Here is a 72,089-nt window from a genome sequence, read left to right on the forward strand (position 1 = left end):
AAGAGAGACAAAGACAATTGTTTACACTAAAGAGACAGCAGAGTAAAAGAGAGGGGAGACAGCTTATACAATCTCCAAGTCTCAGATTTACTGTACAACCTCCAAGTCTCAGACTCACTGTGAACAAATGTTCTCCCATTTTTATTTAGGACATAAAGCAAAAGTAAAACTGAAGTACCACACAAGGGATTTAGATCAGGTGGAAGTAGTCATTGTGAAAATATGATTCACAAAGGTTCTCTAGGAGAAATATATTTGAAATGTAAGTCAGCAACAATTTAAAAGTCTGTTTCTCTCTGTGCGTTTGAATATATATGAAAACGCATAGACACTGACACTTAAAATGTAAATCACAACCAGTTATTTACACATACTCCTATGCCAGGTCCTTAGACTTTGTCATTGTAACAAGTGAAGAACAAGTGGTCTGAGTGGCTGTATTAGACATGATGGGCTATGTTACGCTGCATTAACAAACAAGCCCCAAAGTTGTATGGATTATAACAAGAAAGATCTATCGCTCACTCATTCTACATACCCATCAAAGGTGGACAGAGTCCTCCATGTCCTCACTCAGGGACACTATCTGGTTGCTGGGTCGGGGAAAAGGACACATATGGGGAGTCAAACTGGCTGTTAAAACCTTCTGCCCATTTGACTTCTCCCAGCACTCCACTGACCAAAGCAAATCACCAAGCCATAGAGAAGTGAGATCCTATGATGCACCTGGAAGGGGGGAAATTGGAATCTTCGTGGACAGCCCAGTGGCCATCTGGAGTTTACCAGGACTTCTGACATGTTAAAGTGATCAGTCTGTCAAGTGCTAGATTTATCCTGAAAAGTATTTTGTGACTGTAACAGTGCTTGTCCTCCAGAATGGACCTCTCTGGGAAGGCTGAGGCAGAAAAATTATAAACACCTTTATTCCTTTTCCATCTAGAATAACATATTTGAACCTTCCTCTAAGCAGAGCAAGAGATTAACTCACTTATTCAACAAATCTTTATTTAGCTCCAACTAAGCACCAGGGACTGGGGATACAAAGATAAAATAAAGCAAAATGCCTACGCCCAGGAAAGGCATTGTCTAGTTACCCTGTTGGATTTAGAGTGTTGAGACTTGGAGTAAAGTTTGGGTTCACAGAGATGTATGTGGGAGTCATCAGGATGGAAGTGACTTTTGAAGAAGCCACAAATGTCTGTGGCTTCCAGCTCAACCAGGAGCAAACACGCTGCCCCCATCTTTTGTATCCCTCCTGCCCAAGGAACTCTCATCATTCCATCCCTGGTCTCTTGCCTTGCTGTGTCCCTGTTCCACACCCTTCCTATAACTTCCCTCCTATATAGCTGCCCCTACCCACATCCCTGGGCTCATCTTGCACCACTCTTGCCTTTCACAATGTTCCTTGCCTCTAAACTTTTACCAGTCCTGTCCCCTCTGTCTGCAGTCATCAGCACACTCCCAGCCTGCACATTAACCAGGGAAATCCCTATTTTTGTCAGGACTTGCCTGACAGCATTTCCTCCTCCCTCACTCTTCCTTAGGCACTAGACCTTCACTGCCCTTATCATACTGTTCTATTAATATAATAATATGTTGGTGCGTCTGTCTTCCTCATTGGACTACGGGATTCCTGAGGACAGAGGCTGTGCCCCTGGCTTATAGTATGATATTTGGTCACAGCAAACACTCCAACAACTTTTGTTGATATTTCTGTGGCAGAGAAATATGATGAGATTATCAGTAAAAGAGATGCAAGCATGAAAATATATCCCATAAGGTTGGGCACGGTGGCTCACATCTGTAATCCCAGCACTCTGGGAGGCTGAGGCAGGTTGGATCACCTGAGGTCAGGAGTCCAAGACCAGCCTGGCCAACCATGACCAACACGGTGAAACCCCATCTCTACTAAAAATGCAAAAATTAGCTGGACGCAGTGGCAGATGTCTGTAATCCCAGCTACTCAGGAGGCTGAGGCAGGAGAATTGCTTGAACCCAGGAGGTGGAGGTTGCAGTGAGCCAAGACCATGCCACTACACTTCAGCCTGGGTGACAGAATTAGACGCCATCTCAAAAAAAAAAAAAAAAATCCATTGTAGGATAGTATTCCAAGTGTGTATGGGGAGATATAAAATGGAAAAATGACTTCAAGGAGAAAAAATAATAACATAACCTTCTTAATTTCATGATCTCAGTAACAAATTGCTCCAATGTTTAAAGTTTATTGGATGAGATGCATTTAAAAATTAACATGGGTTTCATTTTAAAATAGCAACATTTCTATTATGCTAGTATAACAATATTATTTGGACTTATGATGAAAAAAATTAGATATAAACATTAAGAGAGTGTTAGTTGAATGAATGAATGAATGAATGAATGAAGAGTGCTTTCCATATCAGTTAACATTAGGTTTGACTGGGAGTGACAGAAAACCCAAGATAGCAGAATCTTCAATTAAAGTCTTTGTATTTCCAGCAGCTGAAGTATCTCTTGTTGGTGTTCAATGTCTCGCTCACGTAGAAATAAGAAATTTGGCAGTCCAAAGCCCGTGAGGCAGCTCCATGATCTCAGGACCCAGTCTCCTTCTAGATCCTCAACACAATGCTTCTATATCATGGTCCAAAATGGCTGACCCAGCTCCAGCCATTAGGTCCCCATTCCAATCAGCAAGGAAAAGGAAAGGCAAGGAAAAGAACATCCTTTTGGGGACACTTCTCAGAAGCAGCACCACCACCTCTGCTTATATGTAATTGGTTAGAACTTGGTCATGTATTACACAAGGAAAGCTGGGAAACACAGTCTATTCTATGTGTCTTGGGCCTTGCTAAAAATTGGTAGATGTGAAGAATAGGAGAATAAATATTAAGGGACAATCATCAATTTACTCCACATCTACACTTGGATAACTCATGGGCATTTTGGACTGGATATCACAAATCTGAACTCATCTTTTCTCCAAATGTGATTAATATTCTCTGGCTCAGCCAATGGAGAACCTTAATCTGGTTCAAGCTGGAAACCTAATGTTATTATTGATACTTTCCTGCTGTCAATCCTTCCTCCAAAATACATCTCAAATTCATCTCTATTCCTACAGCCAATACCCACTATTAACCTCCTAACTTGGCTCCCAGTGTCCCTCTCACCTCTTTTCAGATCATTCTCTGTATTGCAACCAGAATAACTTTCTAAGAAAATATAAAAATCTGAGCATGTCACTCTTCTGCTAAAACCCCTGGAAGGCCACCTATGGTGCTTAGGATAAAGACCAAAAACCTTTACATGGCTTTCAAAGGCCTAATGTGATCTGGCCCTTGCTTCATCTTGTACTGCTTACCTTTTGCTCTCCATGCAGCAGACAAATTTGGCGTTCTGCTGGTTCCTCCTCCATACCAGGCTCCTTCCTGACTGCCCATGCCATTTGCTGTTTCTCCACCTCCCTCTTTAACTGTCCAACGCCCACTCACTCCCCCAAGTCTCTTCTTGAACACCACATCATCAGGGAAGGCTTCCAGTGTTTGAGACTAGACTTTCATGGCACCCTGTGCTACCCTTGCTTTTCACCCTTTACTTTTCATAGCATTTATCACAATGAGAATTTACATGATGATTTTGTTTATTGACCCTTATTCCCCCTGGGTGATAAGCAAGCTCCTTGAGTCTGGTGACCAGGTACCACTGGTGCTCTGCTGCATCCCAGCGTTTAATGAAGTGTCTGCACTTTGCTACTCAGTGTGGCCACAGTCCATAGAGGGGTGTCACTGCAGACCTCAGCCCCTATGCCTGTTTAAACAAGATCCCCAGGCAATTTCTATATACAATCAAGGTTTGGAGGAGCTGGTCTAACACATACTAATCATAGTTGTAGTAATAGTTAATAATACTTACTAGTTATTGATAATGCTCCAGGCATTGTTCTAAGCACATTGCCTGTATTAACTTATGTACCTCTCACAGAAACCCTATGGGATAGAGAATCATTTAACAACTCTGTTTTACAGATGAGGAAACTAAGGCCCACAGGGATTAAGTAACTTGCTTAAGGTCACACATCTAACAGTAGCAGTAGCAGATGCATATTGTATGCCCACTGTGTATAACAGACCAGTTACATTGAGACACAGGATGTGCAGCACAGAAATAATCCGATCACAGGGCACCAAGTGAGGGGGCGGAGAGCTGGAGTGAGGAGGAGCCCCTCAGATCTATCTCCCGGTGGAGTGATGGGCTGGGGTTTTTAAGGAGATCATGGAGGGCGAGGGGCTAGAAAACTGGGGTAGTCCATTGGTGGGATAAGGGGGATGAAAGTATCAGAATTTGGGAACTACATTCTTTGGTGAGTCAGCTTCTGATCAGCTACAGTAGGAGACCTGGATGGGGGCCAGCAGGACAGGGTCACAGTGGTGCCCTCAGACCAGCTGGTGTCAATGGGTCCTTCAGAACAGCTGACATTAGTAATTTCACTGGTTTGCGGGACCTGAAAGAATATTTCAAGTGGAAAACGAAATGTTTTATGTTCAAGTTGTTATCTATAGAGCAGTTAAGGGGAACTATAATCTTGTAACAGGTCTATGTGATTCTGAGATAACAGACACCAAACAGTTGTGAAGAAGCAGGCCAGAGAACAAGCTGACCTCGTGGTTCATGCTGAATGTGCTGCAAGCTGGGCTTATTTTATTTCTCCCCTTCCCTGCTTCACTGATTAATTTTATAAAGTTTGTAAGGATGGTTTCAGTAGTGTTAGCAATAAAAGAGGAGGAATATGATCCCCAGTACCTAACACAATAGAAGGTGCATGGTAGGTGCTTAAAGACATTTTAATGAATGCTAATAGGTGGAGATGTGAGATTTGAACCCAGCAAAAGTGCTCCAGAGCCCCAGCTCTTAACCACTTAGCGTGTGATGAATATTGTCAAGTGCACCCCAGGGGCCTTCCACTGCATCTAGCACACTATAGACCACTCACATTTGCTGAACGAATATGTGAGTGAATGGTTATGCGGTACAGTCAGTTGTGGGCAGATACCTCTGGAACACAGGAAAGGAGTTTAGTGAAAAGAGTAGTAGGATAGGAAGTAAGTGATTTGGAACAACTGGCCTCAAAGTGATAAGAAACATCCTGAGTTTGGGGACCACAGGCATATAGCCTTCACGTGTTCAAGGCCTCACAGGCCTAAGAGGAAAATGGGATGATACTAATGGTGATAACCAAAACATCACTGGTTCTTGTCTCCATCAATTCCCATAGGCTGGAAGGTCACTGTAAAATACCCCATATCTTTCTGAGGATCCCTATGGTGTGCCTGGCCTGTGCTCATCAACGTCCTTGCTCCTGCCAGGCACCTATACTCTTTGCTACTTCTCCTGAGGCACCTCAGTCCCTTGGGACAGCCACTGTGCTCATGTCCTGCTGGGACCCCCAGGTCTCCTGTTGCAGCTGATAAGCGAAAAGACTCACTCTGCTGATGCTGTACCTGTTCAGCTGCCAAGAGGAGCGGAACATCCCTGGCCCCTTTGTGTTTTGCTGCATTAGAGGGGATACCCAAGCAGGATGGCATGTGGACCAATACATCATAGAGACTTCAGTCAAACAGCTCTTCTGTTCTCTACAGGACACAGGCATGCATCCTATGGGGCCTAGGCCACAAGACAGTCAACATGCTGTACTTGGAATCAACATTAGAGCTAGCTGGCCATGCCTGGATCCCTCTCCCCTCTGGCGAATTCCATCTCTAGGGGCTCCTTGTTCCCTTCCAAACAGGCTTCCATAAAGCACTCATTTGCCAAGAAGTTCCAGGTGTTTCTGACCATGAACTTAAGCTCAAGTTTCCCCTAAACCTGTTTTTTTTTCCATTGGTAACCCTGCACATAATACTCTGAGATTTTGTTTAGAAAAATAGACTGAAATTTCTTTAGGGCTGTGTGCATGTATTTGGGGCATGAATGAATGTGCCCATTAGCTCATTCTGCTCTAAACTCTACCATGATCCTCCGGATGTCGTCTGCCACCTGTTCCTACTGACTAGGTACCAGGCACTGAAACCGCCATCGCAAAATTATAACTGAGATGGTGAAAGGGATCTGACCTAACTGACTCCATCTTGCTTCTCATCTCCAAGCTGTCTTTGTTCATTCCTAGGCATAGGCCAAACTAACTTTGGGAGAAACTTAGTTTATAGTTTAGCTTTGAAACAAAGACAATACCAGCTCTTTCCCAAACAAACCCCCTTCTTGCCTGGGGATTAGACTGCCTTTTTGGGACTAACAAATGAGCCACAAAATTATAAATTATGGTTTAGGAGTCACGCAGCTAGAGGCTGCTAGATTCTAAACCTCCTCAAATTGCTCCTGGGGATAACATAAACTATTGTAAAACCTAAGATCACTGCTTAAGATATTTGGCAGACACTGCACTCGATGGATCAGCTTGCACCACCCAGATGGATAAAATGGTTCATCTGGTCTTATGGCCCCCACCTAGGAACTGACTCAGCACAAGAGGACAGCTTTGACTCCCTGAGATTTCATCTCCTATCCTACCAGTCAGCACTCCTGACTCACTGACCCCTACCCACCGAATTACCCTTTAAAACTCTGATCCCTGAAAGCTAGGGAGACTGATTTGAGTAATAATAAGACTCCGGTATCCCTCACAGCCAGCTGTGTGTGAATTACTCTTTCTCTATTGCAATTCCCCTGTCTTGATAAATCAACTCTGTTTAGGCAGTGAGCAAGGTGAATCTGGCCATTACAGAACTTTAACCACAAACCTTATGAGAAAGTGCCATTTCTCCATTTCATAGATGAGAAAACTGAGGATTAAAAAGGTTACTCAAATAATTCTCCTAAGGATAAATGTGTAAATCTTCTAACTCACACATTTATCAATAAACAAAACCGGATTCACAAGTACACTGGAGACTTTACATTTTGGGCAAGGATATTAAGCTAATGGGAGTGAGACACCCCCTCTTCAGGGGAAAAAAGGCGAGCAGCAGGCGCTGCTTTAGAGACCAGCACTTTGCTTCCTCCGTCTCCCCGCGCCAGGCATCCGGCATCCCAACCTCGACTTTGGCCTTGAACTTGGCGCGCTCCGGAGCTAGAGCTCTAGCGTGGTGATCGCATCTCCACGCCCGCCCCCGGTCCCGCCCCCCGGCCTTTGACCCCGCTCTTGGTCCCGCCCCGGGCCCCTGGCTCCCTGGCCCCGCCCCAGCCTAGGCCAGTCCGTGCGCCATTTCCTGTCCAAAGCTGGGCGAGTCAGGTTGGTGCTGCGGGGTATCCCGGAATCCGCCCTGGGAGCTGGTCCTGGATTGGCCTTCAGAGCCGAGCAGAGGACGCTGCTTTGGGCCCCAGAGCATGGGAAGGCCTCGGCTGCGGTCTGGGACCTGCTTGGAGGGCCCCGGGCCTACGGACGCTGGGGAGCGGTTGCCGGGCAACAGTGCGGGCGGCCTGGCCTCTTTGCGCCCGGCGGGCAGCGCGCGTCTGGGGCGGGCTCGGCGCGGGGCTCGGGCACAGGTCCCCGCTGCAGCAGCCCTATCGAGTGAAACACCGAGGGCGGCGTCGCTTCGCCGTCACCTGGCTCTGGCCTTCTCACTCTAGCGTGGGGGTGGCACTGGCCAGGCAGTGAGGACCCTGAGATCCATGCCCTGGGAGACAGGGGTTGTCTCCTGTCCCTGCACCTGCGTGCCTGCCTTGTAACCCTCATATCGTTGGGCAGGTTAATTCACTGGACTGGGCCTCTGTTCCGTGGGAGTTGAAAAGATTTGACCTGGAAGAAACCCTACCGATCATTCAGTTAAGCCGCAACCCCACCCCGTTTTATATAGGTAAGGATGCTTCACAGTGAGCGCTTATCCCGTGCCTGGTGCTTTACGTCAATCCCCCAAAGTAGTCCTCGTTGTTTCTCTCTAACCTTCCCATAGTATGGGTGAGGACTCTGAGGCTCGGAGAGGTTGTGACTTTAGCCAGAATCACACAGCTTGTAACTGGTGGAGATAAGGACACCCAGACTCAGATTAAATCACTCGCAGTTTGTTCGTGGCAGATTACGTGTTAGAATCATGTTACACTACTATGAAACCTGGCCGTAAATCAGAATCACCTGGAAAGCGTTTAAAATCTACATTCGTGGCCGGGCACTGTCCCAGGTTTACTGACTCAAAATCTCGGGCTACGGCTGAGGAAGCTGTATATTTAACAAGCTTTCTGATGATTTTTATGATCTGTGGATGAAGCACTGAGTACCTCTGGGTACACCACGGAGCCTTCTCGCACAAAAACAACTATAAAATAATGTCTAAGGTACCTAGAGCAGAAGAGATGCTGGTGAGCATGGTAACATCATGTTCTAATCCCTTCAGCCAATTTGTACCCTTTCTTCACTCTTCAGAAACAAGCCAAAGGCGTATTTTAAACAAGTATGGACATTTGGATGCAAATTGCCCCAAGTTTGTTACCTGTCACACATCCACATTTAAGTTTCTGACTAGACCGGCCTGTCATGATCAAAGTCAGGAGTTAGTGTATTTCTCTATCCTTGGCAACCTGTCATCTGCTCTCTCCTCATCTCCATGCCAGGTCCCTAAATCGCCGGGATTGGTGTTAGCTTTGGAAGAACTATTTGCAGAGCGTTTTCTGCACTGAAAGGAAGGCTGGAAGCTTTCTGGAAGCATTGCCGCACATAAATGAGTGCCTCTTGGCCTTAAATAGCAGTTGGAATGAAACGGATCACCCTACTGTTATTCATTAACATTTATAAACAAAACTGTCATAAAAATAATCACTTGGCTCTTAGTTTTAGAATGCTAATAAGCCTGACCATTCTGTTTAGTGCTTTATTATTATTAATTTCATCATTTATGCTGCATCCCTTAGGGATTCTGGTTCACAATGGATGCTGATCAAGAGAAAGATCTGCAGAAATTTCTTAAAAATGTGGATGAAATCAGTAAGTACTAGTAAATCATAAATTAATTTTTGCTTTAGAGAGGTGGAGTAGATAAAGGGAAATGATTACTCTTGAGTTCCTGGGTGGCTTGACAGGTTTGTAACTCTCAGGGAAAAAATGTAATTGAAATTAAACAGAAGAGTATTGAGAGGCAAGTTATAGCCTTGGGGCCATATTTTCTGGCTGTTAATTGGTATCAGAGAAACTGTTAACATTCTGATAGGAATTCAGGCTGATGGTTTTCCTCCATATTTTGTATCCTTCTTTGTGGAATCCGGTCAAAACGAGCTGCTGTTTCCCCACTAACAATGAACCTAGCTGTTCCCTTCAAGGGTCTAGAGCCTCATTGATCAGTGTGAGATTCCTTCCGTTTTAGAGTAGAGCCATTTCTGTTTTAGAGCTGCAGAGGCAAAATCAAATGGCTTTCCTTTAGAATCCATCAAATTACATGGATGGCTTATGATCGTCATTCCCTTCTCTCCCTCTAGATGAGAAAGTCCTTTCCCAAGCTCAGACAGGTTGGATCTCAAAGAATATGTACTGTGATCCCACAGGTCACTTTTAGGAATTTCCAAGCCTGTCAGTCCCTGTTCAGGGAGCTTGTTTGAGTATAGAAACAAACAAACCAACAGGCAAACAGACCTTCCATAGTAAATACAAGAAATACGTTGAAATTGCTGCTTCTAGTAGATTGTCTGGGTTCATGGAATCAACTGGTTTTAAAGCTAGTTTGGGTGGCATCATAAATGATACATGTATAATGCCTTGTGTGCCTCATGGGCCTGCTCATCCCTGAATGCTGTTCCATGGAGCTCTGGCCTTGGCCCACTGCTGCCTTTCTCTTCAGCTGGTCTAAACATGTAACTTTACCTGCCACCAGTATGCTCATGACCCCCACATCTACGTGGACACTTAGCCTTCTTTTCTGAGCCTCTGCCTCTATGATCACTGTCATACCTACTGTATCCCACAAATAACTCAAACTTAAATGTGTCCAAAATTGAGGCATCATCTTTTCCCCTCCCAAATAAAACCTGCTTCTCGTACCCTCCCCTTCATCCTGGTCTCAGTTGGTGACACCACCATCTAGAAATTTACAAGTCATCTGGGACTCCTCCCACCTCATAACCCTGCATCCAATCAGCCATCTAGTTTGGATGGAGAGCCATCCTCTCCAACCCTCCCTTTGTTCTGGTTCCTCTCACCCAGACTATTTCAACAACCCCCTGATTGTTTTTCCTATCTCCAGGTTTATACTCCCCACAGAGTAATGTATCTAAAATGCAAATCTGACCCAGACACTTCTCTGCTTGGATTCCTTTTGCAGTCACAATAAATCCCAAGCTCTCATCAGGACTTAAGTCCTCCCATGACCTCGTCCTTACCTCTCTCATATCTCCCTACCTCACGCTTGAGCAGCAATAAACTGCTGATTGTTTCCCCCACACATACTCTATGTTTCACACTCTGCACTGGGTCTTTGCCATTCTCACTGCCTCTTCATCTTTTTTTTTAACCTGGCTAACTTTTATGGATACTCACAGTTCATTCAGGTATCATTTATACCAGTGCTGTCCAATAGAGCTTTCTGTGATGATGAAAATTTTCCATAATCCTCACTGTCCACTGTGGTAGCCACTAGCCACATGATTATTGAGTATTTGAAATGTGGCTTATAGCTCCACTCTGTGTGGTTAGGATTCTGTGTGTTTATGGCTGCAGCCCAGGTTTGAAATGTGGCTTGTTTCAATTAATTTAAATTTATATAGCCACATGTATATAGATTCTGTACATTTACTTCTTGGGCTCTTGCTATGTGTTGAGTGTTGGTAGGCCCTAGAGAATACAGTCAAAGAATTACCTCTTTTCATGGTTTCAATAGTGCAGTGGAGAAAACAGATATTAAACAGTAATTTCAAGTGTGCAATATGAGACACAGAGAGAATTATAAAGTGTAGGGATCTAACCCAGCTTTGGGAGGTTGTATTAGTCTGCTAGGGCTGCTCTAATGACAATGGCTGGCTTAAATGACAAAACTTTATTTTCTTAGAGTTTTGGAGTTTAGAAATCTAAGACCAGGGTGTGAGCAGGCTTGGTTTCTTCTGAGGCCTCTCTCCTTGGCTTGCAGATGGGCACCTTCCCGCTGCGCCCTCACGTGGTCATCTCTCTGTGTGTGCATGTATTTGATGTTTCTCTTCTTATAAGGACACTAGTCATGTTGGATTAGGGCAATAATTACTTCTTTAAAGGCCCTGTCTACAAATACAGTCATACCAGGAGTTATAGCTTCAACATGTGAATTTGGCAGGGGGGTTGCAATTTAGTCCATAACAGAAATCAAATAAAGTTTTCCTGAAGAAGTGAGATTTAGGCAAAATGTGAAGAGTGAGTAGGAGTTGGTCACTGGGGAGATGACAGGGGAGTATTCTGGGTGGGAAGTAAGGAGGCAGGAAAGCTAAGAGTGAAGAAGGAGTGTGGTGCTTTTGAGGAAGTGAAAGAATAAAAAGCCCCATATAGCTGGAAAGAAGAGATCAAGGAGAGAAGAGTCCAGTCTGAATATGGAGGGGCCATATTAGGAAAGACCTTGGAAACCATGGTAAGGAATTTGTGTTTACCCTGAAAGCAGTAAATCCATTCCAACTAATTTATGTAGTGACTCTTCCCTCAAGGAGATGGAGCATCTCTGCCCCTTAAATGTGAGATACATTTAGTGACTTGCTTCCAAAGAGTACAGTATGGAAAGGGAGGGAAGAAAGTAACTTTACAGTGGAAAAGGTTGACAAACACAATTTCAGACAGATGATCAAGGTTAACCTCCTGATAAATCACACTGATTGCATGCATCCTTGATATGCCATAATGTGCCATGGTCTTTTTCCCCAAATCCTGTAACCCCAGTCTAACCATGAGAAAAATACCAGATAAACCCAAATTGCAACGTATTCTATGAAATACCTGATCAGTACTACTCAAAACTATCAAGGTCATCAAAATAAGGAAAGGGTGAGAAATGGTCACAGCCTAGAGAAGCCTAAGGAGGCATGACTAAATGTCATATAGTGTTCTGGAGGGGCTCCTGGAATAGAAAAAGGACATTAGGGAGAAAAACAATGAAATTAGAATAAAGTGTGGAGTTGAATCAATAAAAAAAAGTTAATTAAAAGACATGAAAGAAGAACTAAATAAATGGAGACATATTTAATCATAGAAAGACTTATTTGTTAAAGATGTCGATTTTTAAAATATTCTATACAGTAAATGCAATTTAGATCAAAACTCCCAAAGTAGTATGTACTAAAATTCAGCAAGCTGATTCCAAAGTTTACATGGAAGAGCAAAGGACTAGCAAGAGCCAAGAAAACTCTGCAGGAAAAAAAAAAAAAAAGGCAGGACAACTCTCCCTACCTGACGTTCAAGATTTATTATAAAGCCATGGTAATCAATGCATGGGGGTTTTGGTGCTGGAAAAGACAATCGGGAAAGGAATGAAGAGCCTGGAGCAGATTCGCACATATTACAGAGCTGATGAGACACATTGCTGGCAGGGACTTCTCAACAAATGCTCCTGCCCTACATGAAAGTCAACTCCAGGTGAATTACATACCTTAATGAGAAAAAAACTTTAAAACTTTTATAAGATACCATAAAATAGTATATTTATAACCTTACTGACACAAAAGGCCTAAATTGTAAAGGAAACGATTGGTATATTTAACACATTAAAATTAAAAAGAAAATCTCTTCAACAAAATATTCCATAAAAACAAGTGAAAAGACAAAGCATACCTAAGGGGAAGATGCTTGGAAATACATGTAACCAGTCCAGAATATACAACTGATAAGGATAGGAGACAGGGGAATAGTGGGTAGGAGAGGGTGGTTCCCTGGCAAAGACCCCACCTTTGAGCCTGGAGATCTGCAGCCCTAAGTGGGAGCAGGCATTTCTGTTTTCGTGCCCAAAAAGTTGCCTTTTGGCTCGCCATGCTCCCCTATCCTGTGCCCATATAAACCCTGAACTGCAGGCTCCAGAAGCAGACAAGCAGGTGAGGAGATGAGGACACAAGCAGACAAATGGCAGAACGACACAGCAGAGCAAAGAGGAGGAATGTCTGAACGCTGAGAGGAGTTTGGCTGGGAGCAGTCAGGGGAGTCTGGCCCCTGGATGGCCAAGCTCCAGGGGAAGATCATCTTTCCATTCCATCCCCCCTTCCAGTTCCCCATCCATCCTGCTGAAAGCCACTTCCACCACTCAATAAAACCCCACATTCATCCTTCAAGCCTGTGTGTGACCCGGTTCTTCCGGGGACACTGGGCAAGAGCTCAGGATACAAAAAGCTGTCACTTCCCTCTGCCCTTGTGAAAAGGCAGAGGATCCGTCGAGCTGGTTAACACTCAAGTCGTCCACAGATGGCAGGGCTAAAAGGACACACTGTAACACGCTCCCAGTTGGGCTCCTGCACTTGTCCCTCTACGTTCTCCTCCTCCCCTCGGGTTTGAGCAGTGATGGTGACTGAATAGGCAAGCCACACCCCTGTCGCATGTCCTGCGAGGGGGATCAGAGAACTCCCTTGTTTCACAATCAAATCAACCAGGCATGGTGGTGTGTGCCTGTAGTCTTAGCTACTCAGGAGGCTGAAGCAGGAGTATCGCTTGAGCCCAGGAGTTCAAATCCGGTGGGGACAACATAGCCAGACTGTCTCTTAAAAAAAGAAATTTTTTTTTGAAAAGAAATTATGTTAACTAATAAGAAAGAGACAATGACCCAATAGAAAATTGGCCAAAGATAGGAGTAGGCTCTTCATAGAAATCCAAATGGGTGCAAATCAGTAAGAGGATGCTCAATTCCAATCACATTCAGCAAAATGCAAATTAAACCATTAATGAGATACCATTCCCATTCATTACATTGACAACAATTAAAAAGTTTAACCTAGCAACTGATGACAAGAATGTAGAAGAATGGGAACTCCCTCTTGTACACTTTTGTAGGAGTAAAAATTGGTACAGCCACATCCTGAAGGATTTGTAACATATGTGCACAGGGAAATATGTAAATAAAGGTATTCAATTCAGCATTTATTTACTTTAGAAAAAACTAAAATTAAAAACCACCTGGCTATCAATAAGAGAATGGAGTAACTATGGTATATGTAATGGTTTAAATGAATCAACTGGAACCATATGTATCAAGAACAAATCTCTAAAGCATCTTAAGAGAAAAAAGTAAGTTACAAACGAATGCACATTTTATACAACTATTTTAAAAAATTATTTAAATATTACATACACAAATATTCTGATAGATTGCAAGAATGGTTACAAATTCCTTTCTTCCCATCAAGGGTGGAGCCTGTTTCTCTACCCCTTGAATCTGGGTTGGTTGGCCATGTGCCTCACTTTGACCAAAAGGATATTTGCAAACATGACACAAACTGAGGCTTGAAAAGTGCATGTGAATTAGCACTTGCACTCATGCCACTCATGAGAAGGTAAGACACACTTCTCCTCGTTGCTCACATTTCTCAAGCCAACAGCCAACGGACTTTCTAAAGCAGAGCCACTTAGATGACTGACAGTTGACCATGGATATATGTGTGAGTCCAGCTGAAACTGGAAGAACTGGCCAGCTGAATCCAGCTCAAATTGTTGACATAGAGAATTGTAAACTAAGCCACAGAAATGGTGGTTTGTTTCAAACCACTAAGTTTTGACATGGTGTGTGATGCAGCAAAATCTAAATGATACAAATACTAAGCATTAAAACATGCTGGAGAAAAGATACCATTAACTTATAAATGGCCTAGAAACAAAAATGTTATATTACTTTCTGTATGCTTGAAATATTGTACAATTAAAGAATTTCAGATTTCCTTGAAGAGTCAGTGGGAAATGAAGAAATTGGAACAAGAAAATGTCTTTAAGAAGTTTCATTGTGAAGGGGAGGAGACAGAGTATTAGGAGAGATTTAAAGTACATGAATCCATTTAGGAAGAAGCTGGTTGAATGGAATGGGTTGAAAATATTGTGCAATAGGATTATTAATTGGTGATGCAGGGTTCCTGATTATATAAAACATGACAATGGACTCCTGTGCCCAGGATGAGGGACTAACCTCACTGAAGAATGGGCACTTTTTCCTGGTAGGAAGGAAGGATGGATGTAGGTATAGGCAGTTTCGTAGTTTTAGTGGCAGGAAGTTGATGGCATCTCTCTCCTCTGAATTGATAAGTAAGGTCATCTTTTTGAGATGGTCAGGTTCAGATTGCAAACTGTTAAAAGTCATTGGGGGAATGATAGGATATCTTGCCTAGGATAACAAGGATTGCTGGGCATCACTGAAGGTCCAGTTGAGTTTGGACCAGTCCCCCAGGCATCTATCTGTCTCCCTCAGTACTTAGCATTCCTAATACAGACTGAGAGAATTGGGTAATTGGAATCATGTAGAGCTGGAATTTTGTCTGTTAGGTGGGATAGTGGGGCAAGGGAGTTGAGTATGTGGGCAGGATGACTGCTGAGTGATTGACCATGGAATCTAAGCTGGATAGGCAGTACAGTGAAGACAGGTGAGGATAGGGTTAAGGGCTGTTGTTTTGTGATTTCAGAGCTGCCTATACTTACATGTTTGTCTCCCACACGAGTTCATAAACTCTTCAAAAAAGGATCTTTTTTTATTCATCATTGTTATCTGTAACATCAACGTAATATCTAATAATGAGCTATCCATAAATTATTGTTGAATTGAATAATGGCTTAAAACTCTGTTCCTTAAAGCTAATAGCTACCCTCACCTGCAACTTTTTCTAGGCAAAAAAAAAAAATATATATATATATATGTTAATTTTTTCTCATTGGTTCTGCTTGCTCTATTTTGCTTTTAATTGCGCTATTTTTTTTCTTTAAAATCTTTCCCATACATTTTATGCACCATCCTTTCTAGTGAATAGAGTCTTTTGAATATCTTGTTTGATTAAGTCACATCTGATTTCTTCTCTAGCCAATTTAATTCAGGAGATGAATTCTGATGACCCAGTTGTGCAACAGAACGCTGTCCTGGAGACAGAAAAGAGACTACTGCTTACGGAGGAAGACCAGGAGGAGGATGAATGCAGGACCACCTTGAATAAGACTGTGATCAGTCCTCCACAAACTGCTGTGAAGGTTTCTTTTTCTATTGAGAAGTTACATAAGTACAGACAGTGAGAAGACCTACACCAAGGCGGTAGTTTCGTCTCAAACTGTCCGGCAAGGCTGTAATGGTCTTTTGTTTCTTAGATTCATTAGATTTATTTTTTATAAGAAAGTACAAAATTTGATTTTTTTCCTTTGATCTTTCTGGGTTATCTTTAAACAACCCTTTGGATCTATTTTAATGAAAACTTGGCCTCTCCACCCCCTGAGCTGGTGTGATATATCTAAGCTGTGCTTTTAAGGTAATGTATTCTAACTCATTTCCAACTCATAAGCCACAGCTGAGGTCTCTTGACCTGGGCAGCCTGATTTTGCAGACTCGGTCCCGTAGCAATTGTGCCCGTAATCAGATCTCCTGATTTAAAGCAAGCCCCCTGAATTCTGATCTCTTCAGTTTTGATGGTTAAAGGAAATGGCCTCTTGTTTGTAATTGATTTGCCTTCTTGGTTTGTATGCATATAAATTAGAGGGTGGTTTTTGAAATTTGTTTCTTTGTTTTTATGATAACCTACATCTACAGAGTGCCGAAGAAGTAAACTCAGGTAAGGATAGCATCTCTCTTCCCAATTTTTATTCTTTATATAGGACCAGTTTTGATTGAGTGTAGCTCCCAGACCTTTAAATTATTGCCTCTTGGCTTACAAACAACCTGTGAACAAAAACCTACTGATCATCCCATTCTGTTACTAGTGGTCAGCGGGAACGTCCCTGAGAGGTTTTTCTCTATTTTCTGTTGGTCAACCTTTGGTAAACTCAATTCATTTATTCTGTATCATCCAATTTACCCTGTTCAAGGGATCCGGATAGTTTCTCTGTTGCTCAGCTCAGAAGCTCATTATGCTAAACAGAACAAAAAAATCTGTCTTCAAAGAAAAACTCTTTTAAAAGACATAATTCACATTTGAAGCACAGTCATAGCCATCATGTATAATAATAAAGCACACAGATTACCATTTAATGTCAAATTAAGAAAATGTCATTTTAGTTGCCTCAGAATTGTGTGTGCGCGTGTGTGTGTGCCTGTGTGCATATGCATACGTGTGACTCTAAAGTAACTCTTCCGAATTTGAGCTAAATAACTGATTATAGTATTTGGATTTTTCTTTTTAATATCTGAAATTACTCTGCTGTCAGAGGCCTTCTTGGCATCTGTGGAGAAGGATGCAAAGGAACGAGCCAAGAGAAGAAGGGAAAACAAAGTTTTAGCAGATGGTAATTGTCAGTCCTTACTTTTCAATGGTGGGATGATTTGTGCTAGAAAGAGCACACGAAAGCCTGTATGCTGACATTTGAGGACATCTAGATTCCCACTGGTGAGGTTTGTGATGGGCTCGAGGCAATGGGACTTGGCTAGAAGGAAATCATTGGTAGTCTTTTCTCTGTTCCTGCTGCAACAAGCAGGGGGTAGGATATGCCTGCCTCCAGTGAAACCTCTTTTCTAAAGCATCCCTGTGCACTTAGCAGAGCCAAGTGAATCGTACTAAACAGTGCTCAGGAAGTAGTGGGGGGTGAGAGTGAGCTGCCACTGGCTAGCCTAAGGCATAAATGAAGAAGTGGAAAAGAAGAATAAAACAGCTGTGAGAAAAGAGAGGAGAAATCAAGGAAAAGGAAGCGATGGGATTGTGTATGTTGTGGGGAGATATATATGATAGAAGAATGTTTTCAATTTATTTTATACCACCCAGGGCTGTGTGTGCTGCAGGTCTGAATGATTCCATATTTGTTGGGAAAATTAATTATTTGACCCTCTTTATGAGATACTGAATGCACAGATTTGGTCTCTGTGGCAAGCTTAGTATGGTTCTGAGCCTCGGTGCAGAAACGTTTACTTTTTCTGAGAATCTACTTAGAAGACATGGGTGGATTTGGAGGAAAAAAATATACTTGAAGAAGCTGGTCCTGAAATATCTGCAGAGAAAAACAAGTGTCGAGTCCCTTTAGGATCAATAGAAGTGAAGACCTTCAAAGTAGAATTGGAAAATCTGGGGAATAAAGTCTGAGAGATTTTCTGATGTGTGGTGAGAGCTCACCTGTGTGACTTATATTCCCATAGCCCTAAAAGAAAAAGGGAATGAAGCATTTGCTGAAGGCAATTATGAAACAGCTATCCTGCACTATAGTGAGGGTTTGGAGAAGCTGAAGGACGTGAAAGTGCTGTACACCAACCGAGCCCAGGTCAGTGAGGCGAGGATGTGTCCATGGGGCTTTCTCAGGGAATAGTTGCCACCAAACCTGGGAAAACAAAGATGAGACTAGATGTTGGGCTGGGAAATGTTTATAAGAACTGGCTCTTGTTTTGGATGTGGGAGGAGCTGACTTATACATAGCATTTACCAGGTTCCATGATGCAAATATTCTCACCATGATCTAATTTGAAATCACTGCAGGAGGACTTGGGAAGAATTGCCCATTATCAGCTGTCTCCATAGTATAAGTCAATTCCATCATATCACTGATAGTGACCATGCACTTGTCCCTGTGGATAAAGGAGAAAACTAGTGGAATGAAATGACCTGTAGGACCTTAGAATTCTGCTACCAACAGATTTCTTCAGCCTCCTTTTTTGGTACTAGTCTTAACTCCTAGGGGATGCCCTCCTATTAGTTTCTCATTCATTGTATCAGTCTCTCTTTAAGATTCTGCGACAGGGATAAAGTGGATAGCCAGTGGTCCTAGAACCAATTTCTTGGAAATTTTGGGTTTCTTAAAGTTTTTATACCTTAGTATGTGTCACAAATAAGCTCAGTTTCCTGGAACACCAGGTGAAAACCACCCAGATGTTTATTTACCACTTAATGAAGGGATAGGCTGATAGCTGTCAACTGAAACAAAACCATCACCTGTGACCTTGTGTTTGAAAAGTAGTTTAGTTTCTGTGTGGTAGGGTTCTCTGCTGGACAGGCCTGAAAATTTGGCAGATTCATGGACATGATTACCCCATGGTCAGAATATGTCAGCAGGGCCTGTGTGAGGTGGACTTGATGCCTTGTCATTTGCAAGAGGGAGAGGCTGCAGCAGAGTCCTCATCAGCTCCAATTTCCCTAACTTGAGATTAAGAATGTCTGACTCTGGGATGTTGAGGAAGAGGATTGGAAGCAAGAAGCAGGACATTCAGAGGCCAAAATGTCTGGGGAGTGATAGTGACTTAATGATAAATAAATCCAAGCCGTATAATCTCACTAGTTTAGCAATTTGGATAATTTAGACTAGAGTTGAAGTGTCACTTAAACTATCCCAATTTTGGAGAAAACTAGTTATAAGGAAGTGAATCGGTAAAAAAGATGGCCAGAGGTTGGTTTAACAGTACATTGCATTACCCGAACAAGTTTATAAACTTTTTGAGGGCAAAAACTGCCATATACTTTTTCCCTTAATGTTTTATTTATAGCAGATGTTCAATAAATCCTTTTTTAGTTACATAACATTGGAAGCACAGTAAGTCCAATTAAGGGAGTTAAGTTTCTGTTGACAATTCAGAAGCATCGCTTAAATACAAGCAATTAATAGAATGATTATAGTTCCTTCTTATTTATTACCAAATTTGGTCTCTGAAAACATCTGCCTACTGGTGCGTGTTCAGTTGTGTTACTCTGAAGTTATTTGAAAGCGATAAAATTGAATTGCTTTAAAAAAGTTACGTAATTCAGACATATCTAATTCAGACTGTCTATACTCTGATTCATCTGAATTAGTTGTATTTTCACTGCACTCATTTTTAAGCAGCACTTTGATTAGTTCTGAAGAATCACATGAAGAATGAATGAATGTGGATAAATATAAGGAAATGTAATGAAAAGGTTTGAGGGAGTGATTCCTCCCAGCTTTCCCAAGGAGAAAACTTATGCAGAGACAAAAAAATGGAAAATGTACTCCCTGGTGTTACAAGCTCTTTGAACCATTGACTATTTTTAAAATGCTTCCCCTGTATGCGTGCAGTGTTAGAAAACACTTAATAGGGACCCTGTAAATTTTCTCTTGCTAGAGAGAAAACCTAATCTTTCATTGCTTTGTTTTTCCCCTGGAGTTAATGTTATGATCAATAGATTGCCGGTATAATTTAGATAAATCTGGAGTTTAATTGCTATTTGGAAAAAGTAGTTCTTTTTTAAAATGCGCAAAGGTAAGAGATTGAGGAAGTTATAGGGTGTTTAATCCAAGCCTTAAGAGAGAAAGAAAAAAAAAAAGTAAAAGGCCGTGTAGAGAAATTGTTGCAACCCATAAAGACTTCTTCAGAGTCTGCATGTATCCTGAATAATAGTGCCATGAAATCATGGCCACAGCAGTCTAGAATGATGCCAGCTTCCTCCTCACATCCCCTAATTTTCAAATGAAACCTGAGACCCTGGAGGAAAGGATGATGCTTTACAGAACAGATAGCTCAAAGAGTCATCTTCTCTAATTGCTACAGAACGTGAGTTAATGAAAGTACCACTTGCAGCTTCTTGTTGTGGGAGCCAAGAGCGGCATGATTTCAATTCATTTGCTGGCTGTTGCCTGCTCTCTTCTCGCTTGGATTGGATACTTAGATTACCTGTGAGTTGCAACATTAATCCCACAATTGGCTTGTCCGTGCAAATATCTCATCAGGTTTGTTGTTAAGAGTGTTGCAATGCCCTGGTACAGTTTTGATCATGGACAATCCTACGTGTAGTACTGGCTTTATTATTGGTGACTGATGGAACCCTGGAAAAGCCACTGCTCCTGGTGCTTGGCTATCCTTTCGTACAAATGGGATGATCAGTGCTGCCTCTCAGGGAGCTTTCCAGAAGAAGAGTGCTTCAAGGCTACTTCGTGCAGTTTGATAAGACTTTATTGACCACTTACTGTGTCCAGTAATTAATAGAGAGGTTATAGTAGCCATTGTGCTTGTTTATAAATAGTCTTTCATTTGTTTATATTCCTCTAGTTCTTGGAAACATTAAACTAAGTTCTCAATCAGTTCAGTTTGAATGGATCACAGAATTCTGAGTCAATTCTTGATTTTCAAGATTTTCCCCAATTCTAAGGGATTCTAAAAGAGTGCCCCAGGCATTTGATACTAAGGGTTCATGGTGATGCTCTAACTCTCATATGTCACTCTACTTCTTTCATTTTTTTCCTGCTGTGCTCGGGAGGACAGAAGCAGAGCTTTTTTATTATCTTCTGATAACAGTGTTATTGAGATATAATTCACATACCATACAGTTCACCCTTTTATAGTACACAATTTAATGGGATTTTAGTATAATCACAGAGTTGTGCAACCATCACAATTTTTGAACATTTCATCATCATCCCCCAAAAAACTCCATCTTTACCTGTCAACTCCCCCAATCCTCCCATTGCTACTCTCAGCCCGAGATAATCACCAATCTACTTTTTGTCTCTATACCTTTGTCTGTTCTGGACATTTTATATAAATGAAATCATACATTTGTCTTTTTGTGACTGACTACTTTCATTTATCATAATGTTTTTAAGATTCATCCATGTTACGGGATGTATCAACTCTTCATTTCTTTTTATTGCTGAATAATTTTCCGTTGTATGGATATACCATATTTTATGTATCCCTTCATCACTGATGGACATTTGGATTGTTGCCTTTTGACTATCATGAATAATTCTGCCATGAACATTCATGTGTAAGCATTTGTATGGATGTATGTTTATATTCTTCTTGGGTATATACCTAGGAGTAAAATTACTGGGTCATATGATAACGTACTTAGCCTTCTGAAGAACTTCCAGACTATCTTCCAGAGGGCCTGTGCCGTTTTAATTCCCACCAGCAGTGTATGAGGGCTCTAATTATCTGTCTTTTTTATTCCCTTTATCATTTGGTGTTTTTCTGGAACATTCACAGCAGGGTAGACTCCAGAATCCAGCTCTTCCTTCTCGGATGTGGCTAGTGAGCTGGGTATTTTCTGTGTCCCTCTAGATCCTTCCCTGCTCTGTGCCCTGGAGGGCTGACCTGTGTGGACTGGCTCCTTGGCTTCCCAGCCTTTTAGCCTCCATTTGCATTCAGCCAATAAAATAAGAAGGAAGGAGGAAAAGTGAGATTGGGTATTAGTCTCCCGGCCTTTGGCTCTAGTGAAGGCCTCAGCTCATGTCAGGCAGTTCTTTTCGCAGAGCTATCCTCTCCCATTGTGTTCATTGCTCCCTCCTTCTGCCCCTTCCATTACAGCAGTGGTAATGGCTGTCCACTCTTGCTAGCGCTGAGATTCTATAGCATCCCTTGTCAGGTTCCCTAAGCCCTGCCTTCACCGTGGAAGAGGTCCCTGTATTCAACTCTCAGTTGCCCAGTGTAAGTGTGCCATCTGTTTCCTGGCAGGACCATGACTGATCCAGGTAGAGGATAGTTCTCGCTGACATTCTACTGTTCGAATGTTCTTTCTGTATGAACTGAAAACTGCCTGATGCAGAGTTGTGTGTGAATATCAGCTGTTGATTTCATTACAGGCTTATATGAAACTTAAGAACTATGAGAAGGCACTGGTGGATTGTGAATGGGCTCTCAAGGTAAGAGAGTATTTCTTTTCCCCCATGATGGTATTGGGCTGAAGTAGATAGAAGGCAGCTGCCAGTGTATCAAGATAGGAAAGGGTATAACCTCTGTAGCCAGAGCTTCAGTTTCCTCATCTGTGGAATGGGATAGAATAGAATTGGATAGAATAGAATTGTTAGGAGGGTCATGACAATGCACAGAAAATGCCTAGTTCCTAGAAGGCAATCCAGGGAGCTGCTGCTATTGAATTTTCAGTGTCTTATGTTACTACAGCTCCTTCTTTACTATTGTGTTATCAGACTCTTTGTTCTATGTGTTAGTGGATATGCCTCCTTCTCTCTTCCGGAGCCAGCCATTGGAGCTGATTTCTGCAAGGCTACAATGCTGTTCTTCCTTGTCAGTTTGTGTTTTTTCCCTCCAGCCCTAATAATTTGGAAATATAGTATCCTCTATTTGTAGAGGAATAATCAGAAGAAAGAATTCCTATTTTTCAACTTTAGTCAGGCCTTGGGCAGATAAAATAATTCTACGCATGGCGTTTCCTCTCAAATCTGCCAGAATAGATGGTGAAAGATGCATAGACATAAAGACTGTTACTAAAATAACACAATCACTTTTTAGGGACATGACCAAATATTTAAGTAACCCTTAGTCCACATTCCCCTGAATTAGTCTGTCATGGGGGTTTTAACTAAGTAACCAAAACTAGTGCTTTTCAGACTTCTGCACTTGCTGCTAACAGCAGAGGAGAATGGTCATGAGCCCCTCGAGATGGTCTAGAAGCAGAAAGCATGAAATTTCTTTTAAGATGTGTGTTTTACCTTAAAAACCTTGTTAATTTTGCACAGCACTTCGTGAAAGTTATCTGTTTGTTTTGATGTAACAGCATTATTTTCAATAACTTAGAATCAAGTAAAATTGAGGTGCCAGGAGAATGTGCCAAGTTTATCCTGTGGCTTCAATTCTTGGGTACAGCGCAGCTACCCTAGCCTAATGAGTATGTCCCAAAACAAGAGGACACTTTCCTAGCAGCATACTGGCCATATCTGCTTTATTTCTTATTGAGAGGGTAAGCAAAGGAAACTGGGATGAATGAGAAAGTCACCTCTGCTTATAATCATTCATAAAACGCTAGGGATCCTCTTAACACTGACATCTGGAGTGTCCAATTTCTTTATCCCTTAGAAGATACAATGTGTGGCAAATTTGGTTCCATTGCATGGGTATAGTCTTTACGTTATAAGAGTTGGGGCCAAAGCTGATGACATCAAGTTCTTCACAGCTCCATCATAGGTCCACTAACCTGCTTTGTTGCCTTGCTTGATAATGATTTCTTTTTCTGCCATTATTCTGCAGGAGAAGAGAGAGGCAAGGATGTTTTCCTTGGTTTTTCCAGTAATAACAGCAAACAACATCATTTGCTGCGTGCTCACAAAATTCTATTCTGTTCTGTTCAGTGTCACTATTTTCTCTATTTTTCTGACGAGGAAATCAAGCCTCAGTGATTAATTAAGTACCTTGTGCAGGATCATGAAGCTAGTGTCTGTCTAACTCTAAGCCCATGCTCTTAACCTCTGTAGAGGGCCTCTCCGCTGCAACTTGGAACCCCATAATTCCTGGATGTGGATGTCTTTCCCTTCCGTGGAAGAAACGTGATCTCCTCACAGGTTCACCAAGAGTATCTTTTCTGATCTGAAAAAGGCCAAAGGGGCAGACGTATCATCATGCTGATTCAGGATAACACACTGGCCTGTTCCCAAATGTTAATTGAAGTACAATGTAATTAACAGTGAAACCGAGGCCAAGCAGGCCCAATGGAGCTGACATTAAAAAACGCTGACACTCAGCAGCCAATCTTGTTAAATGCCCAGCGAGGCTCTCAGTTGAAGAGGTTTGGGTAAACACTTGGAGAAATGAGAAAAAAAAAAATGTACAAAGAGTTCTAAAAACTAATAATGATTTGTTTTATGTTGCAGCTGTGAATTTAAAACTTTTGCTGTCTTTAAAATTAATGTATCAATAGCGAATGTCACTGGTACTCCATTACTAATAGTGTTAGTACTTTCATGCCAATGTAATCTTTTTTGACACTTTTAAATTGGTAGAGACAAGCTTATGTGATGATATTTCAAGACTGATGTTTCTTGTCAAGGAAGATAAGGCAGCAAAGCTGGTTTCAGTCAGGACCAGAATCATTTCTTTCTCAGCAGAACACCTCTTGCACAATGAAATACATCTTCCTCTGAAGGCAGGATTCCTTTAAAGGGAAGCTGGGGTTCACCCAAGAACATTCTCGTGAGGGTTGATACATGGTCAAAGGAGAATGGGTCTATTAGTGAGAAAAATCCATTAGCAGCCTTTTACATCATTGTCTTAGGAAGGCAAATTCACAGCTATCCGCACTTCACGGTGGCACACGATAGGTCGGGGACAACGCTTTAATGCTTGGGGCTCGGTTTCCCCCACCTGCTGTAACCCCGGTGCTCTGCCAGTGAATGTACTGTGAATATTTGGCTTTCATGAGCTGAAGTGCTAGAGTTTCCTCTTTTCTCTTTAACCATCCGTTTCCTGCTTCCTCAATTTTATCCTTTGTGAATTCATGAGGGGTCACCCCTCTGCTCCCTGTCTTTTGTCTCTGTACAGTTACTCCTTGACAGCTCTCTTCTCCTCTCATGGGTTCAACTCTCATCTCTGCAAATGGCTCTCAGACCTACTTCCCCAGTCTCCCCTTCCCCCGCTCCAGGGCTGCATGTCAGCTGCCTCCTGCAGGTGCCTTTTGATAGTCTTGATGTCATCTGAAACTCGGTATGTCTAGAAGCCAACTCTTCATCTTCTCACTCAGCCTTTCCCACTCCCTGCCCTAGCTGACCTCTTTCTGTTAATGACACACCACGTCTTTCAGGTATCTAGGCCCCTGGTTTTGACTTCACATCCTCCATCACCCTTATCACTGATAGTTAGTTGATGCTGGTCAGATCTTTCTTTGACATAGCTCTGGCATCTGCACTTCCTTTCCCTCCCACTGTCACCAGGACTTCAGACATTAACCGTTGTTCTAAATGATTGTTCTGCTCTCCTTACTCATCTCTCATTGTTCAGGCCACCTTACCTCTTGTTCAGCCTTTCCCTCCTCTGATCACATCTGCATGCCACCTTCCTACCAGCTTACCTCCACACTGCCATTGGTGACTCACCCTCCTCCAGTGTGGCTCAAGAAGGGATCTTCTCTCCACCCAGCACCTGCCCCTCAATCCCGGCTGGACTGTCCCCAAAGCCGCCTGTACTCTCCTCCCTCAAGTGTTTGCCCAGCCCACTCTCCCTCCATCCTCCTCTCTTCACCTCTACGTGTCACTAAGACTCAGCACAGATCCCTCCACCTTTGCATACCCTTTTAAAGACTGCATTTTAAAGCATATTTTCTTCCACTGATTTTTTTCAGTAGCATTTTCTATAGCATTTATATGCTCTTTTCTGTAGCACCTTTCTGAAGGAGATTTGGTGTCATTTTTAAACCCTTGAGAGTTTAATGACCAAATTTCAAATTCCAGCTCTTCCACTTGTTACCTGTGTGACCTTGGGCCTCTCCAACCCCTAGTTTTCACATCTGTAAAATAGGGATAATAACTGTATCTGCTTCATAGAGTTGTTTGAAAGCTTCTGTGAGATCATCCATATGAACCGTAAAGCTTAGTGCCTGGCACATGGTTTGGGCTGAACAATCATGCACATTTATTTTTATTATGACTTCATTCACTTAGCGGTGAATTGGGAAATGGTATACACAAGAGTGTATCTCTAAAAGCTTCTCGAACAATTATTGTTCTTTCTTTTATTATTATTGTTATTCTTCTCTCTTTTATTATTACTGCTCTCTTTTATTAAATTTAGATTTTCTCTTTTGCTCTGAAATGAATTGGTGCTGATATACCTGCAGCAATAGCAACTAATACTCTGTTACCCAGAGCCACACCAAGTGTTTTACGTAATTTCTTTCTCACAGCAACCTGAGAGAGATACTATTATTGTCTTCATTTTCCAGGTGAGGAAAATGAGTGTCAGAAAAGTTAGGCGGCCTGGCCAACAACATGCCACTTCTGCTGAGTAGCAGAACAAGGATCCACCCAGGACATTTTAGACTCGCGAGCTTGAACTCTTAACCTCTTCATATCTAAACCTTTGAAGGGCGTCTGATTTGGCACAATGTCTTGCATATAAAAGAAGTTCAATCAATGTTCATTAACTGGATGTCTTAGATTTTAGTGTATGTCTCTGTCAAATCATTCCCTGTGGAGTTATAATGACTAGGGTCAGGCAGGTGCAGGGCCCCCTGTGTAAATGGTCTAGTTTCAGCCATAAGTTTCAATCCTGCCTTTTGAAGGGGGCATCCCTACTAATCTTAAGTAATATGAACAGAAGGTCCCAGCACATATTTTGTAGTTTATTTGGGAGGAGGGACTTCCCAGGCTCACTAAGATGTAATGGTAACCTCAGCTATTTTCTTAGAGTAAGTTCTCTTCTAGTAAACCAGTGACTCTCAAACTTAGCTGCACATTTACCTCACCTAGAGAGCTTAAGAACTTATTGATGCCTGGGTCTTATCCCAGAGTATAATGTAATTGATGTGGGGTGCAGGGCCGGCAGGACTTTCACAAGCATCCTAGATGATTCTAATGTTCTGCCAGTGTTAAGAGCTCTTCTAAACTGAGGGTTTGCTTCCTGATTGCATCTCATTAAATGGAAATGAAAAGTGGCAGGTATCATTAATTAATTTGGTGAAGAGCTTGCTGCTGCACCCAGGCTCCTTGCAGACATCAATTAGTTTGGTCACAAATGCACAGAAAAGTTTTGTCAATTCTGGTAGTTGCCCTGAGAATCAAAGCTTTGCCTTAACTCTTTTAGCTGTGTAGTGAGGGTAGTGGCAAATGACTTCACATCTTCTAAAACTTCTGATCAGTCATTCTCTTTTATGCAGTGTGATGAAAAATGCACAAAAGCATATTTTCACATGGGAAAAGCCAACCTGGCCCTGAAGAACTACAGTGTGGTAAGTTCTTAGAGGAATGTAATTGACATGTTTGATCACAGACTGATGCTCCCAATTGTGCTAGAGGAGAACCATGATTCTCCAAGCTGATTAGGTATCAATCCATCCTTCAGTATTTTCCAAGGTAAAGCTCACTATTCTAGTGGGTGTGAAGTGATATGTCATTGTGATATTGATCTGCATTTTTTTGGTGACTAATGATGTTGATGATCTTTTCATGTGCTTATTGGCCATTTATATATTTTCTTTGGAGAAATGTCTTTTTTTTATAATGAGATGTAAATGTCATTTATATATTCTGAATACAAGTTTCTTATCAGATACATGATTTCCAAATATTTTCTTCCACTCCTTGTATTACCTTTTCATTTTCTTGATGATGTTCTTTGCAGCACAAAAACGTTTAAGTTTGATAAAGCCTCAATTACCTATTTTTTCTTTAGTTGCTTGTGATTTTGGTGTTATATCTAAGAAATGATCATCTAATCCAAGGTCAGGAAGATGTACACCTATATTTTCTTCTGAAAGTTTTATGGCTTAGCTCTTAAATTTAGCTATCTCTAATCCATTTTGAGTTCATTTTTTGTATGATGTGAGGTTGGGGTTCAACTTCACTCTTTTTCATGTAGATGTCTACTTGTCCCAGAACCATTTGTTAAAGAGACCATTCTTTCCCCCATTGAGTGATTTTGGCACCCTTGTCAAAAATCAATTGACCATAAATATATGGGTTTATTTTTGGTCTTCCAGTTTTATTCCATAGAGCTACATGTCTGTCCTTGTGTCAGTACCACAGTGTCTTCATTTTTGTAGCTTTGTATTAAGTTGAGAAGTGAGAGTCCTTCAACTTGGTTCCTTTACTTTTTCAAGATTGTTTTAGCTATTCTGGTGCTCTTGAATTTCTGTATGAACTTCAAGATTATTGTGTCGATTTTTGCAAAGAAACCGGATGGAATTTTGATGGATATTACATGAATTCATAAGTCAATTTGGCAAGTCCTGCTATCTAAACAATATTAAGTCTTCCTATCCATGAACATAGGATGTCTTTCCATTTATAAGATATGTCTTTAAAATAAATTGCTTAATATGATACATTTTTTAAAAGTTTGTTGGATTTTAATTGTAAATGTAATGCAGGCTTATTGTAATAAAGCTAAATAAAAGAAATATGAATAAAGAAAATGTTAATCTTTCCCTGTCCACCAATTTTTATTTATTCACTCAATTTATTCATTCAGCAGATATTTATTGCATGCTTTCTATGTGTCAGGCACTGTTAATACAGGCAATAAAGAATACATCAGTGAAACTAGACAAAGTCCTTGGCTTCATGGAACTCATGTTCTTGGGGTAAGGGTGACCAGGAGACAAAAAGCAATCAAATAGATGTGTAGTACGTTACATGTACTATGTTAGATAGTGGTATGTAGTACTGAGAAAAATAAATCAGGAAGCAGTAAAGATGAGACTGGTTTTATATAGAGTGGTAAGAAAAGGCTTTCTAAAGGAATGGAGGGAGTGAAGTGAGCCAACCATGTGGATATATAAGGGAATAAATTCCTGGTGGAGGGATAGCTAGAAGGGAGCCAGCAAGAGGAGAGCAACAGGAGATGAGGTCAAACTGGTGATAAGGGGCTGATCCTGTAGGGCCTTACAGGCTTTTCAAAGGACTTTGGCTTTTACTTTGAGTGATCTTCAAGCTTTATTGGAGGATTTTGAGTAAAGGAATTAAATGATCTGACTTATATTTTAAAGGATTACTCTGACTGCTAGACCGAGCATGTGTTTCGGCGTCGTAAGGTAAGAACAGAGAATGAGTGATAAGGCTATTGCAATAAATATCCAAGCAAGAGGTGATGATGGGGACCAGGTTGGTAGTGATGGAGGTGGTAAGAAGTGATGGGATTTTGGATATTTACTGACAGTGAAGCCAACAAAAATTGTTGCTAGATTAGATCTAGGGTTGAAGAGAAGTTGGATACAGGGTCACTCTGATGTATAGACATCTGTTCCTGCGACACTGTTCTCTACTTTAATGTGCTGTTTTTTCCTTCAGTTTGTTTCTTAGCTCTAGTCTTCTAGACAAACTTTGAACCTTCAAGATTATCTCAGAACTGTTTGTTTGTTTTGGGGTGTTGTTTTTTCTGAGCTTTTTCTCTAGGTGACTGGTTAGATTATACTCTGGGCAGTTCTTATATTCCTGTGAGAAATACAGCACTAAGCCCAGGAATCCTATGAACTAGAATCTTCATTTTTCCAGTAACTTTCTATCTAGCAATTTCCTCAATGAGAAGCTCTCACTGTTGAGTTTTCCAGCTGACTCTTATGTGGCCAATAAATGGATCCCTTACTGGTTCTCTTCACAGCCTGTACATTTAACTAGGCAGTTCTCTTTTCCTATTCCTGAGTCTCTGTCAACATTGCCTCTAGTTTCATTTATTTCCTAACTCCCTATGGACATATCTGACAGCCTTCTATTCTCTCTCAGTGCAAATATCATATCTAAGTTTTGCATTTACTTTATGATTATTTCTATCCCAGACAGACATGATCCATAAGAATTTAAGACTGGATATTTTTCATCATGAGCATCTAACAACACTGTTTCTTTAAAACGAATTTTGAAATAATACCTGTTGCCCCCTAGAACTGGAGAAGCCTGAACAAAATGTCAAATGCACAGTGTGTTCCTGTGCCTGCCTCCTGCACTGGGAGCAGGAGGAGGCGTGGAGAAAATAATGAAGCAGCCAAGCCCAATGACACCCATTGTCTTTCTCATAATCACTTTTATCCCAACCACTCTTCAAGGTCTTGTTTCTTTTTTCTAGTCTAGAGAGTGTTATAAGAAGATCTTAGAAATAAACCCCAAGCTGCAAACCCAGGTGAAAGGTGAGCACGTTCCTGCTGAGACCCTTTGTCTGAACTCCCTCTGCCTTCTGCCTTAGAATGCCTTCCGTGCTTTCACTGCCCTTGGCCACGAGGCAGCAGCGGATCCTCTTTCCTGCACAGTTCAATCTTCTGTGTTAACTGGCCCACTCTGCTCCTCTGCTTGCTGTAATCCCTTGCAAATATTAATATTTGCCTTCTTCATTTTCTACACCATCCTCCCTTAGACACTTTTAGATTCCCTTGAATCTCCAACAAGGTTTAAGATTCTGGTTATAGATTTAGACTGTTTCTAAAATTTTCCTTGCTAAAGAAGAGTTTTAATTATTTTAATGCTTTATGCTTCTCAAACTCCCATCCTCAAAAGAAAGTAAAAAAAAAAGGTTACTTCTTGTGTGGTATTGTTGATTGTTAGGGTTTTGTTTTGCTTTTCCTTTCTTGTTTTTCTAGATTACCTGAATCAAGTAGATCTTCAGGAAAAAGCAGACCTTCAAGAAAAGGAAGCCCACGAACTGCTGGATTCGGGAAAGAACACAGCTGTGAACACCAAGAACCTCCTGGAGACCCTTTCCAAGCCTGACCAGATCCCCTTGTTCTATGCAGGGGGGATTGAGATCCTGACTGAAATGATAAAGGAGTGTAAGCCAGAGATGTGTGTGATCTCATGAGTGCTGTCAGTGTGAAGGGACATGTTCAGAGGTCTGCCCTTAAGAATCCCTCCCTTTCTTCCACAAATATTGATTGAGGATGTACTCTAATGTAGCTGCTAAAAGGGGTGCACAAGAATGTCCTCCCACCTCTGCTCCGTCCTCTCTACAGAGCGTGCGTACACTCAGCACACATGTAATAAACATATACAACACAACACATACACATGGCACACACTCCGTATATACTTACCTACACCACACATGCACTCAGCTTTCACTCACTTGAATATATCCTTACATTACACACACACCACGTACCACACAGAGCACACTCACACCATAAGTACTCACGTCAGTCCACATATCCTGTGCACATTCCACCCTCACATTTTCTCCACACACCCCATGCACATCCTGCATGTACTCCACATATACCCCCACAGACACCTCAAGCATCCCATACCACCTCGCACACTTTCCCTCCACTGTGGAGGAATGGAAGACAGAATTTTATACGTTAAACTGTAAGGTTCACCCAGTTACACTGAATGGCTGCTTAGGATGTGAAAATGGTTTCAGAGCAAACATCAGCTCTCCTACTAATGAGGGTCATACTGTTCTCTTTTACTAGCTCTTGTAAACATTGTTACCAAGGCTTAAATAATCTCTATACTCAGTGACAGCATGTTGCTTATACAAATAGATGGAGTGTCTGACTTCTCTTTAGTGTACAATGGAGGACACACAAATACCCCCTTTAGCAGTTCCTTGGAGATTATAAATTCCTCTCTAGAGCCCTGGAAATAGCTTTGAAATAAATATTTAAGAACAAATGGATATGCTGGTACTTCCCATAGGTTAAGCAGCTCTGGGAAGCTCTTTAAAGATGACAGAATGATGAGCTGTGCAGATAGCCCTCGGGGCCACCCCAGCTCTGTTCTCCTCTAAACAGTCCCTCTGCCTGAGAGGCACTGAGGCGTCTGACACTGAGAGGTTGCTGACAATTGTATTTTTCAAAATGTAAAGTTTATTTGTTTCTGCCAAACCATTCATGTGGGCACCGTGACATTCCATATTAGATTTCTTATTAGCAGGTGGCTGTGTCGCAGCTAGACACCAGCCAGCCAGTTTGGGAGTCTAAAGTGGTTTTCTCTGTATATGTTTCAGGCACAGAACAAACTTTATTCAGAATGCACAATGGATTTAGTATCATCAGTGACAACGAGGTCATAAGAAGGTAGGGATGTTCATAAAGACAGCCCAGCATCAAAGCAAGGGAAGAGAACCACTTATGAAATCAGACACGAGGCACATAGACAGTCACATTTTTGAACATTACCACCCTTCATCAGTAGTGGGGGGCTCTCCAGGAGTACAAAGCTACTACACGAACATCTTTGAGTGCTGGCGTTTAAGCCACTGGAGTTACACTGCAGTTAACGAAGCTGGGCACGGTGGCTCGTGCCAGTAATCCTAGCACTTTGGGAGGTCAAGGTGGGCGGATCACTTGAGGTCAGGAGTTTGAGACCAGCCTGGCCAACATGGTGAAACCCCGTCTCCACTAAAAATACAAAAATTAGCTGGGCATGGTGGTGGGCACCTGTAATCCCAGCTACTTGGGAGGCTGAGGCACAAGATCACTTGTATCTGAGGGGTGGAGGTTGTAGTGAGCCGAGATCACGCTACTACACTCCAGCCTGGGTGATACAACCAGATTCAGTCTCAAAAAAAAAAAAAATAATTGAAGAGAAAGGAACAGCAGCATGTCCCAGGGCTCCTCTAAGCTCTTCAAAGTCAGAGAAATTATCATTCTTGCTGCTTTCCCACCAGTTTTTGCAAGGTTGTCATTTGTTCATTTCTTCTTTTGGAATTTGCTGATCATATCAAGAGTGATATAAATGTAAATGGCCCAATCCCATTTATAATTTCATTTGAAGAAAGACCTGTATGGTAGGAGGCAGTTTGTTGAAGTGACTGTATTTTAATTTCAGTTGTTCTGGTGTGCTTCCTGAGGCTTAGGATACCGGTGTGGGTTGGAGTCACCAGTACATGTCTGTGTGCTCAGCCACAGTTCATTGGTCCCAGTGCAGCCATCACCCATGGCACTGGCTTACTGTCTAGCCTCTGTACAGTCCAGGTTTCCTCAGTCTGCGTCCTTGGCCTGGAACTCATGGTTCCATGATTGATCCTGGTGACCCATGGCTCTGGATTATAAAACTATACTTTCTGAAACCTGCATTTGGCGAATCTCGGGATGAAATAAAACCAAATGGAAGAGAAAATCAAGACTGATTTTCAGACTTTTAAGATAGCTCTCCTTTGTCCATTCTAGGTGTTTTTCCACAGCAGGAAAAGATGCAGTTGAAGAGACGGTCTGTGTATCTGTTCTCAAGCTCTGGCAAGCAGTGTGCTGCGGGAACGGTAAGCCTGGGTAATCACCACTGATCACCATTAATGCGCTGCGTTCAGGGGAGTCTGCTGTTGGGCTGACTGTCTTCCCCAAAGGCCAGGCCCTGGAGAGTTGATGTCTAGACTTCCCCACACACCCGCTCCCTCCAGGAAAGCTTATGGATCAAAAGCAAGGTAGACAGATGAGGGGTGAGGTCAGTGAAGGGAGGAGGTTGTCAGCATAATGAGTGGTCTCCTCTCTCCTCTCCTCCTGCTCTTCTGCTCTTTGCAGACTCATGACTTCTGTTCCTGCACTGGCAATGAGGTAGATGGAGTTTTTCTTTTCTTGTCAGACTAAAATATTGTTTGTTTTTGCTAACCACAGTACCTTTCCAGCATCCTGAGATTTACAGTCATCCCCGCCAGTATCTTCAGACACTAATTAGCGTCTAGTATTGAGATAGTAGAATGCCACAGGCATTTTATTTACTGGGCTAACTCTTAGGCTTTTCACATATTTGCATCTTCCAGGGTTCATTATGTTTTTGTATAATCTTTCTTAATCTCTTTTGTAACTTCAATGTAAATACAAATTTTACTTACTCCTGTCATTTTTAAGAAGTGTGTTTCATAGGAAAAAGTTTGACCCTGGACAGAAACACTGAAAATGGGGATAATAATAGTTATGTCTCCTTTTCACAGGGCCACTGTGGGGAGCCAGCGATAGGGCTTGTGAATGCAGTTTGTATATTCTGAGATGTTAAGTAGGAGATAATACCTTTTTTTTTTTCTTTTTTAGTAGAGTAGAGGAATCAAGAACTTAAGAAATTAAGCTTTTAAAAATCTAGACAATCGGGGGGCCTATTTCCTGACAAGAATTAAGGGGAACTATGCCCCGACTATTATCATCGTCAAGGTGCCTTGCTACTCTGTGTAAGACTCTGCACCAGCTTAGGGCAGTGTTTTTGCAAACTCCCCTACAGGAGGGTGAGGAAGGCAGGACTTGGCGATGGTATGTCTCAGTGTGAACCTGACATAACAATCTATTTACTCTATCTCTGTGAACCTATTTTATCATTTCTGTGAACCTTACAGTTACATTTTTTTTTCATCTGAAAAATATTTTCAGATACCTGTGATGTAAATGCTGTGTCTCAGGTCAATAAAATCTTGATATATCTAACTCAATAAATGCAAAGCAGTTTTTCAAAAGGGCAAGGGAATGCTTAAAAGTAAGGACATGGAAATATGTCAGTGATCTATTGTGGAGTGGGGAAGAGAAGCCAATTACAGGGTAGGATGTATAATATTTTACACATTATTTATATGAGAGGTGAATAATACCTCCTTTGGGGAGTGGGCTTACCTGGAGGAGTATCAACTAACTCTGTGTTGTTTGAATTATTTATATCAAGCTACTTTTCTAGTATAAGAAAAAAATATATCATCAACAAGAACCTTTCCATTTCAGAAATCAGTAGATCCTATCTTACATGGACAAGAGTAATTATAGGTGAAGTGTGGGATTGAGATGTAATGTTTTTAACGAAAACATGGTTTGATATGTGGGCTACACATAGGATCCTGCAGTCCTGTTACTCCGGCTCTTTCAGGGCTAGAAAAGACCTGGTGTGTGTCTTCTCCTGGATGCTGTGTGCTATGTGTAAATGGGCAATTAGCACAGGAGGGGAGAGAGCCGAGGGTAATGAGGTCCAAGTGATGGGGCCCACCCCTTTGAGATCCAGTTTGCTCTGTTTCACAGCTTAGCCTCATACTGCAGTCTGTACCCTGCAGTTTCAAACAAATTCATGTACCTGTTCAGAAAATGAAGCAAATGAAAGGGGATAAATCTACTGCCACCACCCTGAAAGAGCTTATGTTCTAGGAAGGAGGGCACATTTTATTCATTAATGCTCTCATATGATATTCTAGTTTCCTGGATAATATTTCCTCAAATGACCACTCTAGCCATTGTGTGAATATTGATGGTCTAAAGACATTCCACAATTAAACTGATTTATTTCCCTTTGCTAGTGTTTCCAGATACCACACACCAAGGAGGCTTGACAATAATAATGACATAGTTGATTTCTGGGTGCCAGTCCCTGTCTGGCACAGTCACGTACTGATTCATTTAATGCTCATGATGTCCCTGTAGGTAGGAACGTAATCCTCATTTTACTGATGAGGAGACCAAGGAGCACTGGTAAGGTCACTCCCCTGGGCATTCAGACCCAGCAGTCTGGTTCTAGAATCCACACTCTTACACTTCATTATCCTGCCTTCAAATGAGTGGGCACCAGTTGAGTTTCCCATTAGGAGAGAGGGCGACAGAGCTAGTTTAATTGCCGTGATGGCACGCACAAGACACACAACCCCTGTATTTTGCAGAGGAAAATCAGCGTGTGCTAGTGATGGACCCTGACAGGGCCAGGCTGTTGGCCACCCTCTTGTCCTCCAAGGTCCTGGCTATCAGGCAGCAGAGCCTTGCCCTGCTGCTGCAGCTCGCCCAGACTGAGAGCGGACGGAGCCTGATCATCAGCCACCTTGACCTGACCAGGTAAGCCTCTGCTGGCAGGATCTTCCTGGGACATCTCGTGTCATCACTTGACAAGTTCAGGTGTACCTGTCTCCCCCTTATATCTCTGATGTGTGGCTTGAAGGATCAATAACAGAAAGAGCCTTTGACAAGAGTGCTGTGTCATGAGGACCTCTGGGACAGACTCCTGTCTGAACTTGGTACCATGGACAGTTTCACTTCTCCTGAGCAACTGGCTTGTCCCCATCCCACAAATGGTGCAAATGGCAGCCCTTCCATAGCCAGATCAGGAGCCCCACCTTAAAATAGGTTACTTGCTTCTGTGCCTTTGGCCTCGTCCTATCTCTACCCTGTTCCTACCCTTCCTTTTCTTCTTTCATTCTTATTTGCGGTAATCCTGTCTTATTCTATGTGTCCTTAAACCCTTTCTGGAAGAAGATGCACTGTGAATAAATAAACATTTCGAATACTGTTGAATGGAGGTCTTTCCAAAGTGTAAGACTATGAGCAAAGAATGTGTGTCCCCTAAGTAGACTTTCTAGAAAGATTACTGAACCACAGTGATTCTGCCAGTTCTTTATAATTTATTACTTCATTTTTAAATTATTTATTTATTTGTTACTTTGCTTGTTTTACTTATTCATTTATTTACTTTTATTAAGTTTTCAGTTTATTTATCTCTACATGATTAGTTTGAACATCTGAAATTGTAGCTTATTAGATCTAAAAGGTTGTGTGCCCGCCATTTCATGTGGTTCAATCTAACAGAAACAGTGGCGATTATTGTAACTTGCTTTATAAATGTTTCTCACACAATCTAAAAACAGGAGATTACCCTTCTGAATTTTTTTGTTCACTGCTATTTTGTTTTATCTCCCCTCATGCTGCGAGGTAGGCAAGGTAAGCTTTATTATCTCATGTCACTCATGGGGCAGGAAGAACTACAGCAAGGAACCACTGGAATCTCACCCAACTAGCCTAGCCCCTAGGTACTGTTCTGAGGACCCAGCTCCACTCTGTGTTCTCAGTAGGAAAAGGAGCCAGACCTGCTGCAGCTGGCTCCTGTTCCTTCCAGATCTTTTTAGGACCCTGCTGAGCCCTCCCACACGGTCCAGTTTGGTGTGGAGGTCCATGTGTGCCGTGACAGGGTGGTTATTAAGCCTTGCCTACGGTTCCCCTATCCAGGCCTAGTCGCAGCCCCAGTGGCTCCCAGGAAAGGCTTTGGCAAGCCACTGAAGCTCAGGCTGTGCGGCAGATGCTGATTGTTAGTGGACTTAAATTCCCCAAAAGCACATTTCGCATTTCAAATGACTGCAGTCATTTCCTCAATACCTTCATCGCATTTTTTTAATATTGTTTTTGTCTCTTTGAGTAAATGTAGTTATAGCTATCATGGGCTTTTCCCCTCAAGCTATCTTTGAATTGCTTGAGTTTCAATGTGCATTTTTCCAGTGTCTCGCAGAGTGGCGTTCACGATCACCTCCTGTGGTCCTGCCTACTCTCTTTAGACAGTCAGAGAAACCTCAGCTTTTTGCTTTTATGCCCACTCGCCTCCTTAACGTTCATCTCCAGTTGAACCAGACAGAATGGGTTCTCTGTGATGAAATGAGGCAGTTTGAAGCAATACAGGGCTGCGCATAGCCCCATGACCGTCACGGCAGCACACTTACCACATTCCTCCCACAATGCTTATCCTCAGAGAAGAGGTTGAAGGCATGAATGTGTGCTGGCCAAGGACCAGTGTCATTTTGTCAAAAGTGCTGGGTTTTAGTCTTAAGCAGTACTGAGCTTCCATTCCCTGCATGTCTCTGCTTGTGTGACCCAGGAAAGTTACTTAGCACTGACGGGCCCTGGCATCTCATCTGCATCACTCACTCATGATGACACTTACAGGGGGTGATGCAGTTGAATTTTTTCTGCTGCATTATGCAGAATACTTGAGCAAAAGGAGCTTAAGCAAAATAAAGCCTGGCTTGTTTTTTCACCTAATAAAATGAGACTAAAGATAGCAGCTGTTGGTGCAGGGGCTTAAAGATGTCGAGACCAAAGTCTCTGCCCTTCTCTTGACCTTCCTCACATGGTCATACCTTCCCTCTTGCTGCAACTCCAAGCTTCACATCCTTCTTTAAGACAGGTCAACACCAGCTGGATCTGTCCCTTTTATCAAGAAAAGCTACTGCCTATTTCTCTTTGGACAGAATTTTGTCACATGCTACATCTAGTGGGAAAAAAAATGATCCCAGCTTCTTCTGTAGTAGAGTTAGGAAGAATAGAAGGGAATGGAGAATATCTGTGGGGTTAGCCAGCAAACAGTATCTGCTACAGAAAAAAAAAAAAAAAAAAGCAACTAACATCAAGCAAGACTGACACATGGTGTGATAGGGGCTCAATATTTTTATAATCATTTTCTCTTAGGGAATGTTGTTCAGGGTCCTAAACTGAAGTAGCCATGCATTTACTGGTTACATGAAAGCATTTTCTGACCTGTGGTTTACTCACAGAGACAGTTGCTTATCAGCAGAGCAGAAAATCTGCCACCATAAAAGAGGGTATGTGAGGAAATAGAAAGGGATACACCGTCTGCTATAGGTGCTGAGTCCAGTTAGGATGTGTGCACTGTCACATAGAGGGGGGCTAGCTGTTTGTGTCTCCCAGGACAAAGCCAAGATGTTCTTAGACTGTTGTCTCATCTGTGCTGTTCAGGTTCATTAGCATTTATTTTCAAGACCGAAGAAAATAGGTTTAAATTGGTGAAGGAAGAATCTGAACTAACTGTAAAACAAATAAATTGTTTTTGACAGCGGGAGCACTGGAATCCGTTTCTGAAGATGTTAGGGATTTGCAGAAGCTCGGTGTCACCTGGGCCCTCAGAAACCATCCAGTCAAGCCCCACTCAGCATAGATGTCCTCTGCATACCCCCATACAGCCTGTGCATCATGCCCTCCAGGGGAGATGCCAGCAGTTTTCATTATTTTTATCTCCATTTGATTCGGGATGGGCACTAACGCAGCTAATAGACTGGGTGGAGGAAGTCTGTCCCCAATTAGTGAGGGGCTGTGGGTCTCACCTCCCAAGGTAGCCAACTGTCCATTTCAGGACATTTCTGATTGATATAAATTATCTCCTTACACTGTGTGTAAGTTGCCTGCCCCATACTATTCTGGGGTTGATTCTGCCTCCATACATTGAGGCCCAGGCCCAGACTCCTTCCAGCTTTTCAGTACTTTAGATATCTGAAAATACTGATATATTTCAGGTTAAGCATCCTTGTTACCTCCATCATTCCTTTGATGATTTGGCCTCCAGACCACTCCTAGAATAAGTGGCTAAATAGATCCAGCACCATAGATGTGGGTGACTGGAATTCATATTCCCAAAAGCCCAGTCTGCTAGCCTGTCATCTGTCTTTCTTAAAGATGTCAAGGTCAAAGTCTTCGCCCTTCTCTGTCCTGTGGCATTTGGTTCTATTGATCACTACTCTTCTTGAAACTCCCTCACAGTGACTGTTAGGACACCATCCTTCCTGGCCCCCCTCCTACCTCCTGGCTATTCCTTTGTGGTTTCCTTTGCAAGCCCCGCTATGCCATCACCCTTCCAAGTCAGGGACCCCGGGATCCTACCCTTGTCCCTCTTCCCATCCATGGCTTTCGTCAAGAAGCATACCCTTCTGCTACTGGACATCTCTATCACAACATCCACAAGTATCATTGACTTAATAAATCAAAACGTGGTCTCACACCAGTTCATCTACCTGAATTTCCTGTCTTCATAGAGGGTATCTCTGCCTATCCAGTCGCCTAAGCCAATGTCCTGGAAGTGACCTGGCTCTCCCTCACCACATCCATAAGATAGTATGCTGCCAGCTCTTTCTCCTTAGCATCTTCTGAATTCATTTTCTTCTGGTTCTCCTCTACTCTCTCCAGTCATTTCTTCCAGGTCTTCATGAACATCTCTTTGTGTTTTTACTGTGCTTCTTACTCTGCTGCTGCCTCAGTCTGGTCCCTTAGCCTTTATTGTCTGGACAATCACAGTTCTCCCCTGGTTGAATTCCTGCCTCCTGTACTGTACCTGCTCCAATCCAGCCTCCACCGTACACTGAAGGGATTTTTCTAAAATGGACATCTGTTCTGCTATTTTCCTACTTAACACACTGAAATGACTTCCTTGTAAGGCTGGTTCTCCAATTACTGAGAAATATAATGGCTAGGAATCACATGAGGACTTCATGAAAAAGCAGCCTCCTGGAGCCTCCTCACACTCAGACTGTCCCGGAGGCCCCCACCACCAACCACACATTGGAGAACAGGGGCCTACAGGGCAAAGTACAGACTTCCCAGCAGGCCCTAGAAGGCCCCCTCTGGCTCTGTCCAGCTTTCTACCGTCCCCTGTTCTCCCCTCACATCCTAAGTATTAACTGCGTACCAGCAGTCCCCAAATGTGCTCCTGCAATTCTGTGCCCACATAGTCTGTGACTGCAGGCGGCTTTGCCTGACATGCCTCTGTACCCGTCCCTGTGGGCCCGACGCTGGCCTGCAAGCTGCCTGGAACCAGGACATTTTCTTGTGTCATCGTTAGGACCCCAGAACCGACCACATTGCCTGGCACACAGTCAGTGCTTGTTCTTTGTGATTGGTCAAATGGATAAACGAATGAATAGCTAACACTACACTTCAAGAGACACTGAAGTGTCATCTGTTGAAGTCTTCTTCACTTCCATCCCCACACCTCCCACCAGCGAGACTCTGGTCCCCTCAACGTGTGTCTGTCTCTAACATATCACCTAAGACAGTTGATCTTATTTACATATGTATCACTGTAGGAGACCAGGAGCTCAGTACTGAGCACAGTATACTTAGCACCTTGTAGATGCTTAATGCAAGTTTGCTGGGTGAACAAATTACTCTTACTTCCATTGTCGTGGTGCCAGTAAGTCCATCTGGGCAGCCTGAGATTACATCAGGTGTTTTTTGGCATCTGTGTTAGACTGTTTGCTCATTTTGTGTTTGTAAGTGGCTAAAAACCCTTAAATATTTCTCATATGAACCAGTTACAAACCAGGTCTCACAATTCTGTTACTTATGCAGAATTTCCAGCTCTAAGTGGAGAACTTTGAGCTTAACCCTATTAAATTTAATCTAATATATTCAGCAGCCTGTCACAATCTTGTTAAATCTTTATTCCATCACCCACCTTATTAGGGGGCCCTCCCACTTTAGTCATCAGCAGATTAGTAAGCATGCCATTTAGATGTCATCTAAGTTAATGAACTTGACTGAGCCAGAGTCACATGGCAGAGTCTCAGAAACTCCTTCTGAGCTGGCGTCTGATAATCAATAAACTTTGGTTAAAAGTATTCAGCATTCTGGGGATTCACATTAAGTGGTGGAGCCAGCCACTTAAGAGTGTCCGTCTCTGGGTGGGCAAGGAGCTAGGCTTCCAGGAGGGCATGGCAAGGCACCCTTTCTGCTTATTTCACCCGGATGCTGACTCCTTTTTGGTTTCCTTGCAAGGTTACCCTGTTGGGATGTTGTTAGTTGGAGGACAGCTACCTCTGAGGTTATTATGGTTTTTTGCAGATTATTGGAAGCCCTGGTGTCATTTCTTGATTTCTCGGATAAGGAGGCCAACACTGCTATGGGACTGTTCACAGACTTGGCTCTGGAAGAAAGGTAATTTTTTTTATTTATAGAAATTGACATTTCTTCTTCAGTCTTTGTTGAACTGTCTGATCTTTAAAAATGTGCCGTATTCAGAGAGGCTAGGCCAAGTCTCCAAGTGAGTATTGCAAGATTCACTGAGAAGGAGGGCTGATGCCTCCCAGGGGGCTGCGGCCACCCACTCCCATTCTAGTCACTCTGCATAGAGGCTGACCTGGGCCTCCATGGGTTTGGAAGCAGCAGCATACTTAAAGCAGTGCCTCTTACAGTAGGCAAGCCTCCAAAGTGTCGGGAACCTTCCTTCCTTCTAATCAGTGCCTGGTACATAGGAGTTGCCCAGCAAATTCGCGTTGAATGAACCTGAGTGAGCCAGTGAGCCAGCAAGCAAGAATGAACAGTCAAATGCAGCCTTCTCTGGGGTTGCCAGTGACATCATGAGTAACGACCTCCTTCTGCCCCATGGCTTTGTGTTGTTTTGTTTTGTTTTGCCTAGCTGCTGGGGATGATAGTAAGGGTCTCAGTTTTCATAATTTTTCAAGAGCTTTTTTTTAAAGTGCATCCTATGTTTTAAATTTCCTTACAAAGTTTAGGACACCTTGCTTAGAGATGGTAATGGGATGAGAGAGCTGCTTGTGCTCACAGGCAGGCCAGCCAGCTGGCACGGGCTGGGGTATGGAACAGTGGCTGTAGTGTGTGGAGATGCACATGCATCCAGGCCCTCCCAGTGGCTCCGATGAGTAAACATGCTTGCACGGTATTTGCCTTCTGCACAGTACACACATGCTGTAGACTCAGAGCAGGGGTTGGGGGTAAGTCAGCTTGGCAGAAGCCTGGAGATTCCACCAACTCCTGCTTAAGGGAGTCACCATCTGAGATCTATTGTTTAACATCAAAGGCAATTCTCCAGACTCAGAAAAATTAAAGCCACATTACATACATAGTGATAAGTTTTTTTCTGTTTTTGTTTCTGAATTCTCCATGCACAGTCTAAATCATATGGACCTAGAATTTGCAACATTAATTATCTGAGACACTGTATTTATGTTATAGTTTATGCAATGTAAAAATAAATCCTGGCTCATGGTTTCTCAACAGATTCCAAGTCTGGTTCCAGGCCAACCTTCCAGGTGTTCTCCCTGCACTCACAGGCGTTCTGGTGAGCAAACCCTCATTTTCACCCTCTGTGACAGACACTCTCAGGAGCATGAATGGGGCTGTTTAAACAGTTTACAATCCAGAACAACTATTGTCTCTCTTTTGATTAATCATTTATTCACAGCTGGAATTTACACAATTGTCAGTTATTGAAACAGCTACAGTAGGAACAGGTGGAGGTGGCATATGGATGGCGCTGGTTACACGGGGGGAAAAGCTGGATATGGGTGGCATCTTAAGTGAAGGTGGATAGAGTTCGTCAGTCTCCATCAGTCCCCTGCTGACAATAAGTTCGATGTGTGACGCTGTTCCCAAATGGAAGTCATCCTGTCAGGAAGACTAGTGTAGCAATTTGAGCTGATAAGGCAGTGAATAGTGTCGGGGGCAGGGCTTCTCCTTGGAGAGTGTGTTGCAACTGAAGCCTGTCCCTATTGAACCTTAGAAGTTTCAGGGGCCCTTGGAGAGCATAACCACACCCCAGCGTGCCACAGCTGTGGAAATGGAGCCTCTGAGAAGGGAAGGGATTTGCCCAGGTCCTCCCAGCTGGTTGATGGAGGAGCTGGGATTAAGCCCTAGGCCAAGACCCTTTTGGGTCTACCCCTCTATGTGCCGCCATCCTGTTGCCAGTGTGACCCCAGGGATGCCCCTGTGTGACATGAAGCTATCTGGTTGGTTCGCGGGCCTTTCGGTGAGTGAGGGGTGCACCGAGAGATCATGCGGCATCCTTTGCCTGCTCTCTGAGGCTCTGCCTTCTTTCGATTCTCATTTAGAAGACAGATCCCAAGGTAAGCAGCTCCTCAGCTCTGTGCCAGTGCATTGCCATCATGGGAAACCTCAGTGCTGAGCCTGCCACCCGAAGACACATGGCGGCCTGTGAGGAATTTGGGGATGGCTGCTTGAGCCTCCTGGTATGTTAGCTTTTTTGTTCATAATTGGTCTTTATCCTCTTCGGGGGCATTATCTGCTGCTTAGTTATCTGGCTTTTCCAGAAATTCTGTTTCTGTGAGTGCTGGATGGCGCCAGTAGTTTCTCCCTTCTGTAACCTCGGATTTTATGCACTGCTGGCCTTAAAGAGCCCCCCAAATCAAGTCTCATTTGCCCTGGGGAGGTTTGAAGGATTTTCTTTGTTAATTTTTAAAAATTATTTATTTATTTATTTATTTATTATTTAACTTTTAAGTTCGGGAGTACATGTGCAGATTTCTTATATAAGTAAACTTGTGTCATGGGAGTTTGTTGTACAGATTATTTCGTTACCCAGGTATTAAGCCTAGTACCAATTATTTATTTTTCCTCATCCTCTCCCCCTTCCTCCCACCCTCCACCTTCTGGCAGGCCCCAGTGTGTATTGTTCCCCTCTGTGTGTCCACGTGTTCTCATCTTTTAGCTCCCACTTACAGGGAAGAACATGTGGCACTTAGTTTTCTGTTCCTGCATTAATTTGCAAGGGATAATGGCCTCTAGCTCCACCCATGTTCCTGCAAAGGACATAATCTCATTCTTTTTTATGGCTTAATGGTATTCCATGGTGTATATGTACCACATTTTCTTTATCCAGTCTATCATTGATGGGCATTGAGGTTGATTCCATGTCTTTGCTATTGTGAATAGTGCTGCAGTGAACATGTATGTGCATGTGTCTTTATAATAAAAATATTTCTATTCCTTTGGGTATATACCCATTAATGGGATTACTGGGTCAAATGGTATCTCTGTTTTAGGTCTTTGAGGAATAGCCACACTGTCTTCCACAATGGTTGAACTACTTTACACTTCCGCCAACAGTGTATAAGTGTACCTTTTTCTCTGCAGCCTTGCCAGCATCTGTTATTTTTTGACTTTTTAATAATTGCCATTCTGACTGGTGTAGATGGTATCTTATAGTTTTGATTTGCATTTCACTAACGATATCAGTTATACTGAACTTTTTTTCATGTGCTTGTTGGCCATATGTATGTCTTCTTTTGAAAAGTATCTCTTCATGTCCTTTGCCCACTTTTTAGTGGGGTAGTTTATTTTTCTCTTGTAAATTTGTTTAAATTCTTTATAGATGCTGGATATTAGAACCTTGTCAGATGCATAGTTTTCAAAAACTTTCTCCCATTCTCTAGGTTGTCTGTTCACTCTGTTGATAATTTCCTTTGCTGTGCAGAAGCTCTTTAATTAGAGCTTTTGTCAGTTTTTGCTTTGGTTGAGATTGCTTTTGGTGTCTTTGTCATGAAATCTTTGCTCGTTCCTGTGTGTAGAATGGTATTACCTAGGTTATTTTCCAGGGTTTTTATAGTTTTGGATTTTACATTTAAGTCTTTATTCCATCTTGAGTTAATGTTTGTGTATTGCATAAGGAAGGGGTCCAGTTTCAGTCTTCTGCATATGACTAGCCAGTTATCCCAGCATCATTTATTGAATAGGGAATCCTTTCCCCATTGCTTGTTTTTATCAGGTTTATTGAAGATCAGATGGTTTTAGGTATGCGGTCTTATTTCTGGATTCTTTATTCTGTTCCACTGGTCTGTGTGTCTGTTTTTATAGCAGTACCATGCTGTTTTCGTTACTGTAGCCCTGTAAGTATAGTTTGAAGTCGGGTAACGTGATGCCTCCAGCTTTGTTCTTTTTGCTTAGGATTGCCTTGGCTATTCAGGCTCCTTTTTGGTTCCACACGAATTTTAAAATAGTTTTTTCTAGTTCTGTGAAGAATGTCAATGGTAGTTTAATAGGAATTGCATTGAATCTATATATTACCTTAGGCAGTATGGCCATTTTAACAATATTGATTCTTCCTGTCCATGAGCACAGAATACTTTTCCATTTGTTTGTGTCATCTCTGATTTCTTTGAGCTGTGTTTTGTAGTTCTTCTTGTGGAGATCTTTCACTTCCCTGGTTAGCTGTATTCCTAGGTATTTTCTTTTGGTGGCAATTATAAATGGGATTGCATTTCTGATTTGGCTCTTGGTTTGACTGTTGTTGGTATATAAGAATGCTAGTGACTTTTGTATGTTGATTTTATATCCTGAGACATTGCTGAAGTTGTTAATTAGCTTCAGGAGCCTTTGGGCCAAGACTGTGGTTTTTTCTAGATACAGGATCATGCCGTCTATAAACAGAGGTAGTTTGACTTTTTTTCTTCCTATATAGATGCCCTTTATTTTCTCTCTTGCCTGATTGCCATGGCCAGGACTTCTAATGCTATGTTGAATAGGAGTGGTGGGAGAGGGCATCCTTGTCTTGTGCTGGTTTTCAGGGGGAGGGCTTCCAGCTTTTGCCCATACGTATGATGTTGGCCATGGGTCTGTCATAGATGGCTCTTATTACTTTGAGATATGTTCCTTTAGTACCTAGTTTATTGAGAGTTTTTAACATGTAGAGGTGTTGAATTTTATCAAAAGCCTCTTCTGCATCTATTGAGATAATCACATGGTTTTTGTTCTTAGTTCTGTTTATGTGATGAATCACATTTACCTATTTGCATGTGTTGAACCAACCTTGCATCCCAGAGATAAAGCCTACTTCATTGTGATGGATAAGCTTTTTGATGTGCTGCTAGATTTGGTTTGCCAGTATTTTGTTGAGGATTTTTGCATCAGTGTTAATCAAGAATATTGGCCTGAAGTTTTCTCTTTTTTGTTGTGTCTCTGCCAGGTTTTTGAATCAGGACAATGCTGATCTCATAGAATGAGTTAGGAAGGAGTCCCTCTTCCTTGATATTTTGGAATAGTTTTAGCAGGAATAGTACCACTTCTTCTTTGTACATCTGGTAGAATTCAGCTGTGAATCCAGCTGATCCTGGGCTTTTGTTAGTTGGTAGGCTATTTATTACTGACTCAATTTCAGAGCTCATTATTGGTTTGTTCAGAGATTCAATTTTTTCCTGGTTCAGCCTTTGGATGGTGTATGTGTCTAGAAATTTATTCATTTTTTCTCAATTTTCTAGTTTATGGGCAGAGAGGTGTTCATAATATTCTCTGATGGTTGTTTGTATTTCTGTGGGGTCATTGGTGATATCCCCTTGTTGTTTCTGATTGTGTCTATTTGCATTTTCTGTCTTTCCTTTTTTTTAGTCTAACCAGTGGTCTACCTATTTTATTAATTTTTTCAAGAAACCAGCTTTAGGATTTATTGATCTTTGGAATGGGTTTTTGTGTCTCAGTCTCCTTCAGTTCAGCTCTGATTTTTGTTATTTCTTGTCTTCTGCTAGCTTTGGGATTTGTTCGCTCTTAGTTCTCTAGTTGTTTTACTTGTCGTGGTAGGTTGTTAACATGAGATATTTCTAACTTTTTAATTAGCAATATCTGTTAGGGCATTTAGTGTTATCAATTTCCCTCTTAACACTATCTTACCTGTGTCCCAGAGATTCTGGTATGTTGTATCTTTGTTCACATTAGTTTCAAAGAACTTGTTGGCTTCTGCCTTAATTGGTTTATTTACCCAAAAGTCATTCTGGATCAAGTTATTCATTTTCCATGTAGTTATACAGTTTTGAGTTCATTTCTTGGTCTTAATTTCCAATTTGAGTGTTAAGGTTTCAGTTATTTTGCATTTGCTAAGGACTGTTTTACTTCCAAATATGATTGATTTTAGACTATGCACTATGTGGCAATGAGAAAAATGTGTTTTCTCTTGTTTTCATTTGGAGAAATCTGTGTATGTACATCAGGCCCATTTGATCCAGTGCTAAGTTCAGGTCCTTCATGAATATCTTCACTGATTTTCTATGTCAGTGATCTAATATTGCCAGTGGGGTGGTAAAGTCTCCTGCTATTATTGAGTGTCAGACTAAGTCCCTTTGAAGGTGTCTGAGAACTTGCTTTATGAATCTGGATGTTTCTGTGTTCGTTGCATAAATATTTAGGATAGTTAGATCTTCTTGTTCAATTGAACCCTTTGCCAATATGTGTAATGCCCTTCTTTGTCTTTTTTGGTCTTTGTTGGTTTAAAGCCTGTTTCATCTAAAACTAAGATTGCAACCCCTGCTTTTTTTCTGTTTTCCATTTGCTTGGTAGATCTTTCTCCAACCTGTTATTTTGCCTATGTATGTCATTGCTTGTGAGATGGGTCTCTTGAAGATAGCATACCAGTGGATCTTGGTTCTTTATCCAGCTTGCCACGCTGTGTCTTGGGACATTTTGGCCCATTTACATTCAAGGTTAGTATTGCTATGTGTAGATTTGATCCTGTCATCATGATGTTAGATGGTTATTTTGCTGACTTATTTATGTGGTTGCTTTATAGTGACACTGGTCTGTGTACTTCAATGTGTGTTTGTAGAAGCTGGTAATGGTCTTTCCTTTCCATATTTAGTGCTTTCTTTAGGAGCTCTTGCACTATAGGTCTGATGGTAATGAATTTCCTCATCATTTGCTTATTTTTCCTTTACTTATGAAGTTTAATTTGGCTGGAAATGAAATTCTGGGTTGGAATTTATTTTCTATAAGAATGTTGAATATTGGCCTCCAGTCTCTTCTGGGTTGTAGAGTTTCTGCTGAGAGGTCTGCTGTTAGTCTGATGGGCTTTCCTTTGTAAGTGACCTGACCTTTCTCTCTAGTTACCTTTAATATTTTTTCTTTCATTTTGACCTTGGAGAATTTGATGATTCTGTGTCTTGGAGGTGATCTTCTTATGAAGTATCTTACTGGGGTTCTCTGCATTTCCCAAATTTGAATGTTGGCCTCTCTATCTGGGTTGGGGAAGTTCTCATGGATGATATCCTGAAATATATTTTCCAAATTGGTTCCATTCTTCTCATCTCTTTCAGGGACACCAATTAGATGTAGATTGGGGCTCTTTACATAATTCTGTATTTCTCAGAGGTTTTGCTCATTCCTTTTTATTCTTTTTTTATCTATTCTTGTCTGACTGTCTTATTTCGGAAAGCCTGTCTTCAGGCTCTGAGATTCTTTCCTCTGATTGGTCTATTCTGCTATTAACACTTGTGATTGCATTATGAAATTCTAGTAGTGTGGTTTTTCAGCTCTATCAGGTTGGTTATGTTCTTTTCTGTATTGACTATTTTGCCTGTCAGCTCCTTCATTGTTTTATTATGATTTTTGGCTTTCTTGATGTATGTTTCAATGCACTCCTGTAGCTCAATGAACTTCATTTCTATTCATATTCTGAATTCTATTTGTGTCATTTCAGCCGTGTCAGCCTGGTTTAGAGCCCTTTCTGGAGGGGTGTTGTGGTTGTTTGAAGGAAAGAAGGCATTCTGGCTTTTTGAATTATCAGGTTTATCATGTGGATTCTTTCTTATCTTTGTTGATTTCTCTACTGTCAGTCGTTGAGATTGCTGACCTTTGGATAAATTTGTTTCTTTTATCTTATTTGATGACCTTGAGGGTTTTATTGTGGTATAAGGTGGATTCAGCTGACTGGCTTTATTTCTAGAAGATTTTAGGGGGTCAGTATTCAGCTCCCAATTTCTGGACTGGATGCTCTAACTCTCAGGGACTTGTATTGGGCCTTGACTTTGTTTTCTGGCTCCTCTAGGTTAAGAATACACTGCAATGGGGGAGCCAAGGTGATCCCAAACCTTTGGTCACTACACTCCAATGGATAGTGTTAGCCCAAGAATTTCATAATGTGGTAATAACGGGACCTTAGCTTGTTCACGCATGCCAACAGCAGCGGAAGACCTGTGGCAGGGTGCTAGCAGGTGTCAGGGTACCTGCCTCCCTGTGGGTGTTTGCCACAATGGCAGAGGCAACACAACTGGGGGAGAGGGTCCCTGCTGATGACTGTGTGTGTGGTCATGCTGAAGATTGTGCCTTCTCTGTGCCTCGCAAGCAGAGGAGGTTGCTCCTAGAGGGAGAAAGATCCACTGTACTCTATGTCATGCTAGCACAAGGGCAAGTTGCTGGTAGGGGTGGGGCTGGCTGGCTCTATGCCCATCAATACTCCATCTGCAATGGTGATCAGCAGGAAGAGGAGGGGCAGGACTGCACTCCCATGCTCTGGCAGGGCAAGGAAAGCAAAACCTGCCTCATCAGACACTCACCAGCAAAGTGATGTGGGGAGTTGCCTTGGGCCCAGGGGAAGCTGTGGTGTGGAGAGGGAGCATGTGGGCTGGTACATGGTGATAGGGGTACCCTGCTGGTGCTTTCCACTGGTCAGGCATGGTCTGCCAGTGCAGAAGCTATGGTGTGGGTCCCCAGGGCCCACGAGACTGCTCAGCAAGCAGGTGTGACCAGGCTGGGGCCCCAGGAGAGTCCAGCAGAGCAAGGGGTCCTCAAGTTGGACTGGCCCTGTTTGATGGGCAAGACCACCCTGCAGAGTTCAGGTCTGATGACTTCCCGAGGGCTAAAGTCTCCTATGGGACTTATTTGAGCCTAGGAGGATGGCTATCCCTGGCCATGCTCCACTACAGATGCTTCCACGCCCAACCTTCTGGGTTCCACATCAACTGGCTTGCCACCCCTACCACTTCTCTAAGCAGCTCTCCCTGACAACTCGCTGATTGTCTGTGGTGGTCAGGGGATTTCTCCTGCCAGGGTTCCAGAGGCCTATGATGAGATTAGGTTGCTCTTTGCCACTTCAATTCACCCATTCCTCAAGAGCCTTTGGGGGCCAAGAACAAGCCTTGGTACATAGGAGCCCCATGCAGGGTTCCCAGTTACTCCCCTCCACTCCGCTTCTGCATCTTTCCTCCATCTTCTCTCAGTGTCTTCCCTTTGAAGGTCTGTTAGGAGCATGTCAGTCATCTCTGTTCCTTAGTGGGAGCTGTTCCACCTGGCTGCATCTAGTTAGCCATCTTGCCTGATCCTGATTTGAAGGATTTTTCTGATGGAGTTGAATGATCACCCGTCTCAGCAGCTCACTCTTCACTTTCAACCCAGGGCCAACCTGATCCATAGTCCCATGGCAGAGGCACCAGAGACTCCTTCCAAGTCTCCTGGACCAACACTAACTCATGGAACTGGTCTCTGATCCTCCAAAACCATTTAGGTTCATGACATTGGCAATTTAGGGAGTGTGGGAACTCTGAGACACTAGTCCAAGGGAAAAGATGACCATAAAAACTGTAAGGCAGAAAGGTCATTGGTTACCTTGTTTTGTTTTCCAAGGCCAGGTGTGAGGAGGATGTGGACCTGTTCAGAGAGGTTATCTACACACTCCTGGGACTCATGATGAACCTGTGTCTTCAGGCTCCCTTTGTCTCTGAGGTACAGCTTTCTTGTCTCCCTGCCTGGAACCCTGGAACAACCTGTACACATTCTGTGACATAAAACCATTCTCGTGTTCACGAAGAGACAGAAGCATGTGCACTCACACAGTGGCCATGGAATGGGAAAAGGCTGGAGGGATGCACTCTCCCTTTGCTCTGCTGAGGGGTGAATGCATCACTTAGTCATGTATTCACTCAGAAAACAGACTGGATATCCAAGGTGTGCTGAGCAGGGTATGAGGTGCTGTGTTTACAAAGTCAAGTGAAAGGTGGTTCCTGCTATCAGGGTAATACCCTGGAGTTAGGGGAGACAGACATGGGGAGGAATAAGAGCAGTAAAAGTTGGTGTTGTGAGGGAACCTGGGCACAGTGTCATGGTGCTAAAAAGGAGAGGGTGCTCAGAAGAAGCTCTGCTGAGAATTCAGATTGTCAGAAAAGTAAAATCTCCTGCTCACCTCTCCCCATTGTTGTAGGTTTGGGCTGTGGAGGTGAGCAGAAGGTGCCTATCTTTACTAAACAGCCAGGATGGAGGAATCCTGACAGTAAGTTTCTCCCAGGGAAATCCAGAAGCAACTTTCACTGTTCTTGTTTTGTTTTGTTTTGTTATCAGTGTAATCTTTTTCAAGTTGCCACCTTTGAGAATCTGCTGAGTCTCTGAGATACGGTATGGATATACTATTCGAATAATGCACACAAGCACAGAAACACCAAGTTTTGTCTGCAGTTTCAGGGATTTGGTGGCCTCCTTGCCATGTCTGTCACCTGTGGATCCCCTAGAGTCCAGGAACCCAACTTAAGAATCCCCCTTCTGTATGGTCTGAAATTTAAGCAGCTTAGAGGATATAATCGATCTGATTTGTCCTATTTCAAAATATCCTGTGCAAATTGGACAGATTAAGTGTCCGACTTATTTAGAATCCCTTTTTTCCACAGGAAAAAAAAAAAAAAGCCAGGCCCGTATTAAGCCAGTGATCCTAGAGGTTGTTTGTGCATAATAGTTTTAGCCTCTTTTTAAAATACATGCTGAAATGACTTTCTCAATTCTGTGTCTGCCATTTGAATAAGGAAACTGAGAAAGCCCTATATGTCAGCACAGTGCATCAGGAAAAGAATATTAGTGTGATTCAAGAGGCTATTTGCCATCACCCTAGAAAGTGTTCTTCACTCATGTTAAGTGATCACCCCTGTTTTTCTCCCTGTCAGGGCAGGGCCCTAATGCCTAGAGAAGCAATTAGGGCCACGTCTAGGGTGGATCTGGGAAACCAACCTTTCAAGGGTTGCAGACTGAGGACTGGCTCCACAGTTTAAAAAAGGTTCTGAGTAGATCCAACATACCCTGTTTGGGGGTAGCACTCTCTAAACGTCCCCAAAGTCAATTCAGACAGGATAGGGTGAAGGTTTTGTGCGTGTGCATTTTCACGGATGGGGCATCATAGCTTTCATCAGATCCTCCAAAGAGGTCCATGACCCCCAAAGTGGTAAGCACCACCGTTCTCAGATGGTCCAGACCTAAAGATGGGCCTACACTAGTCCCTGAGTAAACCTTTAGGAGAGCTCTTGGGCCGGATTTTCCCAGCATTCCGTGTGTGCCACAATTGGGTGCTTCCCAGCTTGCTGGGCAGCAGCTTCACCATGGGCATCTGGTCCCAGCACAGTCTCCACTGTCCTGGGCCTGAAAGGGGGTCTGTGGTGTCAACTGTAGCAAAATTCTAGGATCTTTAGGAAGCAGATTAGGGAAGCAAGATTGATAATACACAAGTTTATCTTTTCTCCCTCTGGAGTCCTCCTTAAAATGAGATGAAAGCCATTGGGGGGAACAAAATAAATAGAGACCTACATTGACGGTGAACAGGCAATGGTTACCAATAGGTAAGTAATTTTAACAAGTTTCCTGAAGATGGAGAGCAGCTGCTAGGGTGGTAATTAATGAGGTAGGGCTGAGGAAACCTTCGTATAGAGTACAGACGGAGGAACACATAGCTGGTCAGTGGCAGATTTGCCTTATAATGAAAAGTTCAAGATTTCAGAACTCCTGATACAACAGAGAGCAGAGGTACAAGGCAGTGGAGCTGCGTTTGCTGGCAGGCATCTATCCTCCAGGCATAAAATCAGAACACTTTCATCTTTAAAGAACTGAAACTGGAGAAAACATTTTTCTTTCTGGTATATGGGAGTGCCACCTCTCTACCTTTCCATACTTCCCATAAACATAGCATACCCAAACATATTTTGTTGCTTTTTTTGTACATGTGGTTGGGCAGGTAAGGGTCAACCAGACATTGCAGGAAAGCTACACACATAAATAGGAAAACCAAGATAAACATAAAAATTGATCCAAAAGAAATAGAGATGATACAGGAAACAGAAGAAAAAATAGTAACTATCATTTGTATCCTGAGAAAGATTAAAGATAGTTATATCCATAAAAGACTAACAGCTTGCCATTTATTTTCAAAAAAAAGAGAGAGAGAGAGAGAAGAGCTGGGAAATAAAGTAAATGAACTATCCCAGAAACTAGAACAAAAGACAGAAGAAAAGATAAAGATAAATGACACAGAAGACCAATCCAGAAAATCAAACACCCCCTAATAAAGGGCCTGCTGATATCAGAGCTCTGGGAGGAATCACAAGGGAGAACTTCCTTTCTCAGAGTTGAACTGGTTGATCCTGTGTGAAGCTGAGATAATATGAGCCTCTGCATGGCAAGGGGCTATGACTGCAGCTCTGTGACAGTTTTATTAAAAAGAATAGTGCTTGCTATTATTTGGCCATCCTATTTTTTATATTTTGCTTCCAATGTTAATGATTGCTTTTGCCTCACCAAACTTCCTGTTAACTTTTAAAGGTTGTCAGCATTTCTGAAAAGGACATTTAATTATCCTCTTTCTGCTGTATTCAGAGAGCTGCTGGTGTTCTGAGCCGGACCCTTTCTTCCTCTCTGAAAATTGTTGAGGAGGCCTTGCAAGCAGGAGTGGCAAAGAAAATGATGAAATTCCTGAAGGTAAGATCACTTTATTGGTTACAACCCTGAAATGTACAGAAGTCTCCTATTTTATTCGAGGAACAGAATTAAGGTGGGTTTTGTTTGGTTAATGTGCTGCCATTTCTTCCTTGCTAGATTTTAAATTTCTTGGATAGGGATTTGCTTCTGCCTGTCTACCCAGACCATACTCTGAACACCAATAATAGATCGTTCAATAAATAAGAAAATTGTTCATTAGATACATCTATGACACTTTGGGAGGCCGAGGCGGGTGGATCACGAGGTCAGGAGATCGAGACCATCCTGGCTAACATGGTGAAACCCCGTCTCTACTAAAAATACAAAAAAATTAGCCAGGCGTGGTGACAGGCACCTGTGGTCCCAACTACTTGGGAGGCTGAGGCAGGAGAATGGCGTGAACCCGGGAGGCAGAGCTTGCAGTGAGCCGAGATCGTGCCACTGCACTTGAGCCTGGGCGACGGAGCAAGACTCCATCTCAAAAAAAAAAAAAAAAAAAAAGACTGCTTACCCCTCAAGCCTGACTTTAAAATATATGGCCTCTGTTCTTGATAAAAATGATCTGAGTGGCTTTCGGGCACATTGTTTTGCTCAGGTTTTGCTACTCATCTATGAGACATGTAGCCTGCAGAATTACCATGTGACCAAAGGATATTGGGATTTCCCTGTGAAATGAGTGCAGTGAATCTAAGCAAGCCGGTAGAGCAGCTATCTGGATTCACCTGCAAGGGTGAAGGAGATTATTATATCAGGTTGCCATCTCAGAATCCCACCTATGATGTGTGTGCCCATGAGGTCCACACACCCATGTTGGTGTGGCGACACATGGCTTTTATTCATAAAGCCTCAGGCTGAGTGGGGCAAGGAAGCATGCTCTGTGGGCTACTGCTGGGGCAGGGGTAACACCGAGGGGGCAGCACAGGGGGTCTTAAGTTTAGGCTGCCACTTGAACAATGACTGTCATTCATTATGACTTTTGCAAACCCACCAAAAGCTCCTGATGGCATGCATACCTGTGCATCATGCATGCATACATGCACACATGCCTTTTAAAGACCCCACATGGGAGATTGCAAGGGCGGTGTTTGACAGTTGTCGCCTCTTAAAATGATCTAGGTTCCTGAGGTTCCTCATGCAGGACTGTCAGCCTAACAGTCTTGGCAAGTCAGTCCTCATTCTCAAATGGGAAAATGACATGGGAGGGGCTTTTCCTCCCTTTTTGGTAGGTCTGCCATTCATCAGCATCATTCTCTTCTCAGCCACTTGCTCATAAAGCCTTCTGGAGGCAATTACTCAGGTGTACATGACGGGTCTACGTTCCTGTCAGGGGTGTGGGCTGGGTTAGAGAGGCTGCGGGTGACACTATTCCAGCAGGGACCATGCCTGCTCACCAGGAAGCATATGCCATTCTCCATAGAACTCTCTTTTCAGAGTTTAGGAAGCCACTAGCACTATAATAACTGCTCGCTGTGGTTTGTGGTCGAGAGCAATCATAGCACTGATTTTATTTTTCTGATTTCATTCTGAAATCTAGACAGGAGGCGAGACTGCATCACGTTATGCTATAAAGATACTAGCTATCTGCACGAATAGTTATCACGAAGCTCGGGAAGAAGTAATAAGACTGGATAAAAGTAAGTGATGATTTCCTTAAGGGAGCCCTCATCCCAGAGGTTCATCCACCCTTGAAGCTGCAAAGGGAACTGTGGTCGAGGAGGAACTTAGCAGCAATGCTGTTAACCTCTCCCAGACTTCAGCAATGTTTATGGAAGATGTTTCGCGTCAGATCTGAAAGCATTTAATTCGCCTTTTGGTTGCACACAGGTAGGATGCCCAGACTGGAGACCCAGCTGACAGACAGCTCAAAGATAACAGGGCCAAAGCTAGGAAACTCCCTCCTCCCACCAAGTTCAGTTCTCTGCCTTCACAGGAGGGGGGGAAACACCTTCAACATTTAGTGAACAAGGGAAATATCAGAGTCGGAGCCTAGCTTTAGTCCAGTAACTTAAACCAGCTGTAGTTATTCACAGCAGGCTTCCCAGGAGAGGCAGCCTGCTAATGTCCTTCTTACCAACTCCCTGGAATGCGCAGAAGGTGAACTAAAGGAGGCTCCACCATGGAAGCTGGAGCCTTTCTCCTGGATCCTGTTTCATACCCTGCAGGTATAGGTTGCCAGCACATTGCCTCCCACCTGGGGGCTGTCAGATGGGACCTCTCACCCTGGTGCAGTGAGAGGTTAAGAACAGGGGCTTTCAAGAAGACAGACCCGTTTGACACATGGCATTCATTCATCTAACAACTGTTGTGCTGGACACTGTTCTGGGAAGCCTAGATACTTCAGAGATTCAGCAAGGAGTTGAGGAGGTTCATATGCATTCGGTAAATGTTTGCTGATGAGTCAGTGAACAAGTTCTGCTGCAGAGTTATTGGGGAAGCTCAGTGTCCACTGACACCTCCTTGCGCCCCTCATGTCCTGTTGCCAGCCTCCTATTTGGGGATTAAAAGGAGCTGTTGCTTGTTCTCTTCCTTCCCTGCAGAGTTGAGCATTATGATGAAGCTGCTCAGCTCAGAGGATGAGGTTCTGGTGGGCAACGCTGCCCTCTGCCTTGGTAACTGCATGGAGGTGCCCAACGTTGCGTCTTCCCTGCTAAAGACAGACCTCTTGCAGGTCTTGTTAAGGCTCGCAGGCAGTGACACACAGAAGACGGCTGTGCAGGTGAACGCAGGCATTGCTCTGGGGAAGCTGTGCACAGCTGAGCCCAGGTATGCTGTAGACACGGAGCCAGGCTGACCCAGTGTCGGTCCCATTGCGGAAAGCAGCTGAGCTGAGGCGCTGACTTTTGGCTGGGACTGTGTGCCACACAGGATTCTGTGGGAAGCCCTCATGCTTTCTGTGCAGACCTAGGTTAAGCCCAATAGCTGCTTCTCTGAAGAAAGCCTTTCTAGCGGAAACGGGAGCTTTTGGGCTCCAACCAGAGAGGGAATCAGCTTGTCTGATGGGGACTTGCTGCTCACACTTGCTGCCGTTGCCTTCTCTCCATTCCATTTTCCGCTGTTCTGCATCCCTCTCCCTGTCTCTTTATCCTCCTTCTCCCCCACCCCACTCCACCTCCCCTTCTCTTCCCTCTTTTCTCTCTTCTCCACTCTTCCAGAAACAGACCCCCACTTCATGTTCTTTGCCTCAGCCTAAACAAATGGAGGGATGGCCAGCGAGGGTCACATGTTCATGCAGGAGAAAACAGTGGAGAAGCAGAGACACAGAACAGCACGTCAAGGCCCCCAGTGAGCGAGGGCAAGAGGTGTGGGCTGTAACTGTGCCCGTGGCTTCTCTGTGAAGCTCAGACCTCCACTCTGCTCTGCTCCTGTTCTGATGTGCAGGTGCTCCTCATTGCACGTGCTTCTGGGGGGTGTCCACCTGCGGCTGAGCGAAGGAGCCCTGGCATAGAGCAGGGGTAACCCCAGGAACTGAGTGAGAGAGGCTCCTTCCCTTACATCTACATGCCTTTAATTCCTCCTCTGTAGATTGAGGGGGTTGGCCTCGATAATATCTAAGGTCCTTTCAAGTTCCGTCTGGTTGTTCAAATGGAAGGAATAGTTAAAATCTTTCTTCTATAGAAAGCAAGCGCATTAGCTAGGATGACTTCAAAGTGGCAACCTGTGGGGGAAGTTCTCAAGAGCAAGGTCCTGTCTGATCAGCCTGACACACCTGCCACCTGCAGCAAGTGTTTTCAGTGCTTTGTGGGCCTCCCTGAGGGTCTTACTTACCCCTGTGATCTTTAGGGTACCCCAATGCCACAGCCACTTCCTGTTCCACCCAGTGATAGGACTGACGTTCTCAGCTTCCATCTGAGAGGGTGTTGGCTCTGGGTTCCAGAAGCCTGAACCGTGGCACTTACGTCCTGGGTTGTTTGTTTTGATTGTGACAGGTTTGCTGCTCAACTGAGAAAGCTTCATGGCCTAGAAATTCTCAACTCTACAATGAAATACATCAGTGACTCTTGAGAGATACGGTGTCTGTGTGCATTTGGGGAACACACAAATGCACACTATGGGTGGTTCCTATGCTAATAAAGACCTTTGATATATCCACTTCAGAATCAAATATTCATTGTCAGAGTGTTTGCATGTCGGGTTTTCATGGGTAACAAGAGAGTGGGCATTAGGCTGGCTGCTGTGGTGGACTCTGTGTACTGGCTTACTCAACTTCCATTGTACCCTCCTCTGAATGTTCCTTCCTGTTCTGTAGAAGAGAGAAACCACCTCACTAAAAGCCACATTGCCCAGACTCCCGTGTAGCAACAATTCTAGATGGGAACTTTTGGCCAATCTAATGCCGCTTCCTACCCCTTTTGCTATTTTCTGCTGGCAGTATGCTGGGAACATCAGATTTGTTGGTAGCAGGATTTCAGCATCCATTTTCCAGCTGTGGAGTGCTGAGAGAGTTGCGTTGGCGTCATTAGTGGCCTGCAGCAGACTCCTGGCCTGCAGCCACTGTGTGTGCTCTTAAATTCAGTGGGGTGAGTGGTAGGTGGTGTCTCCCCTGTTAGGAAAGCTCTGCGTGAATCCTTCTGGGAATCATTCCTGGGGGTCCCTCCTGGCACCCTCCTCCAGCCCATCTGGTGGTGCTATAGGCACCCTGTTCCATGGGTTAGATTGTTCTCTGCTTAAGGTGCCAAAGCACAGGCTTCTCTTTCTGCAGTGAACCCTGACTGATGCAAATGTGTTCATTTCCCTAACCCACCTTGTACTCTCACCCCATCCCCAGAGGCAGTGCTGCCTTCCAGTTGCCCCAGGGTTGCTCTAAACCAGGGTCACCTGTGGACTGCAGGTCCCTAAGTGAGAAGTCCAGTAAGTGGCACTACTCTCTGGCTCCTCCTTACAATCACATAATCATTTTAGAATAGGAGGCAGGTACAGTGAATGTCATAGTACAGTGAATGTCAGGAGTCCCAGACCAAAGTTCCAAAGACTCTTGGTCCTACCCTGCTACCTGCCAGCCGTGTGACTTTGGGCAAGTTGCTTAACCTCTCTGAGCTGTGGCTACTGCTTCTGGAAACACTAATACCTGCCCAACCTACCTCCTCCATTGTTGTAAAGGTTAAATGAAGTTTTGGAGGTGAAGGCACTTTGGGAATTATAAAGTGCTACCCAAATATAAGAGATTACCAGACTCTATCTTGAGATTGAGAGTATCGACTGTGACGTCAGTTGGGTTAAGTCTGAAGGGTCTGGGAAAGGGAGAAGCTCATGTCCTTTAAGGAATCAAAGTTGGCCATTCTCTGAAGCATGTAGGAAAGGAAATCCTCCTCCAGGGAGATTTTATTCAACACACCCAAAGAAAGTGTTCTTCACAGGTAAGGCAGCTGTTGGCTTAAATTAAGAACTCTGTTTCTGAAACCAATATAAATAATTGGCATTTGGTGGCAGGGGGCAGGCAGTGGAAGAAAATCAATGGCCTGAGCCCCTCACTCAGATTGATGTACTGCACATGGCTGGAGGGAGCTCACTGGGGCACTCTGTCGTGGCGCCCTGGGTGGCAAGCAAGTGACAGGCCACTGTAGAGAAGCCAGGACCTGCCCATCAGTCCTATCATGCAAACAAACACCCTTCAAGAGGCTACTGAATTGCAAGGGGAGAACAGCTTGATGCTAATCAGAGCACAAAGAAGAAAATTAGACGGTTCAGAAGTTGCTGTTTTCACAGAGAATTCCGTGGAGCTTCGAAAACGGAAAGGCTGTTTGTGTTCATAACCACCAGGCCTGTCTCCTTTGAAATTCAGGCCCCTCCTTCCCCTGCTCTGGCTGCACTCCTTGGCTCTTGAAAATGGCTATTATAGGTGTATTCTCTTCCCCAAAGAGTAGGGAATGTCAAATTATGTTGTTATGATTGTTGCTCCAGAGTGCCTGCAAAGAGCAGTCATCTCCAATTTGGAGGAGAGTCTGCTGCACCTGAAGCTGTCTCTCCTCACAGGTGGGAAGAGATGTTTCACATGCTAGTGTTCTCCCTCTCCAGTGTGGTTCCACCCCCGCCACTGCCCCAACCTTGTTACCCCAACACATGCTACCATGCAAACCTTCCAGGCAGCATGGAAAATACCAACGCCATCTTTAAGAAGGCCTCATCTCCACTTGCCAGGAGCCCCGGTACCACCCTTGGAGACACAGCCTGTTCCAGATAATCAGAGTCTTCTGGTTCAACAAGCAGAGGAGCTGGGATTTTCCATCCTAAAGAGGATGTGGCTGGGATGGAACTCCATCACCATCCTGAAGCCACAGCAGAGGTGGCAAGTAACAGACAGTCCAGAGCTGCTCACTGTCTTCATAGATGACGTGAGGATGGCGGTTCCATTGCACCGCAAAGTGGGACTGAAGTTCAGAGTTGAGGGGAAACAATAGGACGGGGCTGTTACTGTAAGCACTTTCTTGAGGATTGGTTCAAATAAGAAGTTTCTTGGCTTGGAGAACTGAGGGAAAGAGTACAACTAAGAAGTATCAGGTTGGTGCAAAACTAATTGTAGTTTTTGCCATTAAAAGCAATGACAAAAACCGCAGTTTCTTTTGCGCTAACCTAATACTCTGAGGACAGACGACATTTAATCCCACATGACTTTTTTTTTTTAAGTAAGAGGTCTCATTTTCTAAATAACTTGAAAATAGAGGCTCTCCAAGGGTTCCATTAAAGGAGAGAATAATCAGAGGTGAAGAAAACCCGTTTAGAACTGACTCCCTTTCCCATGGAATGAGCTTTTGGTCCTCACAGACTGGCATCCTGCAGACACGCAGGGAGAATAAATCCTGCCTGTGCATTGTTTGTTTGTTTTGAAACAGTCTCACTCCGTGGGCCAGGCTGGAGTGCAGTGGTGCGATCTCGGCTGACTGCAACCTCTGCCTCCCAGGTTCAAGCGATTCTTGTGTCTCAGCTTCCTGTAACTGGGATTACAGGCATGTGCCTGTATCCCAAGTTTTCATATTTTTAGTAGATATGGGGTTTCACCATGTTGGCCAGGCTGGTCTCGAACTCCTGACCTCAAGTGATCCACCTACCTCAGCCTCCCAAAGTGCTGGGTTTACAGGAGTGAGCCACCATGCCCAGCCCCCCCGTGCATTGTGCCTTTGCTATGCACTAGGCACCCTATCAAAACTTGAAGATCCTGCCCCAACATAAGCCTCATAATGACTGTGAGGCAGGTGTTATCTCCACTCTACAGGTAAATAAACTAAGATATAAAGAGAATACTACTTTCCCACCCAGGATCACATAGCCAGTAAGCAGGGCAGTCAGAATTTGACCCCAAGCTGTGTTCTTAACTCTTCCTGCATGTAAAACATTCCTGTCCGTACTGTGACCTGCAAAAAAGTCACCACATTTCTCTGAGCCTCAGTTTCCTCTCTATAAAATGGAACATCAACACCTACCTCTTCTGTAGTTTGGATATAATATACATGAAGTACCTAGCATAGGTGACTGACAGATAGAAAGTGTTTACTTAATGGCGACTTTTTGAGACTGGAAATGACCATGAACCCATTATCTGCCCCCTGCCACCCTCATGGATCTGCTCATCTTCTTTGGTCCTCCGTCTCACTGAAGGCAAGCATGTATCTGGCTCTGTTTACCCCAAGAGCCAGCTGCCAGCCAGCAGCCTGCCTTCTTAACATGACCCCATGGCAGCAGGGGCTGAAAGCACTGGTCTTGGGTGGGATGGGGTTATCCCACCCAAGACCAGAGCCCACTCAGGGCTCAGGGATAGGGTAGCAGTGCTCCTTGTCAGGGCCTGGGGCCGGGGGTGCATGGGCATCAACAGGACCCAGTGTGAAGTGGAAGGTGCTAGGATCAATGCTCTGAAGTCCTCTTCGCAAACAGATAGATACTACTCTGTTACTTGCAGTTCGTCCTCAGTTTATAATCAGGAAAACCTGTTGATTGCAACGACTGTAGCTCGAATCATATATGCATCAGGATGTCATTAGCCCTTTTCTCCTAAAGCCCCAGAGCTGCATGCCCCTACCCTCCCTGATGCCCTAGAAAGAGGAGTGCTAGCCCAGCGGGACATCCAGTTGCCCAGCATCTCCTCCAGCATCTCCCAGCCCTGTGGGTGGCCACATGCCAGCCAAGCACTGGGCTTCTGTGACCTGAAGCTGCTGGATGACTTCTTTCCTTTTAACAAGACTTCTAATTTGATCTCAATTTCAAAAAGGCAAAATGATGAATGAGTTCTCCCTGGAGATATTCTGCCCTGTGGTCTGATTTTGCCCAGGGGCTGGATCAGGCTTTCCTGGCTGCTCTGAGGCTCAGCCCTGGCTTAGGTGGGAGGGAGCCTTAGGGTGCTGGCAAAGCAGGGAACAGTGGGCTGCCAATCACCTCTGCCAGCCACCCCAGCCTCAGATCTCCCCAGTTCTGGAGCAGGGCTCTTGTCACAAGGGGGGGTTGGACGGAGCTGCTTTAAATGAGGGTGGCTGCCTGCCAGATGTACCAATTCAGCTCAGCCTGAGCGTCACTCCATTATCACAGCTGTCCCCAACTTTACATTTGGGCTGCTTCACTTCGGTAGCTCTGGATGCTCATTTAGATCCCTCAACTCCCCTCAGGCAACAAGCACACACATACACATCCCCACACACACAAGGAGTTCATCTCGCTGCTGCTGAGAGATGAATTTGCACATTAAAATAGGTGAGTTAGCGTGCAAGGTGATTTAGACTAGATCAAAGGCACAGCAAGATAGTGAGAATTATTGGAACAAGAGGCTGAAGAAAAGGCTCCTAGAATGTCCTAGCTGAAAATTATTCAGGGATCATCTAATCCTCTACAGTCATCCCTTTGTATCCACCAGGGATTGATACCATAGATACTACCAAAACCCTGGGATGATCAGGTCCCTTATATGAAATGCATCGTATTTGCATATAACCTACGTACATCCTCTCATACACTTTAAATCATCTCTAGATTGCTTATAATACCTAATACAATGTAAATGCTATGTAAATAGTGGATATACTGTATTTCTTAAAATTTGTATTTTTTTTTATTGTTGGAGTGTTATTTTTAGTTTTTTTCCCCAAATATTTTCGCCCTGCAGTTGCTTGAATCTGCAAATTTGGAACCCGAGGGTAAAGAAGGCCGACTGTATCTGCTTTGTGGGAGTTCATCTGATTCATTGTCTAAATACAATTAATTGCTCCAAAATAGCTAGTCCATGTCCTCTTATTTCATAAATAAGGTATCTCAGACTCAGAAAGGCCAGGTGAGGTATCTTCAGTGTCCTTACCTTTGTTCAAGAATCCTCTGAACTAACGGTCCAGAGTGAGGCAGGGACTCCAGTGAGACCCAGGGAGGCAGGAAGCTCAGTGGTGGGGGTGCAGGCTCAAAGCCCTCCTCCAGCTCACTTGAAATTTCATAACCTCGCTTTAAGTTTTAAGTTTCATGATCTTAGTGAGTGGCTTAGCCCCTCACTAGGATTGCCTTGTCCGTAAAAGGCAATAGGGGAGATATGATACCCACTTCTTGGGTTTGTTGTGGAGATTAAATGAGATGATTTCTATAAAGCTCTCATCACCGTGCTTGGCACATGGAAGCCCTGAGGAGATGGGCACTCCTGTTGTGGTCGTGTTAGTTGAGCATACCTCCGTAGATGCCCCCGCCCGGCCATCCCTATATGCTCTTTTCTGGAGTTCTTAAACGTGAGGATTTTTATCAGGGTCGGAAGGGTTTCTATGTGACTCTACCCTAAAGGTGGGGGATAGAGAAGTAGGCCTCCAAATGGCAGGCTGGGCTGGCAAGGAGGGCCAAGAGAATCTAGGTGGCACACACAGCAGGCACGGGGAGAACATGAAGGATTGAAATGTACATTCAGTAGTATTAGGCGTTGCTGAATTCTGCGCTGTATCAACATCAGGGGAAAATAAGAAAAAGATGGGCGCTGGATTTGGTTAACTTGACTTATTGCCGTAGCCTCCTTGCTGATCTCCCCATCTCACTCCACCTTCTAAGCCATTGTGCACACTGCAGCCAGGAGAGTCCTCTGAAACATCACTTTCATTATGCTGTACCCCTTCCCAGGCACCTTCTCACAATTGTCTACAAGATAAAGGGCAGACTCATTTGCTTGGTGCATCTGCACACGTGCGTGCGTGTCTGCAGGGGGAGTAAGACCACAGAGCTTTTTAAATTCTCTGAAGTTTTCCTGATAAAGCGCTCCCATTATTGTACTTTAACTCTCGTAGGCTATAGATGCATTCCGTACACTGCATATGAGTAAGAGCTATGATTCTTAAGTTGTAGGTATAATTTAAAATAAGCATATCTATTATTATCCCTCAAATTATTTTTCTTTACAAATAATAGTGACAAAATTCTACACGGCCTTTGCACATAAACCATCCAACGTAATCTCAACAAGTCTTAAAGCAGGCTTGGTTTTAGGGTCACGTTCTTGTTCCCGGTTAGGCCAGCCAATGTTGGGCATCAACCCTGGGTGTCATTGCTCACTGTGGTGGTCCAGCATCTCAGGGAAGCCTGAGCAGTGTTTGTTGAAGGGCAGCTTCCCACCATACCATCTCTCCTCTTAGGCCAGCTTCCCAATGGGTGTCTGCAGGCATTCCACTCACTCCTCTCTCCTCTGTTTCAAAGACCTTCTCCTTTCCTCTCTTTAAATCTTACACATCCACAAAGCCCCAACATAATGAAAATGATAGGTGTCACCTGTTAAATACTTGACTGGTTCCAGATCTGTCTAATGAAATGGGCACTATCATTATTCTCCCTTTACAGGTGAGGAAACTGAGGTGCAAAGCAGTTAAGCAACTGGCCCAAGATCTAGACCAGGTACTCAATCAGTCCACTCCACATGCAATTGTACCCAACCCATGCGATTCATCCTTTCCCTGAATGCTTGTGTTGTGCTGCCTTTTAAATTCATAACAAAATGACTTCATTGTTATGAAATTCTTTTCTGTGTCTTAATTTTTTCTCTCCCACTAGAATTTAAATTCATTAAGGATTTGGAAGATTTCTTCTCCTGTGAGAAGTCTTATGGGCAAGAAAAAGAGAATTAGGCATAGACAGAAGGGGTGTGATCACCCTACTCTGAGCATGTGTCATTCTGGAGGACAGGACCTTGAATTTGGGCTTGGCTCTGTCTTCAAGAGTATGTGGGTGAGTCACCAGTAGTGAATGTGGCTTCCCGTTCTGTCATGGCATTATCTCCAAACTCATGGCCAGACACCACTGGCTCTCCCATTCCTCAGGGAAGTATGTGGGTGCCAGCACAATTGGGCAAATGTAGGCCAAAAGACCATCCTTCAAAGGTCTCAGAGAATCCTGGTGTTTTAGGCCAAGCCTCAGCCCTGCAATGTGTCTCTTGTCCATGATAATAATAGCCTCACACGGGGAAGTGCTTTTATCTTCTAAAAAGGCCTTTCATGTCAGATTTCATTTCATCTGCACAACATCCCTGTGAGGCAGGTATTATTATTTCCCATTTGAAGCTAAGGGAAGACAGGCCCGGAGATCCAATATCTTGTCCAGAATTTCCTAAGGCTGAGCCAGCACCAAAATCCAGCCTTTACCTTGAACCTCACTGCCCGCTACCTGGCCCTGTCTCTCCTTTCATTAATTTTCTGGTCCAAACTGCAACACAGTCAACCAGCTGGTTCTTTTCACCTGCACCCTGAGCACGAAGGGGAAAATGAAACTCTAACCCCTTTAAGGTTTTATCAGAAAGCCTCATTAATCCACCCGCAGTCTGTTAGATAACAGCTTAAATCTCTCCACTGCAAAGGATTACCTTCCCATCTGATCAGGCACAACACATTAGAGGGGGTGTGGGGTGGGCATGAGCGTGTGGAGGCCACGACGCTTTCTCTACAGAACTGGAGATATTCAAATTTCCAAATCTGCTGTCCTCCCCCAGATGGGCTAGGAGCCCAGCATCTGCCTGTACATCAAGCAGCTCCTCCGTGAGGTTACTTGAATGACAGCCTGTTCCTGAAAAGCTCCTCACTCATTCATTCATTCAATATATATTTGTCAGGTACCTACTATGTGCCAAGTATTGTGCTAGATAGTACAAAATGACATTGGGAAAAATGAGTCCTATTTTCTCATCCACATCTATTATTATTCTAGCAGGGCATTGTCAAAGTGAAAATAACTCAGACACATACAAAAACTGCCCTTGGTGCTGTCGGGGAACCTGAACTATGCACCCCATGGCAGGTATCACAGAAATCGCCATTGAGAATTGAGGGAAGGGCCTGGCTGGCCTGGAAGAATCTCCAAGTCCTAACCCTTGGATTACAGGCGTTATCACTCCAAAGTTCAGAGGTTCAAAGTTCAGACTCCTCCTGTCCATCTGCTCTCAGTCATTTACAAATGAAGGGATCTGGGCTGATTAAAGCAAATTCACTCCTATGTGGTCTTTCTTTCCACTAGACCCAGCTGCCACTTGCTCTCCAGGGGCAGGTTGGAAATACATCAGGAGAAATTCGGCCTGCCCTACTTACCCCATCAGGAGGCAGAGTGAACCCTCTGAGCACCAGCGAACAACCTTTGACAGCTAGGGATAGATGGACCCAGCCTCATCTTTCCCTTAGATGTTCTCTGTGGCCACCCTTCTCCACGAAACCACAATCCATTTGGGATCCCTAGTTCTGGCTGAACCACACCTCTGAGGCTCTGGATCACTAAAAGAGCAACAAAGAAATACGTGCTTTTTGTTTGTTTATTCATTAGAACTAGTGGAAGCATACAAAATTCAGGTCAGGAATTAAAGTAGGAGTGCTGTTTTTGAAATGAGGACATTTCAAATAGTGGAGCTGTTTGCTGCTGTAACCAAAGTCATTGAAAAGAGAAAATCACAAGTGGAGGGCTAGAAAAGATGGCCCCCAGCAGGTTTTTTCTGAGGGCACTCGGAAGCAGTGTGAACTAGCAGTGGGGCTGCCAGCTTTGGCCTTGCCAGGGCTGTGACCTCAGACAATCAGCTCACTGCTTTGGGTCTGGGCCTTTCACTTGTTCTTTCCTTGTAGATAAGACAATGGATATTTGCTTGCCCATTGCCCACTCTCCCGATTTTTCTTGAGGAACCACCCCACCCCACGCTTAGACCACATGATTTAGGTGGACCGATGCTAGCTAGCCCTGCTTCCAGGGGTGCACATGGATTCAGGCTCAGCCAATCGCACCATTGTACATCCCTCTCATTACACTGATTGGGTCAGAGATGGTCATGTGACCAGAAGAGTGCCAATCAAAAGTCAGCTCAGAGTTTTGCTGGAGTAAAGGAGAAAGGAACTTTCTCACTGAGTCTGCTCAGAAGATAGGATGGGCATTTGGAGCTGCAGTGATGATTTACCATCCTCAAGAGGCTCTTCACTGAGAATGGAGCACACACAAGAGGAAGGCAGGACCAAGAGATGAAGTTGAGGAGAGCCCTGACATCACTGCTGGGGCCCTCAGATCCCACTATGCCTGGGCTGTCACTGGGCTTTTTAGTTACGTGAGATAGTAAATTCCCTTCTTGCTTAAGCTACTTTGAGTTGTCACCATTACCAAAAGATCCCTTATCAATACCCCCTCTGCATGATTCCCCTTGTCCCTTTTATCTTGCCTAAGTTCTATTCACCCTTTGTGAAAGTTGCAGATACCAGGACAAAATCACTTTTGTCAGACCCAAATTGGAGGTGGGAAAGCAGGAAGGAGAAGGACCCACGCTTGCTTGAGATAAGACTGTTTCAAGGACTTTCTAAAATAAGCCCCTAAGAAATTCCTTCACGTCTTTCACACGTCTCATGCTTTTCATGATCTATGTTTCATACATAAGCACATATTTCTAGGACCAGGTTTGTCACTAGACACTCTTTAGGACTACAGCAATTCAGAAAAGATACTCTCAAAAGAGCACTTGCCTAGTAACAGCATCTCCACCAATGAACTGACGCCAACTCTGGCTTTGAGCCTCCAGAGCCAATGAACTCTGTTTCCAAGCAGCTTATGTGAACTTATCCTTTTGCCAATAAAAGCTTCCCCTCACCCTCCCCTCTTCGGGTGCATCTGTTGCTTGCTATAGCTGTGCATCCTGGATTATAATCCTTTTGCTTACTCCCAAATAAACTCATTAAATTAGGAGATATATTTCTCTGATGTCTCTTTTTTTTTAGGCTGACACCTTAAGGTATCAGTTAAAATGTTAAGTGCTCCTGCCCTATTTTCCCCATCTCCTTTCTTTCTCCAACATAATACCTTAATAGATACATATTATTCTGACATACTGTTTAACTCGCTTCTCATGGTATATGATTTATTGTTTGCATTCTGCTCCCTTTTCCCACTAGAATATGAACTTCATAATTTTTGTTGGTTCTGATCCCTGATATGTCCAAATATCTAGAAGAGTGCTGATACATAATAGGTGCTCAATAAATATTTGTTGCTTGAATGATGAAATTTAGCAAGAGAAGGCATTAGGGGACTTTCACTAGGGCCAGCCTCGGGTGAAGCCTGGTTACTCTAACTTCAGACTCTCCACAGCTCCCCAGCCCCTACTGGTGATAATGGTTTAAGCTAAAATACTACAGTAAACACTAGCTTCTATTTATTAGTTTCCACTATGTACCAGGCATTGGGATAAGTGCTGGGCACACACAGAGGGATAGGACCTTCTCTTCTCTCAAGGAGGTCCCAGTCGAAAGAGAGCCAATGGACAACACACTAAAGGATCACATACCCTTGGGCTTAGTGAATGTTTGTGATACAAAGCTAGGGCATCTGGGCCAGCATGAGGCACTGGGGTAGAAATCTTCCTGGAAGAGATGATGTCTGAGCTGTCCCTTTCCATTAGAAGAAGGACATGGCAAATATGAGTGTGGGTTGTGGGTAGGGAGAGAGGATAAAGAGAAATGAATGAAACTGAGACTACACCAAAGGCTGGGGCAGGAAAATTTGCTGTGATTCCCACCCTCACTTTTCTTATCTGAGCTGACCGAAGACATCTCCACAAGTTCCCTTATCCACTCTCTGCCACCAAAACACATTCTCATTCACCTTCCCAAGTAGACAAGGTCCTCTGCTCCTTTGAATTTCAAGGCAAAAATACTCTTAGCAGGCCTTCTTTGGTTATCTGTTCTCACATCACTGGATGCCATCATCTGGAAATACCTGTAGGCTTGTGTCTAGACCAGTCTTTGTTTCTATGAAAAGCCAGCCCTTGCACCTGTGCCTAGCACCTGGTACCTGCTATCACGGTATACCTGGAAAGGGGCAATGCTTCAGCTCTCATCTTCAGTCACTTGCCTTCTCCACTCCCAATTGCTCCTGATTCGTGCTCCCAGGGGCCCTCCCGGGGCCAACTATCAGTTCCTTTCTCTTCTAGATCATCCTGAGTAATTCCCCCAGGAGAGAGAGGATAGCTCAGAGCTGGATGGAATCTGAAAGGCATTCTTTTCCCAGTCTGAAACTCCATCTGCTTGACACTCTATGTGCCAAGTTTCCATATTCAGTGCAAATTTACCAGCACATACATAGTTTTCCTCTTACTGGTTAAAAAGGGTTTTGACAGTCCCAGGGACACATTGCTTTCTTTCCAACCAAAACTGGAGAGACAAAGAGACATTTCCACTGCAACTAAGTAATCCTGAAGTTTCTCCATAAGCCAAATTTGACTGAGCTAATACTGACCTTTCCACAGGCACAGCTTCCAAAGATATCTTTTTGCTGCAGGCAAAGTCCTGATGAGCATATTAGTCAAAGCTCCACCTCTTCAGTACCAGCACACCCACTCTCTCTTTTCTCTTCCTTTCAGGTTGAAGGAGAATGGGGAGTGTCTCTAAATTTCCACAGCTGATTTTTCCCCCAGGAGGTCCTATTGTTCAGGCCTGACCTGGGGAGCACGTGACACCCCACCCCACCCCCAACAATGAATAAGCCTCAGTCTGAGAGTCCTATATTTGGTTTGATCAAGGCTATTCTGACCATGTGTTAAGAGCAATGTACCTTGGCTGGAAGCAAGCCAGGTTTAAGTCCTGGGCCACTGAATTGCCAACTGCATGACCCAAGGCTCCACTAAACCTGCAAAAATGGAAATAATAATAGTACCAAACTCAGAGGGTTGTCAAGAATATTAAATGAGATAATGCAAGTTAAGCACTTGGGATGGAGTGTCTGGCATGAAGCAAAGGCTGGCAAAATGACTGTCTGATTATTGCTTTGACCCCTGAAGCCTCACCATCAATTTGTTCTCTCATTCATCAGAAAAGCCCTTTTCTTGGAAAACCATACTTATAAAAATATGAAGCATCGTAAATGATCATAAGGAAACTGTCAGGGGAAGGTAGCAGTGATGTGAATCTCTGAGGATCTCTCCCAGGAGAATCTGCCTAGGGGTTTTAGTGGCCTGACCCTGGGGAGGCAGTTCGGAGAAAACTGTAAAGGAAAAGCCGGATCTGCTACAAAATGACTCAGAACCTACTCAGACTAGAGCAGTCTCTGAAAAAAGGCCAGAAATCAGCCTTCACCCCGGGAGATTCACCTTCCTTTTCATTCATTCATTCATTCATTTATCAAATTATAAATGAGCTCCCTCCTACATGGCCAAGTACTGACGACAGAGCAGAGAACAAGATTCCTGTCCAGCAGCCCATATTCTACTAGTCTATTTGAGTTTCTTTGACTTTTAAGAATTGTATTCTTCACAATCACCTATACCACATAGTGATAAAAACAAACAAAATATTTTCTTTTTTTTTAACTTGTATTTTAGATTCAGTGGGTGCATGTGCAGGTTTGTTGCATGGGTATATTGTGTGATGCTGAGGTTTGGGGTATGAATGATCCTATCACCCAGGGAGTAAGCAAGCAAGCATAGCACCCAGTAGGTAGTTTTTCAACCTTCACCCCCTCCCTTCTCCACCCCCAGTAGTTTGCAGTGTCTGTTATTCCCAGTTTTCTGTCTATGTATTCCCAAGGTCTGGCTTCCACTTCTAGTGAGAACATGTGGTATTTGGTTTTCTGTTCTTGTTTTAATTCGCTTAAGATAATGGCCTCCAGCTGCATCTGTGTTGTTGCAAAGGACATGATTTTATTCTTTTTTATGGCAGCGTAGTAGTCCATAGTATATATGTACCACATTTTCTTTATCTGGTCCACCATTGATGGGCTCCTAGGTTGATTCCATGTCTTTGCCATTGTGAACAGTGCTGTGATGAACATATGAATGCATGTGTCTTTTGGGTAGAAAGATTTATTTTATACCCAGTAATAGGATTGCTGGGTTGAACGGTAATTCTAAGTTTTTGGAGAAATATTCAGCTTGCTTTCACAGTGACTGAACTAATTTGCACAACCACAAACAGTGTAGAAGTGTATAAGTGTTCCCTTTTCTCCACAGCCTCGCCGGCATTTGTTACTTTTTGTTTTGTTTTGTTTTGTTTTTAAATAATAGCCATTATTGAAAAATAGCCATTATTGAACATTATTGGTGTGAAACAGTAACTCATTGTGGTTTTGATTTGCATTTCTCTAATGATTACTGATGTTGAGCACTTTTTCATATATGCGTTAGCCGCAGGTATTTTTTTGAGATGTTCTGTTCATGTCCTTTGCCCACTTTTTATTTTTTATTTTATGTTTCCATAGGTTTTTGGGGCACAGGTAGCATTTGGTTACATAAGTAAGTTCTTTGGTGGTGATCTGTGAGATTTTGGTGCACCCATCACCCGAGCAGTATACACTGCACCCTATTTGTAGTCTCTTATCCCTCGTCCTCCTCCCGCCCTTCCCACCAAGTCCCCAAAGTCCACTGTATGGTTCTTATGCCTTTGTGTCCTCATAGCTTAGTTCCCGCATATCAGCGATAACATACAATGTTTGGTTTTCCATCACTGAGTTACTTCACTTAGAATAATAGTCTCCAATCTCATCCAGGTCGCTGAAAATGCCGTTAATTCATTCCTTTTTATGGCTGAGTAGTATTCCATCGTATATAT

The 72,089-nt window shown here is 43.4% G+C and overlaps 1 protein-coding gene across 2 annotated transcripts; it reads left to right on the top strand.

Annotated features, from left to right (window-relative positions):
- Positions 1-7,179: 7,179 nt before the first annotated feature.
- On the top strand, positions 7,180-58,202 carry TTC12 (tetratricopeptide repeat domain 12). 2 transcript variants are annotated; one of them, XM_011926762.1, is made up of 22 exons: positions 7,180-7,264; positions 8,878-8,950; positions 15,945-16,108; positions 16,659-16,680; positions 17,273-17,350; positions 18,192-18,313; positions 22,580-22,639; positions 27,580-27,669; positions 30,501-30,561; positions 31,009-31,197; positions 32,376-32,445; positions 33,541-33,629; positions 35,988-36,156; positions 41,713-41,805; positions 42,889-42,949; positions 43,719-43,856; positions 51,007-51,105; positions 51,581-51,649; positions 54,007-54,108; positions 55,643-55,742; positions 56,646-56,871; positions 58,035-58,202. In XM_011926762.1, exons 2-22 carry the CDS (start codon positions 8,893-8,895, stop codon positions 58,108-58,110), a joined length of 2,136 nt encoding a protein of 711 aa, XP_011782152.1. In that variant the 5' UTR covers positions 7,180-7,264; positions 8,878-8,892; the 3' UTR covers positions 58,111-58,202. The 2 variants fall into 2 exon arrangements, with proteins under 2 accessions (XP_011782152.1, XP_011782153.1); XM_011926763.1 differs by having other exon boundaries at positions 27,598-27,669.
- Positions 58,203-72,089: the final 13,887 nt, after the last annotated feature.

Source organism: Colobus angolensis, unplaced genomic scaffold (assembly GCF_000951035.1).
Source record: "Colobus angolensis palliatus isolate OR3802 unplaced genomic scaffold, Cang.pa_1.0 Scaffold7, whole genome shotgun sequence".
Classification (NCBI taxonomy): domain Eukaryota; kingdom Metazoa; phylum Chordata; class Mammalia; order Primates; family Cercopithecidae; genus Colobus; species Colobus angolensis.

Coding starts and splice junctions, on each gene's coding strand:
- TTC12 (XM_011926762.1), top strand. CDS start 8,893: ATGGATGCTGATCAAGAGAAAGATCTGCAGAAATTTCTTAAAAATGTG. Junction 8,951..15,944: donor TAAAAATGTGGATGAAATCA/GTAAGTACTAGT, acceptor TTTCTTCTCTAG/CCAATTTAATTCAGGAGATG. Junction 30,562..31,008: donor GCTGCAAACCCAGGTGAAAG/GTGAGCACGTTC, acceptor TTGTTTTTCTAG/ATTACCTGAATCAAGTAGAT.